The sequence below is a fragment of the Cricetulus griseus genome, chromosome 6, assembly GCF_003668045.3.
Source record: "Cricetulus griseus strain 17A/GY chromosome 6, alternate assembly CriGri-PICRH-1.0, whole genome shotgun sequence".
Classification (NCBI taxonomy): Eukaryota; Metazoa; Chordata; class Mammalia; order Rodentia; family Cricetidae; genus Cricetulus; species Cricetulus griseus.
Genome location: NC_048599.1, coordinates 121,528,610 through 121,600,698, shown reverse-complemented (window position 1 = coordinate 121,600,698; position 72,089 = coordinate 121,528,610).

Here is a 72,089-nt window from a genome sequence, read left to right as displayed (position 1 = left end):
AAATAATATTCTACAACACCCACCATGTTATCTTTCCATAGCATTAATAACTCCTCTAATGAACACCAAAGGAACTATCTTCCTCAGCATCTGCCTTCAATCTCATCCCAAGATGGTTCGATCATCCTCTGCTTCCTGATTGTGGATCTAGTGTGGGCAGCTGCCTCAGGCTGAAGCCACCACAACTTCCCCACCATGAAAGACTGTACTCTTGAACTGAGCCAAAATTAATCCCTTCCTTCCTTAAGCAGTTCTTGTCACTTCAATAAAACAGGTGACTAATATAGAGACAAACACATAGGAAGGCAGAAATGAAAGATACCTATCCTGTCGTTAGTTGAACAGGAAGAGAAGGTGGTAGAGATGTCCTATTTAGGGCTAAGCAGTCAACCATCACTTTTTTCTCAGTTCCATGACCAGCCATGAGTCTCTGAAGTAACCTCTGCTCACTTCAAAAAGAACTTCACTGACCAAAGATGAGAACAGCACTATCTATGGGCATAGACATAAATATTTAGAAAGAATTTGATGGGTACAGCATGTCCATTTAGTGAAGCAGTAGTAACTTCCCCCATCAGCCCTGCTGGTCTTGGTGTTTACCTTAGTATCATCTGTAACAATCTGCTGTATGATTTATTGTTTGATGTTCTGAGTAATAACATCCTCCCTTCCAGGTTCCCATGGAATGATCACCCTCTGATTTCCAAACTTAGACCTTGTCATGTTCCCCTTAGATCACAGTCTCTCACTCTTGTACTCACACTCTCTCTCCTCTTTTGTACTCACCCCCACTCTCTTTCCCTCCTTCCTTCCCTCTGTCTCATGTCTCATGTCTCATGTAGTCAAGGTTACCCTTGAACTTGTACAGATTTTCCTGTCTCTGTCTCCTGAGTACTGGGATTACGGGCATGTGGCACCACACTTGGTAGTTAATGACTTTTTTGCTTTTGTTTTCAAAGACAGGGTTTCTCTGTAGCCCTGGCTGTCCTGGAACTAGCTCTGGAGACCAGGCTGACCTCGAACTCACAGAGATCCACCTGCCTCTGCCTCCCATGTGCTGGGATTAAATGTGTGTGCCACCACTGCCTAAACTCATGACTTTTTATCCCTGGATAGGTAGGTCTAAGTCTACAATCATCAGTAAAGAAATTATATAAAATAGGTCTTTTACCATCATCAACCCTTAAGAACAGGGGATCAACATCCACAAAGGGGAAACTGAAGAAAGATAGTAAAATAAATAAATAAGGGGACACAGGAAGAGAAAGGAACTCCTCACTTGAGTCTAGTTGATTGTTCTTATCACTAGAAAATCAAGATTTCCAACGTAATTTGCAGATGTTACCATGAGGTTTGCCTACATAGAGACACTACTCCTTTTATATAGAAATATCTCTGATAAGAATTTTAAAATAGAGGCTAGAGAGATGGCTCAAAGGTTAACAGTGCTACTGTTCTTGCAGTGGAGCTAGGGTTGGGTTCCAGGACCTATAAGGGGTCGCCCACAATCACTTAGAACTCAAGTTCTATATAGTCTGATGCCCTCGTCTGGTCTCCATGGGCATCTATATGAATATGTCCTCACACACAGATAAATAAAAAATAAACTTTAAAAAATGTTAAAAAAAAGCAACCTTCCAGAAACTGGAAACAAGCTAGATGTCCCACAACTGAAGAATGGATAAAGAAAATGTGGTACATTTACAAAATGGAATATAACTCAGCTGTTAAAAAATAACATCATGAAATTTTTAGGCAAATGGGTGGAACTAGAAAAAATTATCCTGTGAGGTGAACCAGACCCAGAAACACAAATATAGTATGTACTCACTTATAAATGAATATTACCTGTAAAGGATAACCATTCTACAGTCCACAGAACAAGAGAGGCTAAGTAACAAGAAGGGCTCAATAAGGAATGTATGGAACTCCCTGGGAAGGAGAAATAGAATAGATTTTGTGGGTGAATCAGGTGTGGCAGGGTAGGATGGAGGGAGAGAGTACAGGGAGAGACTACTGGAACTGGGGGGCTTTTGGGGGTGATGTGGAAAACTAGTGCAGCTGAAACTCCCTGGAATCTACAAGGGTGACCCTAGCAAGGACTCCTAGTAATGGAGGTTATGGCCATCTTCTCTAACTAGGCAAGGCTTCCAATTGTGTTAATTTGACACCAACCCAGCCACAAAACTTTTGATCTACAATTTGTTCTGCCTGCAACATATGCTGGGGTAAAGATGGCATAGAACTTGTGGGAGTGGCCAACAAATGACTGGTCCACCTTGAGATCCACACCATGGGAGGGAGTCCATGCCTGACACTATCTGGATGTCCAGGAAGATGGCCCAGAGACCTGGAATAGAACCAAAAAAAAAAAAGTCAATGAAATGATTCCTAATGATAGTCTGCTATACCCATATATGAATGCCTAGCCCAATCATCATCAGAGAGACTTCAGCAGCTGATGGGAGCAGATGCAGAGACCCACAGCCAAATGTTAGGCAGAGCTCAGGGACTCCCATGGAAGAGGGGGGAGGAAAGATTGTAGGAACCAGAGGGGTTGAAGACAACACAGAGCTCAGCCCACAGAATCAGAGAAGCAGGGTTCATAGGGGTTCACAGAGACTGAAGCAACAATCACAGAGTCTGTATGGGTCTGAGCTGGGTCATCTGCATATATATTAGCTAACTGACAGCTACTTGGTCCTTGGTGTCAGCAGGGACCCAGACATCACCATGACCTCAGGTAGCAGTGTGAGCTGCTCACATCTATATGGCCTCAGTGGCCTCAGGTTGCAGTACAGACCACAGACATCCAAATGGCCTTTGGTGGTAACATGGCCCATGGACATCAACCAGGCCCCTGGCCAAATCAGTGCCACTGATCCACACATGGACCCCAGCAGCATCACAGACCAGGGTGGTCCTTCAAGGAGGTCCAGTCCATATCATTCCTCATCTCAGGCCTCTGTCATTGCCCAGAGCCTAAGTGATCCAGTGACGGGACAACATTTTTGGGGGCTGAGTCTGCATGTGCCACCACCACCTGGCCTTCAGGTGACATTCTTATGACCTTCCCACCCCTCTAGGAACTGACTTTGTTGTATTCCAAAGACTCTGGTTTGTTTTCATTTATATTTCATGTGAGAATGTTTCTCTCCCATTACTTCATTTAAAAGTATATTGTTCAGCAGGGCATGTTGGTGTGTGCCTTTAATATCAAGCAGTTGTGAGAGAGAGGCAGGCAGATTTCTGTGCGTTTTAGGCCAGCCTGGTCTACACAGTAAGTTTCAAGCTAGACAAAAATACACAGTTAGAAAAACAATATACATTGTGAAAGCTCCTTGTATTTGCACATGTTCTATATTTTATCTTGTTATTGAGCTCCAGTTTTCTTCCATTTTGATCAGATAAGATTCAGAAAGTTATTTCAACCTCTTTCCGTATTTGTTAAGACTTGTGTCTTGATCTAAAATGTGATCTATCTTAGAAAGATTCCATGGGCTGCTAACAAGAATGTGTTTTGCATAGCTGTTGGATGAAATATGTTTGCAGATATGCTAAGTTCTTTTAGTCTATAGTACAATTTCATTCAAGTTTATTTTTGTCTAGATTTTCTTTTTTTAAATTTTTTAAAGATTATTTATTTAATGTACATTGGGGTTTTGCCTGCATGACTGTCTTTATCAGGGAATAGATCCCCTGGAACAGGAGTTATGGACAGTTGTGAGCTGCCATGTGAACCCAGGTCCTTTGGAAGATCAGTCAGTGCTTTTAACCACTGAGCCATCTCTCCAGCCCTTTGTCTAGATTTTCTGTTAATGCAAGTGGCTGAAGCCATCTACTATCATTATATATGAACCTTTCTGTCCCTTTGTTTGGTAGTGTTTGTTTTATGAAATGGTGAACACCAATATTCAGGACACATACCTTTGTAATTGTTATATCTTAGTGGATTGTTTTCTTTATTAGGATATAGTGAGCTACTTATCTCTTCTAACAATATTGGTTTGTGTTCTGTCAAATATGAATGTAACTACTCTTGCTTGTAGCTTCTAAGCATATCATATGTTATTTTCCATTCTTTCACTGAGTACATGTGTGTCAACAAATAGTTGGATATTTGTTTTGGTGGTTTTATTGTTCATATATATATATGAGAGAGAGAGAGAGAGAGAGAGAGAGAGAGAGAGAGAGAGAGAGAGGGTAGATCAGAGGACAACTTTGTGGAGTTAATGTTCTCTTTCCACCTTTACATGACTTTAGTCACTAGGCTTATTTAACAAGCACGTTTACCCACTGGCAATCTTGCCAGGTGAGGATCTTTTTCTCTTCTTGTCTTATGACATGGTTTCATTGTGTAGCCCTGACCTGCTTGGAACTTACTATCTAGACCAGATTGGCCTCAAACTCACAGAGATCCATCTACTTTTGTCTCTGCTTCTGCTTTCCAAGTACTAGAATTAAAAGTATCTACTACCATGCCCAGCCTCAGGATCTTGTTGTTTAATCAAGTCAGCCAGTCTTCATTATTTAATTGGAAATTTATGGACATTTACATTTAGGGTTATAACTAAAAGAGATTTGCTCACTCCTATGATTTTGTTTTGTTTTTCCTTTTCTGGTTGGTTCAACTATTATTTGCTGGTTTTTCTTCCCCATGCATCCTAGGGGTTTGCTGTCTTACTGACTTCAACATATCTGAGCTACTCTTCTGATTTTTATCTATTTATCTGCTCCTTCCCTGTGTTCTCACATTTGCGATTATCTTTCTTCATCCCTGTGTTTAGGATTCTGTAGTTTTGGAACAATAATCACGAGTTGCTTCAGTTTGTGCTTGGAAGATTATTATTTCTCCATTGATTTTGGTAACTTTGTTACATAGTGTAATCTTAGCTGGGAATTACTTTTTATCAGGGTCTGAAATGCTTTGTTCTACACCCCCTTAACCTTTAAGGTGTATGTCAAGACAGCTGATACTATTCTAATAAGTTCTGTCTGACAAGGTGGTGTTTTGTTCTTGCAGGTTCAGTGTTGCTCTTTACTGTGTATTCTGTTTACTATGATGTGTACTGGAGAGACTCTTTCTGGTTTAGCTTTGGGAAGTTCTGAATGTCTCTTTTCATTGAATGCCCATGTTTTTCCTTTGATATGGGAAAATTTCTCCTGTAACTTCATTGAATAAGTTTTCTATGCTGTTAATTTGTACTTACGCTCCCTCTATCGAAAGGTTCATAGACTTTTGACTCATGATCAATTCTGATTGTTGATTGTTGCTGATGACATTGCTATTAAATATATAAAAATCCATTGTCTCCAACTGCAGGAACCTTGCCAGCAGGAAATCTGTGAAGAAATACAAGGTGAAGTTAGTTTTGCTAAAGTGGAAGCAGAGGCTGGGAGTGGTGTATACAGAGTGTGCAGGCCGGAGCTTTCAGGTACTGGGAGATGATGAGAGCCCTAAAAATGCTCCAGTGCTTAGGATGTACACTAGGTCACAGACACATGATGACTGCAGAGCTGGGGGAAGCTAAGGCTTCACAACCTTTCTGCCTTTGCTTTTCTGGGATCCTGTTATCTGTTTCAGAATCCCAGATGCTCTCCTGTCTCTCTCTTTGGAATTAAGTCTACCCTTTGGTACCCCGATGCTCTCCTTCACGGATCCACATGAAGACAACTTCTGAACCGCCCAGGTTGCATGCTACATTTACTTCTTTATTGTCATCGACAAGCTAACTGTGGTGGTTTGAAAGAAAATGGCCCCCAAAGAGAGTGGCGCTATTAGAAGGTGTGGCTTTTTTGGAGGAAGTGTGTAACTGTGGGGGTGGGCTTTGAGGTCTCTTTTGCTCAAGCTTCACTCAGCGTGACAGTCACTCCACTTTCTGCTGCCTTCTGGTCAAGATGTAGCCAGCACCACATCTGCCTGCATGCAGCCATGCTCCCATCATGATGATAATGGACTAAGCCTCTGAAACTGTAAGACAACCCCTCAATTAAATGTTTTCTTTGTAAGAGATGCATGGTCATGGTGTCTGTCCCTTCACAGCAATAGAAAAAAAAAAACCTAAGTAACCTTAGCTTACTATAACATTTTACTCCATACACTTTGTGATTTTAAAAACTTTTTGTGATATTTAGCTTAAAACACAAGATATTTTATAAATAATATAATGTATAAAAATTATATTCCTGGGTTTTGTTAATATTTTATTAATTCTTTGAGGATTTCATCTATATCTTTACTCTGTAAGCTTTTATCTATTTTTAATTTTTACTTTCGAAACTTGTTTTTTCTTAAAAAAACTAAAACCAGAAAGGAAAAGAAAGGGGGAAATGATATAACTATATTATAATACAGACAAAAAAAAAAAAAACGAAGAAACAAAACAACAACAATAAAAACCCAGCTAGGGTCTGTGTTGATGTCCATGGTTCCTTTTACAACCAAAGACCATGAAGATGCTTGGGGTCTAGGCCACAACCTGGAGCCATGTTGGTGCCCAAGGGCTACACTGCCACCAAGATCATGCCCATCTGAGTAGCCTGTGTTGCCACCCAGGGCCATGGTGACAACCAGGCCTGAACTGTTGCCAAGGGCCATGTCTGTGTCCATGGTCCTGCTGCAGCTGGGGTCTAAGTTGAAGTCTGTGGCCTGTGTTACCACCAGGGGTCACATGAACTATGTGTATTTAAATTCTAGGGCTGTGATGAGCCGCACCATCTTTCAATAGCCCTGGCAGACCTGGCCTTGCCCCTCACTGGCCACTGCAGAAAAAGAGATGGTCCCACCCCTCATGGGAAAACTGGCCCTCCCCCTGACCCTTCATGGGAGAGCTAGCTCCACCCCTCACCATAAGGGTAGAAGAGCTGACCCCCATGGTCTGGACACAGGAGAGCTTACCCCAATGATCTAGGCACAGATCTGGGCTCCGCACCTCACCTAAGGAAGGAAGTCCCAGAGGAGGCTCAGACCAATCAACTCAGCTACCAGCCAGGCCCACATCCAGTGCTGGAATTGGCCAACCCTATCATCTACCCCATCTATGACCTGCTTAAGTGTGTCAAAGGGACTGGTCCTGTGGAACGATAGCCACGAGATCTCTATGTTGCAGGCCAACAGCAGGATATCTAAGAGAGGTTTCCATGAGGGTCCAGTATTAATGGTGTTCCAGAAGCTAGAGGCTTGAACCAGACCAACAACTCATTACAATGAACATTTTAAAGTAAAGCTATTTGGACACACTGCAGCTCCCAATGCCAGTATGATGAAAGAAGAGGTGATGGAGAGGCAGGAAAGGTGTTTTTCTCATCTGAAATATTGTTTTCCTTCATTATTGAAGAAACTTTTCACAGCATACAGATTACTACTTTGGCCACCCCACCCATATGACTTTAAGCATCAAACCTTTGTTTCCTGGTTTTGCTTCTGATTAGAAGATTGCTCTTGGCTCTTAGTGACCTAATCATGTGCCACTTAATTATATTCCAGGTCAATGATAGACAACATAAAATGGTAACAAGAGATGTTCATTGGCTCCTAGTGATGTTTTAGCTGTTGTCACAGCAAAATATTTTCATGTGTTTGTGATGATATTGGTGGAAACAAACATACTGTGCTGGCCATTCGGTAGAAGTATAGCATCAGCAGCTACATACAATACAAAATAAATATTTACTATCTCATGATAAAAATGCCTATATTAGTGGTATATGTACTTACCACATTATCCTTTTTATTTTAGAGTTTTCCCTTTTTGCTCCTACACTTTTTGGGTTTTTGTTTTGTTTTGTTTGGTTTGGTTTGGTTTGGTTTTCTGAGACAGGGTTTCTCTGTGTAGCTTTGGAGCCTATCCTGGCAGTTGCTCTGGAGACCAGGCTGGCCTCGAACTCTCAGAGATCCGCCTGCCTCTGCCTCCCGAGCGTTGAGATTAAAGGCGTGCACCACCAACGCCCGGCATGCTCCTACACTTTTAAAAAGTTAACTGAAAGCCAGGCAGTGGTGGCGCACATCTTTAGTCCAGCACTCGGGAGGCAGAGGCAAATAGATCTCTGTGAGCTCGAGACCAGTCTGGTCAACAAGAGCTAGTTCCCGGACAGCCTCCAAAGCCACAGAGAAACCCTGTCTTGAAAAACCAAAAAAAAACAAAAAAAAACAAAACAAAACAAAACAAAAACAAAGAAAAGAAATACTAATTGTGTACATTTTATTCTTAACTAAAAATAAAGTGGAATTAAACATGTGTAAAATAACTGAATGTCATGTAAACTAGTTGCATAGCCAGCTCATTTACACTGAATTAGTAATTTACTCGATCTGCAACTTATGCTAATTAAGGAAAGATTATTTTATGTTACACATTTATATAATCACAGGAGTATCTCACTCTCTTCCCTGTGAATACCATTCTCATCTTTAGTTTCCATTATTTCCCACTCTTAGCCTCTTGAAAACAATTCAGATAATGTCATTTCCATTGCACTTTTGCTGGCATTGTAATGGACAGTTAAGAAAGTATTAAGAACATACAGGAATTCCTGCACTTCATCAGATTATATGATGGAGTTTTCTGTTGCTGTGATAAAAGAAGAAAACAATCTAAAAGAGAAAGGGTTTGTATTGAAGCACAGTTCCAAGGGATACAAAGAAACCTGGGAAGGTGTAGGGAAGGGCATGGCTGCAGGAACAGGAAGCACTGGTCACGGTGCAACCACAGGTAGAGAATGATGAATGTCTTCTGTTGCTCAGGTCTTTTTTTTTTTTTCCCCATCATGCAATATAGGATCTCCACCAAGGAACAGTGCCCTCCCTAGTGGGTGGGCATGATGTCTTTAAATCTCACAGGAATTTCTAAATTGTATCAAATTGACAGTTAACATTATCCATCACAGTGACACTCTAGATTTTTTTTTTCTTTTCTTTTCTTTTTTTTTTTTTTTTTTTTTTTTTTTTTTTTTTTGGTTTTTCCAGACAGGGTTTCTCTGTGTAGCTTTGGAGCCTAACCTGGCACTCGCTCTGGAGACCAGGCTGGCCTCGAACTCACAGAGATCCGCCTGCCTCTGTCTCCCAAGTGCTGGGATTAAAGGCATGTGCCACCAACGCCTGGCGAATAAATTGTATCTTAATGAAAAGTAGACAGCTACCCTGAGTGATTTATTTTTAAAGCTCTAAGTCAGGACTGGGGAGATGCTCACAGGTTAGGGGTACTGCTGCTAAGAGTACTGTTGCTCTTGCAGAGGACCTGAAGAACCTGCCTGACTCCATCTAGAAAGTAGGAGCCATTATGCTGTATTGCTAAAAATAAGTTTCTATTTACTCTAAGAATTGAGCTGCTCTGTTTCCTGGGACCTGACCTTCCCCAACCCATGGCCTTGACTTGTTTTTGAGAATACCCTGACCCTCTGTAGTCATCCCTGACCCCTCCCTAATCACATGGTGACCACATGATGTTTTTCTGAGTTTTTTTTTTTTTCTGTATTTCCTTATTGCCCTTTGTCTCCCTTCTGTAAAACTACTGTGATTTTACTCCTTAAATGGGGCTCAACAGGTGGATTCAAGACTACTCTTTTTAACCCAACTTCAGAGGCAGCCTGGGCCAGCTCTTGAGTGCACCCCAATAAAAATTCAAGCTTGCTTTGAATTTGGCTCAAATTGTGGTAGTGGTCTTATTCTAGTCATTGGGATTAACAGACCCAAATTAATCTCCTTTTACCCACACAGTGGCTCACAGCCACCTATAACACCAGTTTCAGTGTCCTATTCTAGCCTCTGGGGGAACCCGGCACACATGTGGTGTTGTGAGGTATCAGCCAGAGAAGATCACTTAGACATGGTTCAAGCCACTAGAAAGTTATTAGCTAGCTTGTGATTTATTTTCTTTTTTCTTTTTGGTTTTGGTTTTTTCAAGACAAGAGTTTCTCTGTATTGCTTCGGAGCCTGGCCTGGAACTCACTCTGTAGTCCAGGCTGCCCTTGAACTCACAGAGATCCACCTGCCTCTGCCTCCCGAGTGCTGGGACTAAAGGCGTGCGCCACCACCGCCCAGCATAGCTTGTGATTCACTTGGGTGTTCAGGACCCAAGTGAAGTCCCCAGCCTTTCTCAGGGTAGGCTTTAAAACACAAAACCCGAATCCTAGGTTGACACACTTCTGTTAGCAAGGACAGTCAGCCAGGAGCAGAATTGCAGAAGCCAAAAAGCAAGAGTAGTACATTTAGGGACTTTCCCACAACTAAGAACTTTAAAGGATTAGGTATTTATTTTTGTTTTGGTAGGTAATGCTGCCTATGTGCTGAGTTCCAAGGCCTTAAATTGTACTTCCATCATGGCGTCAGTTATGTTAAGGTCTTGGGGGTCTGATACAATGATAAAGTAATATACATGCAGGCACTCATACATACACATAAAATACAAATAAATCTTTTTAAAAATCAAAACATAAATCAGTATTATTCTATATGAAGTTGCATGAGTTTTATATATAATGCTTTAATAAAATCTTAATAAAATATCTTAGTATTTATGAAATATACATATGAATGTATGTGTTATATGAACATACTTACCTAAACCAACAGATAGCACACTTTGCTGTTGGCAATCTAGAGAGTTCTCACTGGTCTGGGTAATGTCTGACTACTCTGGGGAAAGCAAATTTTGGCTTATAGGTTCAGGAAACATCTTGACAGACACACCCAGAGATATTTCTAGATATTTCTTAACCTCATCTGGTTAACACATGAAGTTAACTGTCACATCTTGCCTACCTGCATTATTTAGAATCTGTGTCTATTTAATTGAGTCTATGTGCATAGTTTAAAGCTACTCTCATTAGGATGATTGGTGGGACCTTATAGCATTTTATTGCCATCTATGTGTCCTGTTTACTAAATGTCAATTTTAAAATAGTTCAAGACTTAACATTCAGATTCATCTTAGCACTAGTTTGTTTTGTCTTATGAATTATTTCTCTAGACTTAGTGTGTCTTTTTACAAACTGTCTTTGACTTTGTGTCTTGAAGTAACTTGATATTCTGTAACAAAAACGTTTCCAAAAATCCAAGGAGTTTGTACTCTTCTTCATTAGAACACCTAAATACTGGGCTGGGAAATGGTGCAGTGGGCAAAAGCACTTGCCACTCAATCCTGACGGCCAGAGTTGCATCACCGGAACTCAAGGTGGAAGTAGAGGACTGATCAATGAAACTTGTCCTCAGATCTACCACACATACACTCTGAATCACATGTCTATACACCACACACACACACACACACACACACACACACACTTTATACACATGCACACAAAATAGTAATGATATATTACTATACAAAATAATGTATAGTGATACAAAATAATGATACATTTAAAAATGTAAAAATTTATACCTAAGTTTCTGTCTGAAAAAAGAACCCAGGTGGTGGTTGTGTGTCAATAAAGTGACTGAGATGCATGAATGAGGTTCTGAGTTTGAGCTTCAACAGCCACATCAAAAGCTGAGAATGGTTACATCTTGTGCTTGATTGTCCTCTGAGCTAAGCAGCTGCCATTTGAGAGAGGTTGGAAGAGAGGAAATTGTGATCAGAATAAACTGAATGAAAAAAAGTTTTCAACAACAACAAAAATTGCAAGCATTAGAGACAAAATTCAATTTGCATATAATAATAAAAAGGCCTTTTTAATGAATCTGAAAAAAAATTAGGTGGCGCTATAGTGGCAAATAACCAATGTTGACCTTTGGTTTTCACACAGGCATGTGTACACACTCACACACACACACACTTACACACACACACACATACACACACTTACACACACACACACACACACACACACACACACACACACACACACACTCATGCAGTGGAGCATACTAAGAACCTCCCCACAAATCAAGGTTCAAATACAAGGCATGCACAGAGTCCATCAGCCTTCACAATATGTAGAGTGAATCTCTCAAGTGTGTCCTCTTACTACTCATTATATACACAAGTTGTTACCTAAAAGTCGCTTTTTCAAGATTTGCCACTAACCTTTGCTTCTGCTGTCATGGTATCCTCCCACCCACTACAGTGTTGTTTATGTGCTTCAAAAAAGCATCTGTCATAGAAAACTTAGCTTATTCCACTGGAGACTTCAGGCCCAGCCAAAGTACCAAGGAAACCTGGAATGGGCAAAGTCTAGACATGAGTATCTGCAATAATGCCATTAATGCCCAAGTCTCTGGGTGACTACTCTCTACCAGTGCAAAGACCAGGCTCTACACAAGAGCTAAATTCACAGCCACAGGCACAGAAGAACAATAAATGCCAGATGAGCGATACTTTTGAGGAATTCTGCTAAGTTGCAGTATCTGTGGACTGTCCAAATTCAAGCTTTGCAGTCACTGCCAAAAGAATCATCGATAGTAAAAACCGTTAATAGCAATGCAAAAGAGAGGATGTTGGAAAGTTGTGTCAATAGATGAGGTCTCCGAGACAACACCATAAAATGATAGGAAAGAGAAGGAGAGAAAGAGAGTGTAACATGGGCATTCAGCCTTTAAAAAAAAAAGGTGAAGGCTGTGTCCTGGGACTGTATGAAAGTGGATAGATATTTAACTTTTGCTTTTATGTTTATGGGAAAGAGTACTACGTCAGAAAATATTGTATATACATTTAAAAATATTAGACCTAGAAAGGTGTTCTAGTAAACTAAAGGGGGTGGGTGAGGTTGGGGAAATAGAAAATAGAGTCAACTGACAATGCATAAATAAATGTAATATAAATAAAACTAATATAGATAGTAAAAGAAAAAGGGGAAAGAAGATTAAACACAGATAAGCTTCTGGTAGGAAATGCATGTTCACCTCTGTGATTCTGCAGCGCCCTTGCTACAAGATGTACTGAACAATGGTCAAATCCTTACATTTGCTTTTCTGTGTTTATGATGAATTTGCTATGAAAGCATGCAGGGGTTGCTACTAACAAAGATTCGGAGAGTGAAAGTGCTAGAAAGATTAAGCTACAGCCTGGAGATGGTTCAGTGCCTGTGAAACAAAGATGATGGTCTCCCCTGCTGGGATGACTACCGTAATGATCAGAGAACCTTTGTTTCTTTCTGCTCTAAGGCATCAAATAGGCTGAACCCCGAAAAGCTTCAAATAATATCCCACCAATACTGACAGCCTTCTGGCTCCTGTTTACTTCTCCAAACCCAAGGCAGGCACTTGGCTGCAAGCCAGTTCTTACTAACACAGTCCTTGGCACAATTCCATCTATGCTGAACTGTACACACACACACACACACACACACACACACACACACACACACACACACACACACACATTCTCTCTCTCTCTCTCTCTCTCTCTCTCTCTCTCTCTCACACACACACACACACACACACACACACACACACACACTGTGGTGGTTTGAATGAAAACCCCCATAGGCTAATTGGGAGTGGCACTATTTGAAAGGACTAGTACATGTGGCCTTGTTGGAGGAAGTTGCTGTGAAGAGACACCATGGCCACAGAAACTCTTATAAAGGAAAACATTTAATTGGGACTGGCTTACAGGTTCAGAGGGTTAGTCCATTATGGTCCTGGCAGAAAGCTATTAGGTCTCACTATTAGATCACTGGGGGAGGGCTTTGGGGTTTCACAAGCCCAAGGCAGGCTTCTCTCCTGCTGCCTGCCACTCCTGATGTAGAACTCTTGGCTCCTTTGCCAGCACTATGTCTGCCTGTGTGCCACCATGCTTCTGAATGAAAAAAATGGAAGAAGGACATGATGCTCCTAGGTGTGGTGGGGAGGAGCTTTATTGTAGATAAATGGGAGAAAGCCAGAAGCATCTAGAAGGATCCAGATTGAAATGGGCCATGAGATGAGAGAGGTGGGGAGAGCAAATGAGGAAGAACGAGGAGCCAAGAGAAGTAAGCCAGGAGACGAAGAGCAGCAGCCAAAAGGGCAAGAGACCAAGAGACCGGCATAGCCAAAATGGCTGGGAAGAGAAGCTGGGGAAAGGGAACCAGTTCAGTCCTTGGGCTGGAGAATTTAGGGTGGGGGTGGGATACGCCGTCCAGGATGTCCCCGTAACAGGTAGTTGCTGAGAATCTGGCGGCCAGCGTCCTGTTTGTGTGTTAACTAGGCACCTCAGTCATTTGTCCTGAGTTTGAGACCCAGCAGTTTCCCAACAGGACCATAATGAACTAAAAACATGTGAACCTGTAAGCCAACCTCAACTAAATGTTTTCCTTTACAAGAGTTTCCATGGTCATGGTGTCTCTTCCCAGCAATAGAAACCATTACTAATACACACACACACACACACACACACACACACACGAACTCTCACACACACTTTAAAAGCTCCATTCTCCTTTACTGCACTAACAACAACAACAACAACAAAGATGTGAAGTCCTCTACCATTCCTTTTAATAGTAAGACCAATATCACACACACTTTAAAAGCTCCATTCTCCTTTACTGCACTAACAACAACAACAACAACAAAGATGTGAAGTCCTCTACCATTCCTTTTAATAGTAAGACCAATATCTTGGTAAGTCCAATATCTTGCCTCTGGCCTGTGTTATAGGAAAAATCCCCTCAAAATGAAATATTTTTAATTGGAATTCCAAAGGAGTATCTTTGTCAGGAATCAAAAAATTAACTTACCTATCCAAACAAAGTACAAGGGCAAACACTACTGTGGGCCAGTTTTCCCCGAAATAAATCTTGATTCTAAAGTTCTATCAAATTTCAAATACTTGGGGAAATGTATACGAGGGGCACATGTCCTTATTTTCCTTGGCTTTCTACTTTGAGGCCAAATAACCTCCCTTCTGAGAGGGGGTTGAAACTGTAGATATTGGCCTCCTGGGAAGGGGAGCTGTATCCAGCAGTGGGATAGTTGTGTTTCATGCTTTTGATAAGTTATTTACCACCCACTTTGCTTGTGTTTTCTTAGTGCAGCTGTGTTTCCTCCACACCCAAATATGGCCCGAGTCCTGACCCACACAAGTACAGCTGTTGTCTGGCCAGCTCTTTCTTCTCCCGTCCCCACCCTTCCAGGGCCCAAGGTCAAGGCTGAAGCAGTGAGGAACAGCAAAAAAGAGCTGCAAGGCTGGGGCCTCAAACTCAGTCTATGCTGATAGCAATTGGCATTGCTGTTTTAATTAAGGCTGGTCACGTCTGTGACCCTGAGCTTTCTGACCCCTAAAATAAGGGCTTGGGTCAGCTCTCGTCCTTCTTTTCATTTAGTCCAATACTCTACTGGTGGGAATGGTGCTGTGAGCACCCGTTGAGTTCCTTCCCATCTCCGGTCAACATTTCTAGGAACAACCTCATTGGTAGGCAAAGCCAGGAGTATGTTTCTACATTGATTCTAAATCTAGTCAAATTAATGGTAAGAGTAATGGTGGGGGAGGGGTCCAAATACTTGGAAGAGTAACGGTGGGGGAGGGGGTCCAAATACTTGGAAGATGCCTTTCTGAAAAGACTCAGCAAAGGAATTATAGTTACATTCATCATGGCTCAAGAAGTGTTTGCTGAAAGTCTTACGGGGAGATGTTACTTTGCCTTACATGCTAATTAACTACATTCACTTTTGTTCACTCTCAAACTGTTAATTTAGTTGAGGGGAAACTCACATGATAAAAAACAATTAAAATAATTTTTTTTATTAGTTCTAGTTAGGGAACAAGCTTATTTCAAGTCCCTTCTCCCTCTCCCTTCCCATCACCCCCAAACTTCCTCCCCCACCCCCAGCCCACCCCCCACCCCATCCACCCACCACTCCCCAGGCAGGGTAGGGCCCTCAACGGGGGCTCTGCAAAGTCCACCAAGTCTTCCTATGCTGGTCCTGGGCCCTTCCCCATGTGTCCAGGGCCAGAGTGTAACCCTTCATATGGGATGGGCTCTCAAAGTCCCTTCTTGCAACAGGGAAAAATACTAATCCACCACCAGAGGCTCCCTGGAGTGCAGAGGCCTCCTTATTGACATCCATGTTTAAAATAATTTTTATTACACTTAAAAATTTGTCTGGCTGGAGAGATGGCTCAGCAGTTAAGAGCACTGACTGTAAGCTCCTTGAGGCACCAGAGTGGTCAGGCTCCTCCCCTGAGGACCTCCAAATGACAGGTTCCACTTACAGAAAGAACACTAGAGTCCTAATTGCTGGACCCTGCCCATCCTACAGAGTAAAAAGCCCAAGCTCTAAGCTTGAAATCCCACCAATCCCTACCTTGGAAAGCTCTGTCCCTCCCACCCAAAGAAAACTATATAAACCCTGTCTTCTGCTCAGTTCCCTGCTGTTTCTTGCCCAGAGAAGAGGCAGTCAACCTCCTAGTTTTTCCCTCCCAATAAATTTCCTGTGTGAGGTGTGGTGTGTGGTGTGACTTTGTGGTATTCGTTGGCTCTCAAAGGCCAGGATAGCTTTTCTTCCAAGTTGTAACACTTATACTGACTGCTCTTCCAGAGTACCCAGGTTCAATTACCAACATGGCAGCTCACAACTATGTATGTATGTATGTATGTATGTATGTATGTATGGAAAGAGGTCAAAGGACAATTTAGGGAAGTCAGTTCTCTTTCCTTCAGGTTCAATCTGTCAATCAAAGTCTAATTGTCAGGCTTGTGGTAGCAAACATCTTTACCCACTAAACCTCCTCACTGACCCCAAAATTATCTGTTTTAAAGAAAATTAGATGCCCCTCAACTGAAGAATGGATAGAGAAAATGTGGTACATTTACACAATGGAGTAATACTCAGCAGAAAAACAAAACAAAACAATGGAATCTTGAAATTTGCAAGAAAATAGATGGAACTAGAAGAAACCATGCTGAGTGAGGTAACCCAGTCACAAAAAGATAAACATAGTATGTACTCACTCATATATGATTTTTAGACATAGAGCAAAGGATTACCAGTCTACAATCCATACTGCCAGAGGAGCTAGGAAACAAGGAGGACCCCAAGAGAAGATTGTATAGTCCCTCAAAAAAGGGGAGGGGGACAAGAACCCCTGAACAAAGTGGGAGCACAAGAGGTGGTGTGGAGAGGAAGGAGGTGGGAAGGGAAGAAGGGGAAGGGGAGGAGAACAAGAGGACTGAGACAGGGGAGGAATAGAGGAGGGCAAGAAAGGAGATGCCTTGATAGAGGGAGACAGTACAGGTATGGAGAGAGGTCTGGCACAGGGGGATGGTTAGGGGATCCACAGGGATGACTCCAACTAAGAATCCAAACAGTGGCAGAGAAGATGCCATTGATGCCCTTCCCCTATAATGAGATTGATGTGTACCTTGGTTAACATTCCTAGAGCCTTCATCCAGTGGCTATTCAAAGCAGAAACAGGCACCCTCAGCTAAGCACTGAACCATACCACTGGAATCCAGTTGTGGAAAGGGAGGAGAGATGAGCAAAGGAGCCAAGATGGTGCTGCAGAAGCCCACAGAAACAGTTGACCTGACCCAGTGAGAGCATGGAGACCCTGAAAGGTTCAGGCTTTAATGCTAATCAGCTCTACCTCTTTAAGAGACAGACCCAGCCCCCTGACAACAGTTATCAGCCATTACCCCTGTTCCTCTTCTCTCTTAGTCTCCCTACTCTACCGGGCATATAATAAACTGGTTAACATGTCTCATCCATCTCTTTTCCTCTTTTTCTACAAAAACATGACAGGCCCTAGTCATAAAGCTGGGGAAACAGTATTGGACCCAACCAAGCCCTCTGAATGTGTGTGCCAGCTAGGAGGCCAAGTCAGTCTATGGGACCTCTAACAGTAGAGCCAGTCTTTAACCCTAGAGCACAAATGGACTTTGGGAGCCCATTCCCTATGGAGGGATACTATTGCAGCCCAGATACAGCAAGGAGGGCCTAGGTCCTCCCCCAAATGATATGATGGACTTTGAAGGTCCCTGGTGGAGGGCCTCACTATCCCTGGGGAGGAGTTGGGAGGTTGGTGGGGAACATGAGAGGATGGGAGGGCAAGGGAATGGGGGGATGGATATGTAAATATGAGTAGTAATTAAAGAATTTAAATAAAAAAGAAAATATTTTTTAAAGATTTTATTTATTATGTGCACATTGTTCTGTCTGCATTTATCCCTATATGACAGAAGAGGGTACCAGGTCTCATTTCGCATGGTTGTGAGCCACCATGTGGTTGCTGGGAATTGAACTCAAGACCTCTGGAAGAGCAGTCAGTGCTCTTAACCTCTGAGTCATCTCTCCAGCCCGACCAAAGCAATTCTTAAAAAGGAAAACATTTAATTGGGGCTGGCTTACAGTTCAGAGGTTTAGTCCATTGTCATCATGATGAGAAGCAAGGCAGCATGCAGGCAGACATTGTGCTAGAGAAGGAGCTGAGATTTCTACATCTTGATCCACAGGCAGCAGGAGACACTACGTGCCATACTGAGTGTAGCTTGAGCATATATGAGACCTCAGAGCCTGTCTCCACAGTGACACACTTCCTCCAATAAGATCATACCTACTTCATCTAAGCACATATTCTAATAGTACCACTCTCCATGGGTCAAGCATATGAGTTTATAGGGGCCATTCCTATTCAAACCACCACACGCTGTTTTTGAGATTTCCCCACATTGCAGTGTATGTCTGTATTTTATTATTTTTATGATTGAATAATATTCCACTGAAAGTATCTACTGCAGCTCCTTTTTCATTGTTCTACTGAACATCTGGGCTGTGTCTACGTTTCGGCTGTCAGTAATAGGGCTGCTGTGAACATGTGTTATACATCAAACTATTATCAATATCTAGTCAAATGTGACTCAAATACACAGCTTATGTCCAGGACGTCTTATAAATACTTTTGCAAGAATTTGACTATCTCCTGAACTGGTTTCAATCAAAACCTTTATACTGTCATCAAAGTTTTGATGTCTCTCATTTCTTTGTTTCTGGTTTTACTACTCAATAAATCAAGAAAGTATATGGAGTGTCTCCTAATCCTTGCTACATTACTATAAACATGTACGCCTAAAACTAGAATCTGAAATAAGCCTTTGTAGTCAATGCCACATCACATGCAGTCATATAAACAAGAAGCTATTAACATCAGGCACAGAAAAGACCACAATTTAAAAATGTTTCCAACTGCTCATTTATAACAGAGTGTGGGTGAAATTGCCTGAGAATCTCTATTTGGGTCAATTAGGGTAGCAGAGATGTATATACGTTTCTTTAAGTTGCAGGTTGTGGAAATCACTTCTTCACATTCTAATAAACTTATTTTTCACCTATTAGTTTTTCTTACTAACAGCCAAATTTCAAAGCCACTGAAACTGATGGTACAGTTTAATAAATACTTCATATCAGCTCTTACTTCACTATCCAAGATATACTTTAAGTTTTGGTTCAGTTTCTCTGCTCAGCGGCCTGAATGGTCCCTGCTCTGCTTCCATTCTTAGCTGCATTGGCTCAGTGTAAATTTGTAAGAACTAAAGAGCTGGCAAAATCTGTGCCTCATATTTATGTGTGCATGTGCATTCTCTCTCTCTCTCTCTCCCTCTCTCTCTCTCTCTCTCTCTCTCTCTCTCTCTCTCTCTCTCTCACACACACACACACACACACACACACACACACACACACACCCTAAAGACTTCAGATTTTTGTTGTTGTTTTTGGTTTGTCAACACAGGGTTTCCTGGAACTCCCTCTGTAGACCAGGCTGGCCTCAAACTCACAGAGATCATGCGCCACCAATGCCTGGCAAGATTTTAGCTTTTTATGATCCACTAGTTGACAACTATTTACTGTCTCTAAATAAGTCCTGAGATGGACTGGCTTCAGGCTTCACAATAATATAAAGAAAATTTCAGACTGGCAAATAGATACTATCTTTGTAACCCACAGAAACCTTTCCAAATCATTGATTGCTCTGGTCATATCAGTTCTGACCTCCTAGTCAGTGTGGGCAACCCACTCACAAAGGCAGCTGCCAGTTGGTGGAAAATACATTTGAGTTAGGACTTTAAACTAGACAGACAGAAACTGAATGATTACCTAGAAATTAAATACAACCTAACTGCAAATTTCTAGGTTATGATAAATTGCTGACAGATAGAGCTTTTTGTCATACTTGCTCTTGGGAGAATTCATGAATTAAATGTAACTTTTCAATGATCAGTCTCCTTAAAAATCATTAGGGGATATGAATAATTGACTCCACCATGCTATCTATTATATATCCAAGAATTATTAAGAAAAGTAAATTAAGTCACATTTGATGCACTTTTTTTGCGTTTGGATTTTGTCATGTGCTTCTTTCAACATTGAAGGACTGCAAAGGAATCATTCAGGGGTTCTTCCTGAGTTTGAAGCTAACCTGAGCTTTGTGGTGAGACCTTGTTTCAAAACCCAGAAGCAACAAGGTGGCATGTGTCTGTAGTACAGTCCTTGAGAGGTGGAGACAGGAGGATCAGGTGTTCAAGGTCACATAGCAAGTTTGAGACCAGTCTGGACTGCACAAGACCCCCAAAACAAAACAGAAATGAAAAAACTAACACTTCAACTAATAAAAATTTCCACTTACGCAGTTGTTGAAAATCCTTTCTCACCAGTTCACTTCCTTGTTGGATGAACTGTGTAGGATTACACAACTGCTCATACCTGCAGACGGGATAAATACCACGAGGCTTTGCTGCCCAGAGGGGGTCTGAGCTTCAGTTAGACAAGGTTAGAGACACAGATTCTGAGGCTCCACCTGGAGCTTCAGCCTCAGAATCTGCACAAGGAAATGGGGAGTGACTTGCTCTGGGAATTTTAGTGGTGAATCTGGGGTTAGAACGTGTATATTCCAGATTTGAAGTCTGTCATCTGGCTATCCTGAATTATAATGAACAAGTAACCTGAGTACCAGAGAATGCCCTTGATTCTTCTTACAGAAAGAATCAATTTGGGGGTTTCTAGTGTGTCAGTTATAAGCCAACAATTATTTCAAACTACAAAAGATTCCAGAGCCAGGAAACAAGGCATGTGTGACCAGTCCTTGGCATACTATCTATTTTCATTGTGGATTTACAGCATCAATTTTTATTAGCACTGAAAATAATAAAATTGACTTTATTTTTCTTAGCAAACAAATACCTTCTAGTAAAATAACTAACAGGAATCAAACAATAAACCAGATATTGAAAATAAGTAAAATACAAGCTCGATTACCAGAAAGTTCTCCTTGGGATGTATAACATACTGGTGTTTTCCCATAAACAAGCCTGTGTACTTCTTGTCTCTTTTGTTTTGTTTGTTTGTTTTAAACAAAGATAATGCTTGCAGCACAGGGTGGTTCATGACTTTAATTCCTGCATACTGGAGCCAGAGGCAGGTGAATCTCTGTTAGTACAAGGCCAGCCTGGTCTACAGAAAGAGCTCCAGGCCTGGGATACATAGTGAGATCTTATCTTAAAATAAACAAACAAATAAATAACATTTTTCTCCCAGTTCCTCATTGCCACAGACTCTCTGGGGAAAAAAAAGTCATGTTCCCCCTTTGTTGACCAAAATGTTTTTATGAGCAGATTTATCTAAAGAGAGTTCTTTTTAAAATCCAGATACAAGAAGAATAATGACATATTAATATTGCGTCTGTTGGGGTTCATCTTCTAGAAAATAGGGTTTTCTAGAAATAATTTCTAATTCCAGAACAGGTGGTGGCAGAGAGGAGATGTAAAATTTGGGGGACCAACCTGGAGATGGTTATAAAAAGAAAGACATTAATGTCTATAATGTTTACATTGTTAGTGTTTTCCCATGTTTATATTACTTTAAAGATATGTTTTATTTTTATTTACAAGCGTGTATTTATGTGCACACGCATGTAGATTCCTGCATACACCAGACTTGGGTATTGCTAGGTTGAAAACCCAGGACAAATGGCTAACTGAGGTGCCTATTTAACATATCAAAACGGACCTGGCCACCAGGTTTTCCCAGCATCCCTCAGTCCCTACCTGTTACAGGGTATGGCTGGTATACTCCGCACCATACCCTAAACTTCTCCAGTCCAGGGGCAGGCTGCCCTTCCTGCATCTGCCTTTCCCTGTATAATCCAGCCATTTTTGGTTACCCAGCCTTTTTGTCTACCCTTTATTTTCCTGGCTCTCTGCCCCATCTCCTCACATGGTGCAGCTCAGGGTCATATCCACTCTGGACTCTCCAAGATGTCTCTGCCTCTGGCTATGCTCTCCTTTTTTTTTTTTTTTTTAAATCTACAATAAACTTTCTCCTCCATAATAACCTTATAGGTAAAAATGGCCTCAAGTCACAGAGCCTTTGACAGCCTGACTGGATTATAAAACTAAATCCAACTACCTAAGGGAATCCTAGCAGGAAAGTACAATGCATTGCACACATGTATGAAATTGCTAAAGAACAAATTTCATTAATTTTAAAAACTAGAATATCTCAAATAAATAACGTAGGGATGCGTCTAGAGATCTTAGGGAAACAAGAATAATATAAACCCCCAAAGCCCAAACAACAAAACTAATAAAGATCAAGACAGAAATAAATGAAACAGAGACTAAAAGAACAATATACAAAATCAAACATAATTCTTTGAAAAAGAAAAAAAAAAAAAAGAAGGGCTGGAGAGATGGCTCAGCAGTGAAGAACACTCTGCACTTCCAGAGGACCTAGGTTCAATTCCAAGCACCCATGTGTCAGATAACAACTGTCTGTTAATAGGTTTTCTGTAACGTGATAATAGGTTTTTCTGCTGACACAGTAAGCCAGATCAAATCTAATTGAAAAAGCAAAAGAACAGGTATATTTGAGCAAAGCAACTCCTGGGTGAGTCCTCCAGTCCCAAAGATCTGACATGTGAAGAAGTCACATATCAGAACTAAAGCAGGGAGCATATATACACTGCAGGCAAGTGGGTGATGATATGTCCTCCACAAGATGGGTTTGTGCCCAAGTATGGTCAAAAGCTGACCACTTTAGGTGGTATCTTGAGCAGCTGGCAACTTCAGGGGGGCACTACTGCAGCTGCCAAGAATTCAGAACTAAGCTTTTTGGTGCCTTTTCTTTGTTGGAGATTCTCTGAGAGGGTGGAGTTTGGCGAGAGAAGAATGGGACTTTCTGGATCAAGCAGGAGTGAGCCGGAGGCTCCAGCAACATCTGTAACTCTAAGAGCTGACACCCTCACACAGGCATGCAGGCAGGCAAAACACCAATGCACATAAAATAAGAATAAATTAATTAATTAAAAATAAAATAAAAAGAAACTATCTCTAGCCAGGCTAACCAAATATGAGAGAGAAAAGATCCAAATTAACAGAACTAGAGCCAAAAAAGGTGAGAGACTATTATAGATTCCAGTGAATTCAGAGAATTGGGAATATTTTGAAAACTTCTATTAAAAAAAAACTTTATGAAATCTAAAATAAATGGATAAATTAAACACACGTGGCCTACCAAAGTTAAATCAAGATGGTATAAATAAGTTAAACAAAGTCATGAAAAGCAACATAATTGAAGCAATAATAACCAATCTCCAAACAAATAAAAACCCAGGATACACTGCAAATTCTACCAAATATTCTAAGAAAAGCTAACTCCAAAGCTCCACACAAACTATTCCATTAAAAAACAAGCAAACAAACAAACACTACTAAACACATTCTATGAATCCAGCATTACCCTGATACCAAAAACCAGGTGAGAAAAATGGAAAACTATATCCAGTTTCCATTATAAACATAAATACAAACATTCTTACCAATTATTTTCTTTTCTTTTACCAGTACTGGAGGTGGGGGCCAGTGAACAAGAGCCCTGTACATGCTAGGCAAGTGTACCACCGAGCTACAGTTCAAACTCTCAACAAAATTCTTACAAACAAAATTTAAGGATATATTAAGACTATTGTACAATATAACCCAAAGGTTTTCATTCTAGGGATTCATGCTTGGTTTGATAGGCACAATACATACATAAATAAACCCAAGCATAGAAATCATATGAGTATCAGAATCAATGCAGAAAAGGCCATTAACAAAGTTCTGAATTGCTTCCTGATTAAATCCCTGAAGAAAGTAGGAATGAAAACACATCTCAACATAATAAAGACCGTCTACACAAGCCTATAGGAATAAAAAGAACACATCTCAGCATAATAAAGACCGTCTACACAAGCCTATAGGAATAGAAAGAACTTAGCTCAACATAACAAAGACCATCTACACAAGCCTAGAGTCAACCTTATATCAAATGGATTATTTTCTCTAAATTCTGGAACAAGAGAGAGGTGCCTAGTCTCTCTACTCCCATTCAATACAGTGCTTAATGTCTTAGGTGAATACTAAGACAAGAAAGAAATAAAAGGGATACAAATAGAAAATGAAGAAAGCAAAGTCTACCAGAAAACTTTTAGTCTTGATAAACACTTTCAGCTGTTCAGCAGGATACAAAATCAAGGTACAAAAAGAGCAGCTGAGCTTTTTCCTCTCGCCCTCCCTCTCTCTTCCTCCTCCCCATTCCCTTTCTTTCTTCTCCCCATGTGTTCTTAGGTGGTCTGGAGCTCATTTTGTAGATTAGACCAGCCTTGAACTCAGAGATCTGCCTCCCAAGTGCTGGGATTGAAGGTGTATCCCAGCAAGCCTAGCAGAAACTTTTCTAATACCACTAATCCCATTTACAATAGCTTCCAGAAAAACAAACAAACAAAAAAAAACAAAAACAACAACAAAAAACAAATTGGTAAAACACCTAGGAATAAAATTAAGCCAGAAGGTAAAATAGACTTAAGATGATGAAGAGAAACAGTGAAGACACTAAAAAATTGTTCCTTTTCAAGAACACCACCTTCTTACAAGTGAATAACAAACATTTATAAATTAATTATTTTACTTCTGAGATGTACCCCTAGGTAGCACACATAGCACAGTTATAAAGATTTACTAAAGTGGGGTGAGAATCTGTTCATTTTCAGTGGGTGATTCCTATTTAATTTCCTTCAATGCTTGATGTATCACATCTCCGTCACACACATGTGAAAGACAATTCCCCTCCCTATCCCCTGTCCCTGGTGTTAGCACTCTGCTCGATGTTACCACTCTACTAAATGCTCATCTCCTGTTGTCTGAAGCACCTACATTTTAGACAAACATATTATATTAAGTGAGGTTCATATCAGACATTTTACGACTGAATCATATTTGTTTCCCATGGAATACCTTCCTCCCACCAAACACTTCAGCTGGCAAGTCACATGCTGTGTATTTTATGCCCTTTCTTTGGTGATTCCTATGCTAAAAGTCACAATAGTCCTATTTACAGTGCCAGGCAACACAGTGCTAACAAAAGACAGCTGTATTCTGAGTCTCCAAAGAATGATGGAACAAATAGGAACAGAGAAAGAGGGCAAGAAAACCAAGCATAGACTTGTAAGATTGGGGCCCATACAAGCTCTGCTGATGCAAAGGATCTTGGGCAAAGTGTAGCTATGATACCTTAAGGACTTGGTGCAGGTACCAGAGAGATCAGTGGTTAAGAACGTAAACTGCTCTAGAAATGACCTATATTGGGTGGCCCCTATAACTCCAGCTCCAGGGGATACTTCATTCCTTCTTCTAGCTTCCACAGGCATCTGCATTCACACATGTGTACTACCCATCTGTCCCGACCCACACACCCATAAATAATAAAATTCATCTTAAAAAAAAGAAAGAAAGAAAGAACTTCACCGGGTGGTGGTAGAGCATGCCTTTAATCCCAGCATTCTGGGATTAAAGACAGGTAGATCTCTCAGATCAAGGCCAGCCTGGTCTATAGAGTGAGTTCCAGGACATCCAGGGCTACACAGAGAAACCCTGTCTCAGAAATTTATGTGTTAAAGTAAAGTAAGAATTTCATAACAGTAATAACTTCTTTACTAGCCAAGTAAGCCTAGAGCAAACCAAGGAGACATACTTGTTGGATGGTAAGACAAAGTAGATTCAAAATCTGAAAAGTGTGCATTGAAGGGATTGGCCAAATATCTAAAACCAGGGACATTGTGCTCTTACCCATTTGGGAAAACTTCACCCTAACTGTTTATAAATGTTTATTATTAGACAATCACTCTTGCAGGAAAGCAATATTCTTGTGAAGAATCATTACTTGGTCTCTTAATGAGAAATCTGCGAGACATGGAGGGAAAACTCTGTTCTTAGTGTATAACCTCATAAGTACACAGTCATGGAGCCATGGGTAATGATACAGGAGGTGTCAGCAACACTAGGTACTTGGGGCATGTGTGTCACAGTTGATCTTTTTGTGACAGTAATAAACAATGAGCATAGATCTCAGGTGTCATTTTCTGTCACTTTCATCATGTATGATGGTACAGTTTTCAAGCTAAATTGTGTAGTTTTTTTTTAATGTAGTTATTTTCTGTACTGATAAAAGCATGGTGGGAAAATGAGTTCTTTGGAAATATCAGGTCACCAAATACTGGAATGGGGTTGTGGAACATGAGGGAGTCCTTTAGTTTCTTGTTGTCCAGAAAGGTTTTCACTGTACATGTCTAGCGCTCTATCTAGGGTGCCATCTTGGCTGGCTTTCAAGGCTTCATTAGGTATGGATTTTTTTTTTCACAGCAGAATACACCTCAGTATTAAACAAGCCATGTGGCTAGAAGGCAGTTAGGCTCGCAAGATTCTAGCACATTGTTTTACCTCATGATGCTAAATAATCCCCCTCCCATGACAGCACTTTGCAATAAGCAGTCTTGCATTCTGACAAAGCCTGTAGATTTCCTATAATGAGAGCCGATCCGTAGTCCATAGGTTAAGATATCTTTAATCAGATAAACACCAGTCAAATGCAAGCCAGAGTGTACCAGGGACAGCAAGGCAGGCAGGTCAGAGAGAGGGGCCCCCCATGTGCCTTGCAGCCCCTTAAAAACCTATCATCCTGACCTCATCTTGACCACGCCCTCACAGGTGTGGACAGGCACACCTGTAGCCAGCCCTTAGGAGGTGTGGTTACAGTGTCCCCCTACAATTTCCTATTATTGTATTCTAGCCTCATGTTTTATTTTCCAGCTCTCCTGTTTCCAATGATTACAAGTGATTTGAGCCAGCACAACTGAGTGTCTATTAACTTGTCTACTTAGGTGAATGCTTGTAAACACAGGGCTGGTAGATGAGAGTAGGAACTTGGGGAATAAATATCTTTTGGATTCTCAGTGTTATAAATATGGAGAAAATCTTGCATTCCACATGTATTTGTATACATCTAGGAATAAAATCATTTCTAGTGACTTTTGGCCCTTTTAAAAATGCTGCCTGAAATGGACCAATGATAGCAATGGCAACAACAAACCTGAACAATTACAAATCATTGGTGGTTTTGTTTTCTCTTTCCATAAAGACAAATACAATTTTCCTGTCATCCCATCAATTTAAATGAAACTACTGTATGTTTTGGTGTTTGGTAGCAGCCCCTTTCACATCTTTACAGGAGATCCTTCTCAAAGAGGGAATTAAGAGACACCATCTTGGAGAGAGCTCTGAAAAAAATGATTATTCATTGGTTAAGGCATTGAAAACTGGCCAGCTACTGAACAAACATTGCCGCTGTACGGGCAATTTAGTTGGCAGCTCCATCACCGCTGTCCCACCGATGCCTGTGGTGTGTGTTTCTTTGTGTCTAGATGGCCCAAATGCCAAGCAAATCCTTGAATCACAGGTGGTGTTGAGATGCTGATTTTCCATGGATTGGGGGTGGGCACCCACCTGCCTAGCAGGGAGGCTAAATGGACCTGCCAAGCCAGCGAACCATTGCCATCCAGGTGTGGGTAGTAACTGTGGCTGCTGACTAGGGCGAGTGATAGATGTGGAAGGCAGCTCTGGTTTCCCCAAAGGCAGTGGTTATGGGCCACCTGAATTGAGATTCTCTGGGTGCCTGTCAAGACTTCTTTTTTTTTCTTTTTTTGGTTTTTCAAGACAGGGTTTCTCTGTGTAGCTTTGGAGCCTATCCTGGCATTCGCTCTGGAGACCAGGCTGGCCTCGAACTCACAGAAATCTGCCTGCCTCTGCCTCCCGAGTGCTGGGATTAAAGGCGTGCGCCACCAACGCCTGGCCTGTCAAGACTTCTTAGTGTATCTGGCTCCTCAGTCTCTAGAGATGGGAGTCCAGGAATTGAAATTTTTTTTTGAATTCTTAAACAGTATAGCTTTGTTTTGTTTTTAAAATTTGGATCCTTTCCTTCTTTTGGTTAGTTTGCCTAAGCATGTGTTACTCTTGCTTATCTTTTCAATAACTGAACTTTTATCCACTGATCTTTTGTATTAATCTTTCCATTTCTGCTTCACTAATTTATATCTTGGCATTTATTATGCCTTCTCTCTTACAAATTACATTTACTTTATTTTGTGTGATTTTGTGTGTATGTGGAGGTCAAAGGACAACTTTTAGGAGTCAGTTCTTTCTTTCCACAATATGGGTCCCTGAGAGCAAACTTAGGCATCAGGCTTAGCAGCAGATACTTTGCCCACTGAGCCATTTGTTGCCCGTTTTCATTTGTTCATTCATTCATTCATTTGGTGTTGGGGGGGCAGGCATTTGAATGTGGAGGTCAAAGGAAAATGTGAGGGGTCAGTTCTCCCCTTCTGTCATTGGCTTCCAGGGATCAAACTCAGATTGCCAGGCTTAGTGGCAGGTGCTCTTAGTCAATGAGCCCTTATTACTTTTTTATGCCTCCTAATTTGTTTTTCTGCGACCTTGAAGTGCATCCTTAGGTTACTTACTTGACTACTGTTGTTTTGCTTTTTTCTCTTTGAGACCAGGTCTCATAACTTGCCTTGGCTGGCCTGAAACTCATGAAAGATCTGATTTTTAATGTAAACTGTCATAGCTATAGCCTTCCATCTTAGAACTGCATGCATTATCTCCCCCAAATCCTGGAAAGATGCATTTGCATTTTTATTTGATTCTAGGAATTTTTTAACTCCCTCTTGTTTCCTTCAATTACTCATTGATAATTTAAGGAGTCATTGCTCACCTAAGCATGGTAGCACACCGTAATCGAGTCACTTGGGAGGCCGAGACAGGAGCATAGCTACAAGTTGAAGGATGACTGTACTATATAAAAGAATAAAAAGAAAGGAGTGTGTCTTAGCTCTTTCTCGAGACAGAGTTTCTCTGTGGCTTTGGAGGCTGTCCTGGAATTAGCTCTTGAAGACCAGGCTGGCCTCGAACTCACAGAGATCTCACAGAACTCACCTGCCTCTGCCTCCTGAGTGCTGGGATTAAAGGCATGCGCCACCACTGCTCAGCTTTAGCTAGGTTTTCTATTGATGTGAAGAGACACCATGGCTACAGCAACTCTTATAAGGAAAACATTTAATTGAGAGGGCTCAACTCCAGGTTCAGAGTTCAGTACATTATCATCACATTGGGGAACAAGGCAGCATGCAGGCAGATGTGGTAGCTGAGAGTCCTACATCTTGCAGGCAACAGGAAGTTGACTGTGACACTGTGCAAAGCTTAAGCAAAAGACCTCAAGGAGGACCCTAAGAGAAGATTGCATAGTCCCTCAAAAAAGGGGAGGGGGACAAGAACCCCTGAGCAAAGTGGGATCATGGGGGGGTGGAGAGGAAGGAGGTGGGAAGGGAAGAAGGGGAGGGGGGGAGGAGAACAAGAGGACTGAGACAGGGGAGGAATAGAGGAGGGCAAGAAAGGAGATGCCTTGATAGAGGGAGACAGTACAGGTATGGAGAGAGGTCTGGCACAGGGGAAATGTTAGGAGATCCACAGGGATGACCCTAACTAAGAATCCAAACAGTGGCAGAGAAGATGCCATTGATGCCCTTCCCCTATAATGAGATTGATGTGTACCTTGGTTACCATTCCTAGAGCCTTCATCCAGTGGCTGATCGAAGCAGAAACAGGCACCCTCAGCTAAGCACTGAACCATACATACTACTGGAATCAAGTTGTGGAGAGGGAGGAGGGATGAGCAAAGGAGCCAAGGTCAGTGGACCTAACCCAGTGAGAGCATGGAGACCCTAGTCATAAAGCTGGGGAAACAGCATTGGACCTAACTAAGCCTTCTGAATGTGGGTACCAGCTAGGAGACCAAGACAGTCTATGGGACCTCTAACAATGGAGCCAGTCTTTAACCCTAGAGCACAAATGAACGTTGGGAGCCCATTCCCTATGGAGGGATACTATTGCAGCCCAGATACAGCAAGGAGGGCCTAGGCCCTCCCGAAAATGATATGATGTACTTTGAAGGTCCCTGGTGGAGGGCCTCACTATCCCTGGGGAGGAGTTAGGGTATTGGTTGAGGGGTGGTGGGAAACATGGGAGGATGGGAAGGCAAGGGACTGGAGGGAATGGATACGTAAATATGAGTAGTAATTAAAGAATAATAAAAAGACCTCAAAGCCCACCCCTACAGTGACACATTTCCTCTAACAAGGCCACACCCACTCCAACAAAGCCACCTCCTAATAATGCCATTCCCTATGAGATTATGGGTCCCAACTACATTCAAAGTACCACAGAGTATATTGTTCAATCTCTGAATACTTGTGCATATTCTGTAGTCCCTTTTAATATTGATTCTACTTTTATTCCATTATGATCTGTCAAAGTACAAATGTTATTTTGTGTATGTAAAGACCTGCTTTATGGACACAGTTAAGGCACAGAGGCCTGTGTTTCCACTGTTACAACAACATCCTGGCAACAAGGTGGCAGGCATATAACCTAAAACTTCTTCTCTTCTATGTTGGTGGAAATTCTCTTTCCCCTGAAACTGGAGTTACACATGCTTTTGCCTTAGAATATGGCCCTGATGTTGCTGGGTTTCACCTTGCCATTGCAATGAGTCTCACTGCTTATTTTTAAGCCTCACTGCTTCTCTGATTTATTGAAGGAGTCCTTTCACCTGTGTCAGTCAGTGTTACAGCATTTTATCAGTCCCCCCCCCCCCGCTGTGTACCCCTCTCCCCCGGCAAAGGATAGATTCATTTCCTTAATCTTACACATCTTCCTATTGTTATTTTGCTCAAGTTCTTCCTAGTCAAGGGGCATTTGGTGACATCACTAAGAGACACACTGGAATTTACCTCCCTAGTCTACCTTGAATGAATGGTTGTTTTCTAGGAATTCCTCTTTGACTGAATTTTTTTTTCTGCTTAAGCTAAGAGCTCTTTAATCCAAAGGTCTGTGTGTTGGAATCATTGGGAGGATAAAAGAGGCAACAAAGATGCAAGCTTCTTGATTCCAAGTTATCATTCTGCAATATTGGGCCTATTAGGCCTTAGCAAACCTGATTTCTGAGTTCAAACCATGTAAGGGTGATAATAGAAGACTAGGGATGTTACTGAGTAAAGTGATTGCCTATCGTGCATAACAGCTCTGAATTTGATCTCTAGGTGGAGGCAGGGCTAGAGGGAGGAACAGGGGAAGAGATGATTGGAAGAAGGAGGGTTGGGGAGAATGAAGTATTGAATCAATGAAGTGTGAAATTAAGCAAGTAAAGATAAAAAATGTGAGCTTTAATATTGATTTATGTAATGGTTTGAGTAGGAATGGTCCAATAGGTTCATATATTTGAAAGTTTGGTCATTAAAGAGTGGTGCTACTTGACAGGGATTAGGAGGTGTGGCCTTGTTGGAGTAGATGGTCTTGTTGGAAGAAGTATGTCACTGGGGGTGGGTTTCAAATGCTTGAGCCAGGCCCAGTGTCTTTCTCTCTCTTCCTGCTGCCTGCCTATCTGGATGTGGTACTCTCAACCACCCCTCTAGCATCACATCTTTCTGTATGCCACCATGTTTCCTACTATGACGATAAAGGACTAAACCTCTGAATGTAAGCAAACTCCAATTAAATGCTTTCTTTTATAAGAGTTGCCACGGTCATAGCTTCTCTTAAGAGCTAAGAGACTAAGCTCTTTGACTAAGACAATTTGCATGTATAGTTTTAAATGGTTAAAAGAGAGTATAAAGAGTCCCTTTTCCCTTCATCAAAGGTTGACCGCCTTCCTACATCAATCACCCTGCTTGCTAAGTTACCTTGGAAAATCCTATGTTGGATAGTTTCGTGTCAATTTGACTCATACTAGAGTCATTTGGAAAGAGAGACTCTTAATTGAGAAAATGCCTACATAATATTGCCAATAGGCCAGTCTTTCAGACATTTTCTTGGTTAATGGTTATGTGGGAGACTCCAGCCCACTGTGGGTGGTGCCACCCAGTGCTGGTGGTTCTGGGTGGTCTATGAAAGCAGATTGAACAACCCATGAGTTACTAGCCAGTAAGTAGCCTTTCTCCATGGCTCTGCTGCAGTTGCTACTTCAAGATTTTGGCATCTACTTCCTTTGATGATGGATTGTGATATGGAAGTGCAAGTGAAGTAAACCATTTTCTTCCTAAGTTGCTTTTGGTCGTGGTATTTTATCACAGCAATATAGACCCTAATTAAAATAGGACCACAGTGAAAAATTATTTATATGGCCACTGTAGTTTTTCAAGTGTTTCCAGAAGTGAGCCATACCCAGACAAATACTCCTTTAAAATTCACCAAGACAAACCATTTTCCACGGGAGGGGGAATGGGAAGCAAACGGGTAGGAGTTCCTTCCTGCTCATCTATCTGGAAACACGAAGAGAGGAGAAGATGTGTGTTTTTGTTTTTTGCTATTTGTTTATTTTAACTGAATGCTAGGACACTTTCCTTTTCCCAGGAATATTAAGTAGAAGCACACAGTCCTCTGAAATTCCCAGTGTTCTCAGCTCCCATTTCAAGGAGAGCTGTTGGTAACCTGCAGAGGCATGCCAGCTTTCTTGAGTGGGACACTGATACAGTCAGTCCCACCTATCTTTGAACCTTTTCTGTATTTTAAGAAATGTGATTGTAATTGCCAAGCAAGACAATATCTATAAAAATGGGGTAGAAGGGTAGGTATTAAATATAAATAAAAAAAATAAGGATGGAACATGGTAAATATAGTACTTGCCTAGCATGCACGAAACCCTAGGTGGTTCTGTTCTCAGCATTGTACATACCAGGAATGATGGCATATTGCTGTAATCTCTGGGAGGTGGAGGCAGGAGGATCAGAAGTTCAAGATAATTGTCAACTACATAGGGAGTTAGAGGCCAGTCTGGACTAGAAACCTTTTTTTTTTTTTTTTTTTTTAAGATTTTACTTATTTTATGTATACAGTCTTCTGCCTGCATGCCAGCAGAGGGCACCAGATCTCATTACAGATGGTTGTGAGCCACCATGTGGTTGCTGGGAATTGAACTCAGGACCTCTGGAAGAACAGTCAGTGCTCTTAACCACTGAGCCATCTCTCCAGCCCCTTAGAAACCCTTTCTGAAAAAAAAAAAATAATACATTGGAGTTTAGGGATATAACGCTAAACTGGATAATTCCCAATATTTCCCATTGTATTTCTTTTGAGTAATAATTATATAATACAAATTAAACTGTATTTTTGTATATTCATGTATACATTGTTTATGCATGAATATGTATGAAATCGCCTCCTCATTATAGAATATAATGTGCAAATATGATGCCTATGTTGTGTTGACATAAATATTTCATTGGCTTCTGATATGAGCTTTGGAATGGAAGGGTTTGACTCCTATGTGTTGCATTTGAACTACCCCTCATGTGTAATTTGCACATTAAACATGTTTGTGGGTTTCTTTACAGCACTATAATTGCCACATCTGTATAATGTATGTGCTGAGTACACAAAGAGCTTGCTTACCTTTTCAATTAAAATTTCTAAAGTATTAACCCATCTCCAGAAGCGAAAACACTCATCAAAGGATGCAATAAGATATTCACTAGCACAGAGCAGCAAAAACCCTGTTGTAATTACGGTGATCAATAAGTTATGGTGGTGGGCCTAGAAAACATGCAATGAGCTTTACATATCATAACTTTGCCACAACACTGTGTGACAAGCAGCTAGGCACTGCCACCCAGGGTGGCCAATATTCACTTAACATCCAGAATGTTGCGCAAACTAATTTCTGGGAAGCCATTTTACAATCATGTAACTAGGTAAGGCACAAAGCATAAATCCCTTACATCTCTGCGGCATTTGTGTTTAATAAACATGTGCATAACATTGATCATATATCTTTTTAGGTATTTGAAATGAATTAACTCATCTAGCCTGCATGGCAAACCTTTAAGTTGGAGACAGGGAAACTGAGACCCAGAGAAATTGAGTAGCTTGCCCCAGGGAAGTCAGCTGAGACTCAAATGAAATAAGACTGCTGCATGTGACCCCACTGTCAATCCTTCTATCCTAAACATGACACCTTGGAGATCATGGCTAGTGATCAGTGCCAGCTCTGCTGCTCACTTAACCTAAATCACTGCATTTGGTGGGACCTTACAGTCACCATCTATAAAAGATGCTCACTTTATGGATGGAGGTCTGGCTTGATGATGTTTGGTTTAGATTGATCTCCAGGACCATGCAGGTTAGAGGGAAAATTGATCCCTGATAGTCTTGACTAAACACATCCTAGTGGCAGGATATGAACAAATTAAATAAACTGTCATCTTCTCGATGATATTACCCTAGTTAGGTCCAGAATCTTAAACTTAGGCAAGTATTTTCGGGTATCTTAGGGTACCTTTACCAACTGGATGAAAATTTATCAATAGGAATCTAACCCTCATGCTTTTTCAATTGTTGCAAATAGAATTTGAAGCCTATTAAACGAGCTGGTCAATGAGTCATGAAAGGCTTTGAGGCAGAAAAGGTTTTCCAAACTTGAAGCTCTAGGTCCTTGAGGTCATTATTTATTCTTGTAATCTTGCTCTTGCTATATGTGATGCCTTCTGCACAGTCCAGGTCCTGAAACAAATCCATCCTCTGTGGTGTGGCCATGTCCAGGCCTTAAGCTCAGGCCACAATTACTGACACTGATTGGTAGGCTTGGCAGTAGCAGTGGGCAGGGAAAGGGTTGAATAGGCACCAAGAACAAAAGTAGGTTCTCTGTTAGGAACAACTGTGTGAATGAAAAGGGTGGGAAAGGCCAGCTTGCTCCTTCCTGCACTGAATCCACTCTGGAAGAAAGGACTTCTGCCTGGCATCTCTCCCAGTGGACACAACAGAAAAGTAATCTTACTAGGCAAATTTTCTGGGACTTTTTCAGATTGTATTGATCTTGAGACACAGACACACACACACACACACACACACACACACACACACACACACACACACACACACACTCACACACTATTCTATCCCACTGGACAGAAATAAGACCTTGCTTATACAATGTCACTGGACCTGTGAACGAGTCTGAGTGGTCCTGGCTCTATGGCTTTGCTCTGTTGAGAGTTTCACCATAGCAGAGTTCAGCCAAGAACTCACGCCAGCATCCTAGAGAGGTCTGGCTGGCAGGGTTCTAGGGCAACCAAAGCTGCACTGAAAAATGGCACCAAGCCAAGCCAGAAAGGCAGGGCAGGACTCTCCCAATTTGGATGAACAGGAGAGGCTCTTAATGGTGGCAAAAGAGCTGCAGTGATTGTGAAACTATAAGATGGATAGGTAATTACCTCAGCAAAAAAATTCCAGAAATTTCCCTGGTGATTTCCTACTCAGGTTTGTAGCCAACAAAGATGAAGGGCATGATTTAGGTGGAAGGAGAAAAGTAAATAGCTAACAGATTACCATGCTGTGCCTTTACTACTGTTAACTATCTGAATAACTTGGTTTCTAGAAATTTATGACTAAAACGTGAATGGTTTATCTATCTGCCCAGAAGTTCTAGGTACAGAGTTGGACAATAGATAGCCAATAGATGGCACAATACTTTAAGCATAGCCCACATGATCCAATTAAGTGATCAAATTTAATCCAAGGTCATCCCACTCAATTCAAGCACACACAGCATCAGTGATCAGAAACTCCTGTTTAAGGTTTATGCTTTTTAGGTCTAACTTTACTTATTTTTGTAGTGTTGGAGAATAAAGTCAAGTCTTCATGCATGCTAGGCAAGGGCTCTACCATATATATTACCAAGTAATCATGCTGCCTCAGGTGGAGTTAAAGGTGTGTGCCACTATGCCTGGCATTTCTTTTTTTATTTTCTTCTTTAAAGATTTGCTTTTTAAAATTTATTTATTCTTATTTTATGTACACTGATGTTCTGCCTGCATGTATGTCTGTGTGAGGGTGTGAGATCTTGGAGTAACAGACAGTTGTGAGCTGCCATGTGGGTGCTGGGAATTGAACCCAGGTCCTCTGGAAGAGCAGCTAGTGCTCTTAACCACTGGGCCATCCCTCCAGCCCCCAGATTTAATTTTATGGTGTGTGTGTGTGTGTGTGTGTGTGTGTGTGTGTGTGTGTGTGTGTGTGTGCGGGAAAGCCGGAAGAGGTCCTTGGATTCTCTGCAGAGATCTACAGGCAGTTCAGCCTCCCACCATGAGGGCTGTGAACTAAACTTGTGTCCTCTGAAAGAGCAGCAAGTACCCTTAACCACTGAGGTTTCTCTCTGGCATGCCTTTCTTTCTTTCTTTCTTTCTTTCTTTCTTTCTTTCTTTCTTTACACCAAGCCCATCAAACACCTGAAACAAACATACATTAATTCAAAAGTCTGTTAATGTTGGTCAAAACTTGAGTAAGATCATCAACCTAACAGCCACTCATAAAGTCTTTTTTTATAAAGATGTGGCTTGAGGCAGGGTTTTGATGGGGGAAGTGCTTCTGTGTGTTTGTCTTACTGGATGATAAATAAAATACTGTTTGGCCAATGAAATATCAAGTTAGACAGGACTAGGAGTCAAAGAGGATTCTGAGAAATGTAGTAGAGAAGTGGTGTTCCAGGCAGGAAGTGATATAGCAAGGAGACTCATATTTAAGCAAGGAGAAACAGGAAGTGTCCCTTTTTCCCCTTCGCCTCCTCCAGCAGCAGGATGTGAGCCACTGGCAAGAGAGGGTGCCATTGAAAGGCATCCTCTGTAAGATAAGTCTTATCAAATATATAGATTTATGATAATTAAGACTGAGCTAACAGACGAGAAATCCTAGTCATTGGCCAAGCAGCATTTGAACCTAATACAAGTTTCTGTGTATTTATTTGGGCTCTAACTAGGGCGGGTGGCTGGCATAAAGCACACATGTGGCAGTGGGGCTCGGTGGCTTTTGGCGGAAAGATTTATCTTAACAGGTTTTCTGAGTAGCCCTGGCTGTCCTAGAACTTACTCTGTAGACCAGGCTGGTTTCAAACTCACAGAGATCTGCCTGCCTCTTGCCTCCCAAGTACTGGGATTAAAGGTGTGCACCATCACTACTCAGCAACATTAGAAGTTTTGAAGCCAAGTAGTGAGACTACTGTCCTAAATTTTTGTTGTTGTTGTAATAGATATGCTTCACCTATCTATAGTTTTGACCTCTTCCAAAGATCACAGCACCTGAGTGGGCTTCTAGATGCATCATAGAGAATGTATTTTTCATAGGCACACACAAAAAAGTGTTAACCCAGTAAGTGCTGGTGCGTTGTGTGTAGAATGCCAGTAATGCTTTCCTTTTCCAAGAAATACAGCCTGGAATACCCCTGTTCCTGTCATGTCTGTGGGTCTCATGCTCCCAAGGCCCCACTGCCACAGCCTGTTAAAAGTGTCCTAGACTTGGTTCTCTATTATGATGAGACTGGCTGGGACAAAGACAAGACTAATGAACAGGAGTCCTCTTACTGGAAGATGCTGCAAGGCAGTGTCTGCATGCTGCTACTCTCTAGATGAAGAAGGATCACCCCTGCAGAGAGCAGAGACTCTTTCAGGGATGCTGTGCAAGATGCATCAATCTGAGACATGGGTCTGACTCAGGACTTAGTGCTGTAAAGCCCCTGGGTGTGTTCCAGATATAGGCAGCTTCTCAGAGTAGAGCCCAGAAAGATATTACAGATCTACACAGCACTAAATCATCCAAAATTTTGTAATAAAGCCATTAAGATGATTAAGTTTGTTGCAATGGATTTTTCTTTCTTTTTTAAAAAATATTTTTAAGTGTATGAGTTATTTGCCTGCAAGTTGTCCTACAAACTTTGTACCTATGTAGAAACCAGTCTAGAGTTTGCTCCAGTCTGGAAGAGTCTTTGGTTTTCCTGGCAATCATATTTCTAATGAGTCCTGACCATTCATCATGCATACAGCTCCAAATTTAAGTTCTTGTATTTTTTTTTAACAATTAAGGTTGTGTATTTTGGCCTCAGTGTGATAGTAGTGGTGCTGTGCCCATGGTGCCTCATATGCTCTATTTACTGATGATCTTAATTTCAATGCCTTGATTCAAGTGCTGTCTGCCAGTTCTTTTTTCCACCACTTGGTTACTGGGCAACTAGCTTATGGGAAGATATTTTGAGGCCATCTAAGCAAAAATTTGTAACACTTTTGTTCTCTAATGTTAGCATGCACTGATGATTCTTGCCTGGAATAATTATTGTAGTGCTTGCCAAAGGGCAATTCCCTGCTTTTACCATTCCTTCTGCATTTATTTGCTGGAACCCTGCTGTAAAGGAGACTTTTCTCTTATGCCCCATTTGTTTACACTAGTATGAACTCAAATTCTAATTTTATTCAAGTTGCAATTTATTATTAAGATTATCTGGTTGTTCAGCACGTCCCACATTAGTCAAATGGAGCCCTTTAGAGTTGGCTTTAGGCCAGATGTGGTAGCACACTCCTGTAATCCCAGTTCTTGGGATTCGGAGGCAAGAGGTCAGATTGGTGCACATAGCAAGTCTAAAGCCAACTACAGAGTACGACTCTGTCTCAAAAAACAAAAACAACAACAAAACACTTAAATCAAAATGCACTCATCCAAGAACACTTTGTTTTGGTTTGGTTTGGTTTGGTTTGGTTTTTCAAGACTGGGTTTCTCTGTATTGCTTTGAAGGGTGTCCTGGAACTCCCTCTGTAGACCAGGCTGGCCTCAGACTCACAGAGATCTGCCTGCCTTTGCCTCCTGAGTGCTGGGATTAAAGCCGTGTGCCACCAACGCCTGGATCCAAGAACACTTCTTTACCTTCTGGTACTACATAAGAAACCCTAGGTATGCTCCCTGATGCAGAGTGGTCTTTTAGAACTAAGTTAGGTGATGAGAGTGTGTACATACACACACATGTATAGTCCGCCCCTGACATATTAACTACTTTTCTTGTTTCTATGACAAAATACATGTTGGGAACATTCTGAAGGAGAGGAGGTTTATTTGGGCTTATAATTTTAGAGATTTCTGTCTATAATCCTTGTGTCCATTGATTCTGGGATCAATTACATTGAGGCAGGACATCCTGGAGAATGTGGAACAGAAGGCTGTTCATCTCATAATAGTTGGAAAGTAGAAGGTGAAGAAAGGACTGGAGAACCAGGTATGACCTTCCACACTATGCTACCAGTGACTTACTTCATCCATCTAGGCCCTACTTGCTCAGTTTCCCACCTGCCTGCCCAAGTAGTGGTACCACCATTAAGTGTTAAACACTTGAGTCTATATTCAAGCCATAACCCTTGGCATCTATACAGAATATATACAATTCATTGAATCTGTGATAATGGAGAACCCCAAATGTTAACATCTGTATTCATTTCTCTATGTACATAAGCAGAAAACTATGAGTTCACACTGTCCAATTTAACATCAACATCACAGGAGTCACCACTTTTCATCTTTTTTTTTTTTTTTCTGGTATATTCGTCCTCAACAGTGAGCAATGAGGTTCTGATCATTTGTAATACGATGCTGCTTTTAGCTCTTCCTTGGTATGGAATCATTCTCCCATAAGCCATCTTACTTCCTCCTTTTGCAGCTGCCCCCCTCACCACACTTGGGCTGAGGCATGCTCTCCACATTGTCTTTGAGTAGGATGCCTTCTCCATGCCTTCTCTGACTGCCAGCCTGTCACTGACCTTTATCTGCAGTCCATAAACATGTGGAGGAGGGGGAATACCTAAATTCAGAGTTCTGATACAGCAGAAGGAAATGGATTTTTAATATGATGTCAACAGTGTCTGTCCAAGAATCTACTCCTTTTCAGTATCAGTTACCATTCTCCTTTGGGAATTCTACCTGTTCTCATATTGTCCTGTTGGTCCCCTGTGGGGACCATCACATCTGTGGCCTCTGTTCCTTTGGGAACTCTATATCATCTCATACTATTCTATGGTTAGAGTGGGGACAGACACATCTGTGGCCTCAGTGAAGCTGGGTTAATTTTTAAAAACATTCATTCATGCATATATGGTTATTAGATGGACTTATTCACCTTCACCCATTATCTGGGAGAGGTTTAAACACCATCACCCTTCACCTACAACAGTGGGAGAAGGCAAAGACTGTAATTCTGAAGTTCAATTGAGTGTTTCATGGAAAATCCAAAGGGTTAGTAATGATTAAAAATCAAATTTGAGAATGCTAATATATCTTGAAATTCCATGACAGCTTTTATTTTTTAATTGAAGATAGATTTTTTCATACTATATAATTTGATTATGGTTTCCTCTCCTCTTACTCCTCCCAGCTCCTCTCCACCTCCCCTCACATCCCTTTCTGTCTTTCCTTAGAAAACAAACAGGCATATAAGCAATAATAATAAAATAAAATGAAATACAATACAATAAAAACAAACAAGTCAAAGTAGGACAAAACAAACAACAAACAAGAAAAAGAGCCAAAGAAAAAGCACAAGAAATGTATGTCGACATAGAGACTCAGACATTCACACACACACAGGAAACCTATTTAAACATAAAATTGGAAATCATAATATATATGCAAAGGGCCTGCTGGTGAAAGACAGATGGATAGATAGATAGATAGATAGATAGATAGATAGATAGATAGGAAAAAAGGTAGATAGATAGATAGATAGATAGATAGATAGATAGATAGATAGATAGATAGATACCTTGACTTAACACCATGAGACAAAGAACCTCCAAAGATTTCATTGAGTTCATTTTGTATTGGTCATCTATTTCTGACCATGGGGTCTACCCTTAAGAATGGTTTGCTAGCCGGGCATTGGTGGTGCACGGCTTTCATCCCAGCACTCAGGAGGCAGAGGCAGGCAGATCTCTGTGAGTTTGAGGCCAGCCTGGTTTTCAGAGCAAGTGCCAGGATAGGCTCCAAAGCTACACAGAAAAACCCTGTCTGGAAAAAACAAGCAAACAAAAACAACAACAACAACAAAAAAATGGTTTGTTTCCCCAGTGAGATTCCCTCGGAGAAAACTAATTTTTCATTTGCAAGTGGTTATCAATTGGAGATAGCTTCTGGGTTAGGGATGGGGACATGTGTCCACTTCTCCTTTCAGCTCTAAGGTCCCATCTGGTGCGGACCTGTGCAGGCCCTGTGCATGCTGCCTCAGTCTCTGTGAGTTCATATGCGAGACCTGCTGTAACTAGAACCATATCACATACGAAAAATGGTGACAACTATACTAAAACTTTACATCACTTGGCTCAGAGATCAGGCAAAGGATTAGTAGCAGTTGGTTCCTTCAGGTGTAGCTAAGTTTGTTCTCTATTTCTTCTCTTTTTGTTTTCTTTTCTGTATTCATCTTAGTATTACTAAACACCTGGAACATACCGCATATGTCACTTTTTCAAAAACAATGCTGGGCTTTGTAGGCCACATCTGTGTTTCCAAGGTTGGACTGCAAGGGAAAGTCAGATGCCCTAGATAAAGAAAAATGGCATTTCAATCAAAGACACTGATTCGGCTCCTTGTGCTTACTCTGGGCATCTGTCTGGCATCAGGACACAAGTCACCATCCCTGTCACTCACTGCAGCTGCTTGCCTGAGGTAGCCACGGGAGGCAGGACAGAGAGGAGCTGAGTCAGCAGAGCTCAGCTGGCAGCAGCATGACAGGAAGTGTGACTCAGAGCAGCTTTTCCCACAGCTGTGTGTCCTGATCTTTCTCTTTAAACCCCAAATGTTGGAATTTTTGATGAGTTTTCTTTTTTTCTCTTTACAGTGACAGATTCTTTTCTTTTTTTCATGATTTCTGGTCCTTATCTGGGGCAGTCTCACTCTTGTCTTCAGTTCTGTTAGTGCAACCCAGTCATGCCCAGATCCTCCTGAACTGCCACTCTTTTACCAAGGGAAAATGTTTAACAGTTCTAATCATGTCATCTTTTTGTCATTTGGAATGTCAGCACCTATGGATGAACTTTTAGCTTCAAAACACAGGGCTGCCATGTGGCTCAGCTGGTAGAGTGTGGGCCTGGGGAAGAAAGAAGACTTCCCTCATCACTCAGTCCCTGTCCCTTAGATAACCACCTTTATCTATGGTCTCTACTTAGGCCATGGCTGTGGTATGTGATGCCTGTCCCTTTGTTTAGTAATTTTTCACTCGTGGCAGCAAGATCACTAATTCTGTAATCACACACTAGCATCCTTGCTCCATTCTCCTGCCCTGCCCCCAGAATAATTTTCTTGTTCTGTGTTCTGGAGTGTTATCCTTTGCTAAAATTCTACCAGTGATTCAAGTCGCCTACCAAGCGCCACAGAGTACTCTTTTGTATCTGGTGCTGCAGCCATCTCCTGCCAGCCACCTGTCCCACCCTAAACTCTGCATTGTTGAATTCCTTGCAAACACTCTTAATTTCTTACGAGGACATCTATTGTGTCTAAACCTTACTTTTGACTTTATGACATCAAGGAACCCACTCCAGCTAGAATTTTGAAACTTAGCCCAAATGCCAATGCCTCTGGGATATCATTCCTGACTTCCTGGAGCCTGACTTCCTAGGCTCCAGGTAGGGAACATCTCCCCTTTGACCTGTGTATTTACTTTCATCAGAACCCTTATTATCTCTTACTTGTTTGCCTGCTAGCCTGGGTAGGTCTGTATGTCTACATCTCTATCAGCTACTATTGTATTGATGTTTGGCTGCTACTCGTATTGAGTGAATGAATGAATGAATGAATGAATGAATGAATGAGATGGAACAGGAAAAACTGATTATCATTCAAAGTTAGTCACTTGGGGAGTTAGCAATAACAATGCCTAACACTAAGTCAACCATATAAACCTGTTCCGTTGGACATCTTAAAATATGCTGTTGGGAGCTTAAAACTGCACACCGAATCTCTTACCCCAGTCAACTGCAGCAGCAAATAAATCATTCAGCACAGAGTCCCATAAGGCAAGCACGTAAGTTCACCATATGGAGCCAATAAAAGGTGTCAAAAACAGGAAGAAGGAGTACTGCAAAAGTGTAGCAAGGTTTTCATACAGGGGTGGTGCCATGAATTTGAATTGCTGAGACTATATTCACACCAAACCAGTAAACAACAGGAAAAAGGTTGTGACTCCTTTCAGAATATTTGGGAGATGGAAAGTCTTTGAGCTCCTGGTACTTATTCACAATCTAGCGACACTTGTGAAAATGTACATCCTGTCACTCCCTCCCCACCATCATATCCCAGAAAGGCTGGTTTCTGAGTATATTCTGAGTCATTGTCATGAGTGAAGGCTTCATGCCCTCATCACCTAAGCTTTAACATGGAATCTTCCATCTCCTCATCCTCCATCTAGTCCACGTTAGTACTTCCCTGTCCTTTGCACAAAGCCTAAGACTTGCCACTTTTTAATATCTTGGCCCATCACTTCTATCATCTTTCTCTCTCTTTTAAGTAGGGGTCTGGAGAGATGGCTCAGCAGTTAAGAGCACTGGCTGCTCTTCCCTGAGGTCCTGAGTTCAAAGCCCAGTAACCACATGGTGGATCACAACTGTCCATAATAGGATCCGATGCCTTCTTGTTATGCAGGAATATATGCAGAGCACTCATAAATACAAATAAATATACAAATAAATATACAAATAAACAAGTAAATATATATATTTACACACACACACAGTCTCATATAATCTACTCTGGCCTTGAACTCTATGTGGCCAAGGATGACTTGGAACTCCATGTCCTCATGCCTTCACCTAGGATTCCAGGAATGTGCCATCATATCTGGCCCATTTATTATTTTTCAACAGTGCTCACACCTATTGTAGTCACACAGCAACTCTTATCCTTGACTCCAATTCCTGCCAGAGTGTGCAATCCACTGACACCTTTGCCCTATCTCCACACCTCTTAGGTCTTCCTTTTATACCTAGTGCAAATGTCCTTCGTGGTTAATTATAATCAGTCCTTTGGTTATATTGTCATCTCTTCCTATATAACATTTCTTAGAAAAACCCTATTGAGACATAGCTCCAACTCTGCCTGTGGTACAACTGTACTTGCATAGCTGAGCATGATTGGAGCCACTAATTGGTTTCATTTTGAACATTAATGTTAAATGAGTTCTTTTATATATTTTTATTTATTCTTGGGCAATTTCATACATAGATACAATGTATCTCGGTCATAAATACTTCCAACCTCTCCCCCACTTCCCAACACATGCCTTTTCCACCTTCATGTCTTTTTTTTTCTTATAACCCAACAAGTCCAATTAATGCTGCCTTCATGAGAATCTACTAGTGACCACACCCTGAAGAAAAATTATTCATTCCCTGCAGCCACCAGTTGCCAACAGCTCATTAGCTAGGAACAGAGTCTCATGAGATTCTACCTCATCCAGGCTGCATTTCATTGCCTGGCTTGACCTTATATAAGTTATTATAGTTGCTGGGAGCTCATGTCATGTAAAGAAGACAGCATTGAATGAGTTCCTAAAGCCGCCTGGAAATCTTTACTCTCCCATTCTCCTAGACAGCATTATTGTGTTGTCATATGGTTATTAAATGATCTTAACTACAATTATTTGAACAGTCTTGTTTTTCCAAAGCTTTATATGACTGAAGTCACTGTACAACGCTCCTTTTAGCCTTAGTGATGTGTACAAGCATGATGTCATCATGTCCATGTAAATGGACCAAGGTCTTTCATCATGTGTCTCATACTTCATCCTTAAAATATAGCAAGGAATTCCAGGACACTGGGAAGCTCAAAAAACAAAAAACCCACAAAAAAAAGCACAAGACCCCAAATCCATTTGAAAATTCTCCTTGCAATGGGAGTGACAGGAGAGGAACAAATGAAAGGCCTCTCTATCAGTAGAGGCTCAAACCTTGTTGTTAGCTCTGGAGTCAGGCCATCTTGATTGATTTTCCTATCACCAAGTTGACAGTTGGCCTGAGTGATAACAAAGTATATAGAATTGAATTCTGAAAAAGAAAATAGGCAGTTGGCTTTAGTCTGGCAGAAGTAGATATTTACAAAATTACTTTCATTTTATATTGAAGTGATTTGATTTCACACAGATACAACTTTGGGGGAGGAGAGAAACTTCTATAGGTACCCAGTCAAAACCTTAGGAAGAAGTTGTGCCTACAGGTACATGCCTATACTCCCAGAATTCAGGAGACTGAGGCCAGAAGATCTCAAGTTCGAGATTAGCCTGAATGGCATACTGAGATTGTGACTCAACAACAACACAGAAGGAGGAGGAGGAAGGGAAGGAAGAGAAAGAGGATGAGGAGAAGCAGAAAGAGGAGCAGGAGGTTGGGTTTTAGTGTTGTTTGGTTCCCGCTGCAACCAACAGTAATCTCTAGTTATCTGATAAGCTTCCTCTTAACACACATCAATATTTTGTTGGTTTTGTGCTAAGCATTAAGAAGAAATTAAGTCAAACATAAGGCACTATTGTGTCTTTGAAAACTTACAGTCACAGGCAGGCATGGTGGCACACACCTTTAATCCAAGCACTCAGGAGGCAGAGGCAGGTGGTTCTCTGTGAGTTTAAGGTCAGTCTGCTCTATAAAGTAAGTTCCAGGACAGCAAGGCTGTTACACAGAAAAACCCTCTCTGGAACACAAATGAACAAACAAGCAAACAAACAAAACACCTTACAATCAGCCTAAAGACTCCAGGGCACATTTGCAGTCAGGTGTTTGGAGGTGTGAGGTGATAAAGTGTTTAGGAAGACAAATAGAAAAAAATCTAGCATGTAAGAGCTTGGCTAGTTAGCAAGGTTTCTTCATTTGTCTATGGTCTATGGTACTGTTAGAGAATCCAGTGAGTTAAAGTGTGTGTCTAAATATAGGAGCATGCAGGTGTGAACAAAAGTTCCAAGAAGGGTACTGGAGAAATGGCTCAGCAGTTAGGAGTGTTTGGTTGGAACCTCCGGCTCACCCCTGCATGATCGAGAAAGCCCCCATTCATCTCTCTCTCTCTCTCTCTCTCTCTCTCTCTCTCTCAACCCTACCCACTAAGAGAGTCTTTGAACAAAGGAAAGGCCCCAAAAAACCCAGTTCCAAATTCTTGGTAACTACTACAGCTTCCTTCTCCCCTGAAGTTGCTAGCTCCTTAACTCCTTACCTAAAGTGCTCAGCTTTTGATTATACTTGGGCACAAACCCAGCTTGTGGCAGACATGTCATCACTCCTCACTTAGAACTTATAGATCTCCATGCCTTCATTTGTGGGTGTGGCTTCTTGTCTCTGGGACTGGAGAAACCATCAGGAGTTGCTTTGCACAAACAAACCTGTTCTTATACTTTTTCAGTTTGGTTTGATCCAGCATACTGCCTTACTGGAGAAACCTCTGGACGGGTGGGTGGGGGGTGCACAGAAAATCTATTAAGAATCACTGGCTGCTGTTCCAGAGGACCTGGGTTCAATTCCCAGAACCCACATGGTTGCTCACAACTGTCTGTAACTCCAGCTCCAGGAGTTCTGATGCCATCTTCTGGTTTCCACTGGCACCAGGCAAATGTGTAGACCTGCAAAACATTCAAACCCATAAATATGTATAAAGGGAAAAAAATCACCCACCCATAGAAAAAGAACTGCAAGCAACTAAATGATGTTGAGAGTGGGAGAAATAGTCTTCACCCATGGAGCAACCTCTTAAATTATAACTACATATTATGTATATAACTATAACTACATATATATATATATATATATATATATATATATATAACTACATATATATATATATAGATGTAGAGAGTTCAGAATGTTTTGAGTCCAGAACCAAATTATCTTGGAAGACTCTTTAGTCCCAAGGTAATTGGGGGCTAATTATTGCCCTCCTCTATGCCTGATCTCACATTTTTGTGATCATTAATAAATTATTTGGTACAACAAACAAGCATCTTAGTTTCCAACCATCCAAAGGGCTAAGAATGGTGTCAGGTAGCATCTGAGGCTCAGGGAAGAGTTTTTCTGCATTGACTCTCTCTTAAAAGTGAGTCATACTTTTTAAAGTATGTTCTTTTATGATTTTTCTGTTAGTATAAAATTTTCATGAAATTGCTATTCATTAAAGCTTGGAATTTGGGGAAATGTAGGCCAACACAGTCCTGGGTCATGGTCACTTACATTTGGCTTTAGGATAAAGTATCTTTTACCCCTTTGTGGTGAGGCCTGTTTCTTTTATCAACACAGGTTTATGGACATCCTAGTGTGTCATTTTGTGTGTGCATCTCTTGAAATTTTTATTGAAGTTTTCAAAATTTAATCTATGTTTGACCATGAGATCTAATCTTTTGGTAAATAATTTCTAGGATAAGTTTAAAGAGAAACACAAGGAGGCTGGAGAGATGGCTCAGCAGGGTTGTTTTGTCTATCCTGGTCTTTTGTTTTTCCATATAAATACAATTAAATAGCTGAAGGAAACAGTTCAAGATCTGAAAACTGAAACTGAGGTATATTTTAGATAGATAGATGATCCTCAAACACTTCAAAGACCCACAGAATATGCCATTTAAAATGTTTTTAATAAAATAAGGTTTTTCATGACAGTGAGACATATCTGCTCCTGGCAGCATCAATTTACTTCAAAAAAGGATGATGGACATCAAAGAACCTCCATATGGAGTTTACTTTCTTTATGGCAAAAGCTAGCCATTTAGGAAAGAAACTGCCCTTGCCTCAACTGATGACAATATGCTATCTAAAATGGACAGCTGGACACAAATAAAATCAACTGCCAAGCTTTGCCAAGATAGGGTAAGACATCACAAATTCCTGCTTCACAAAAACATCTGTCAGATATTCTAGTCCTGTAGGCCAAAGATGGATGCACCAATGTTACAGAGGAACCTTGAGTGCCTGTCCAAGCAGCCAGATGTCTGTCATTTCTATAGGTTTGGAAGTGGCTTGCATTGCACTTCCCGTTTACTTGGGTAATATTATATACTTCTGGGGACCTTGATGGAGTTGAAGACTAGATAATCAATTTTCCTTATTTATGATAGGAGGTAAATTAGGTACAGAGCTTTGGACCCATCAAGATAGAATGAATAATACAGTATTTTTCTTCAAATATGCCAAATGCAAATTAACTGGGCATTGTAAATGTATTTCTTACCTGGTAACTTTTTTATTGTTTATAGTTTTATTATGTTAGAGTTAAAACCTTTCCTTTTTATTTAGACAAAAGGGAGAAATGTTGTAGAATACTCTTTTTTTTGTACACTGTGAAGATTTGTCACTTCGATTAGTTTAATAAAAAGCTGAATGGCCAATAGCTAGGCAGGATTTTGGGGCCAGAAAGGACTCTGGGAAGGAGAAGGGCAGAGACATAGAAGAAGCCAGCCAGGTATGGAATGAGTTGGATACACAAAATGGGATAGAGGTAAAAGCCACATAATAGAACATAGATTATTAAAAGTGTGAGTTAATTTAAGTGATAAGAGCTAGTTAGAAACAAGCCTAAGCTATTGGCTGAGCTTTCACAATTAATAAGAAGTCTCTGTGTGGTTATTTAGGAGCTGGCAGATGGGGCAGAAAAATCCACCTACAAAACTTCAACTGACTTGACAAGAAAATATACAGAGAACTGGTGGGGAAGATGAAAGAAGGGTTATCAGGGTTATCAATCCGAAGACACATCACTGTTAGAGTTTGAATGTGATCCCCCAAAGGCACATGTTTAAACACTTTATCACTAGCTGATGGTGCTATTCTTGGAGTGTGAGATCAGGCAATATTGTAGATAGCTTTGATTTTTTTTCAGCAATATTATTGATAGCCATGATTTTTTTTCTATCTGTTCCTTGCCCTGAGAGATTCCAATTTACAAGCAGCTTTTGATTCAATTTTGAGGGTAGCACCTCAAGTTTGTCCAGCACCGCCTGTCTTGTTAAAGTTTAGATTAATTCTATTGTTGTGATGAAACACCATGACCAAAAATCTACTTGGGGAGGAAGGTATTATAGTCCATCAGAGAAGGAACTTAAGACAGAAACCCAAATAGGGCAGGGACCTGGAAGCAGGAGTGGGTACAGAGGCAATGGAGGGGTGCTGTTTACTGGCTTGCTCCCCATGACTTTCTCAGCCTACTGTAGGTTGGGTCCTAACCCATCAATCACTAATTAAGAAAATGTCTGGCAGCCAGATCCTTTTTTTGAAGTAATGTCTTTTTTCTTTCCTTCTTCCTTTCCTTCCTTCCCTCCTTCCTTCTTTCTTTCCAATCTTATTTTACATACCAATCTCAGTTCCCTTTCCCTCCAACTCTCCCACTCCTCCCACCTTCTCCCCACCCCCCATCCAATCCTCAGAAAGGGTGAGGCCTCCCATGGAGAATCACCAAAGTCTGTCACATCATTTGGGGTAGGACCAAGTCCCTCCCCCTGTATGTAGGCTGAGCAAAGTATCCCTCCATAGGGAATGGGCTCCACAAAGCTAGTTCCTAAACTAGGGGTAAATACTGGTTCCCTAGTGGCCCCATATACTTCCCAAGCCATGCAACTGACAGCCACATTCAGAAGGCCTAGTTCAGTCTTATGCAGGTTCCCCAGCTGTCAGTCTGGAGTCAGTGAGCTCTCACTTGCTCAGGTCAGCTGTTTCTGTGGGTTTCTCCAACATGGTCTTGACCACTTGCTCATATTTCTCCTCCCTCTCTACAATTGGACTCCAGGAGTTGGCCCAGTGCTTGGCTGTGGATCTCTGCATCTGCTTCCATCAGTTACTGGATGAAAGCTCTATTATGGCAATTAAGGTAGTCATCAATCTGATTTGAGGGGAAGGCCACTTAAGGTATCATCTCCACTATTGATTAGATTCTTAGGTGGGGTCACCCTTGTGGATTCCTAGGAATTCTTCTAGTGCCAGGTTTCTTGTTAACCCCATATCGGCTCCCTCTATGAAGGTATCTCTTTTCTTGCTCTCTGTCCTTCCCCCAACTCAACCTTCCTGATTCCCTCATGGTCTCCTCCTCCCTCCCCTTCTCCCATCCCTACTTACCTACACCTGCCCCTCCCCCACACTCCCAATTTACTCAGGAGATCTTGTCTATTTCCCCTTCCCAGGGGGGGTCAATTTATGTCTCTCTTAGGGTCCTCCTTGTTTCCTGGTTTCTCTGGAGTTGTGTACTATAGGCTCGTTATCCTTTACTTTATGTCTAATATCTACTTATGAATGAGTACATACCATGTGTGTCTTTCTGGGTCTAGGTTACTTCACTCAGGATGGTTTCTTCTAGTTCCATCCATTTGCCTGCAAATTTAAGATGTCTTTTTTTTTTCTGCTGAGTAGTACTTCCATTGTGTAAATGTACCACATTTTATTTATCCATTCTTTGGTTGAGAGGTATCTAGGTTGCTTCCAGGTTCTGACTATTACAAATAATGCTGCTATGAGTATAGTTGAACAGATGTTCTTGTGCTATGAGTGTGCATCCTTTCGATATATGCTCAAGAGTTGTATTGCTGGGTCTTGAAGTAGATTGATTCCCAATTTTTTGAGAAACCACCATAATGATTTCCAAAGCAGCTTTACAAGTTTGCACTCCTACCAGCAATGGAGGAGTGTTCCCCTTACTACACATCCTCTCCAGCATATGCGTTCATTAGTGTTTTTGATCTTAGCCATTTTGACAGGAGTAAGATGTTATCTCAGAGTTGTTTTGATTTGCATTTCCCTGATGGCTAAAGATGTTGAGTAATTCCTTAAGTGCCTTTCAGCCATTTGAGATTCCTCTGTTGAGAATTCTCTATTTAGATCTTTACCCCATTTTTTAATTGGATCATTTGATATTTTGGTGTCTAGTTTCTTGAGTTCTTTGTATATTTTGGAGATCAGCCTCTGTCAAATGTGGGGTTGGTGAACATCTTTTCCCATTCTGTAGGCCTAGCAGTCAGATATTATGGAGGTATTTTCTCAGTTAAAGTTCCTTCTTTTCAGATAACACTAGTTTGCATATCAAGTTGACATAACATTAGCCAGCTATAGTAGTTTGGATGTAATTGGCCCTCATCATCTAACATTCTTTTATCCTTATCTCTAAAGCCAGAAGCATGTGGCTGACGCTGTCTAGTTCTGCTGCTTGCTGGGGCTGGAACATGCCCACCTCATTTAATTACATCTCTGCCAGCTTTCTGATTTTGATTGTTACCTTTATTGCCTAAGATTGGCTGTCCTTGAACTTGATCTTTAGACCAGGCTGGCCTCAAACTCAGAGATCACACCATACCATTCCCTGTTAACATGTTATCTCTGTCTCTCTGTCTCTGTCTCTCTCTGTCTCTCTGTCTCTGTCTCTCTGTCTCTGTCACTCTCTGTCTCTCTCTGTCTCTCTCTCTCCCTCCTCAAGCTTGTGGATCAGATGTAAGGTAAGCTCTCAGCTACTGATCCAGCACCATGCCTTCCTATCTGCTGCCATGCTCCCTGCCATGATGGTCATGGACTCACCCCCTGAAATTGCAAGCAAGGCTCCAATTAAATTCTTTCTTTTATAAGTTGCCTTGGTCATGTGTTTTATCACAGTAATAGCAAAGTAAGAGAATTCTAAAAGCCAGTATATCATGGATATACTTGCATATTGATGTACATTGTAGCACTAATAAGATTAGCAAAGTTATAGGACCAATTTAAGGTGTTCAAGAAGAGAGAAAGGAATAAAGAAAATGTGGCAAATCACAAAGCAGTTTCTCTGAAATCAGGACTGGGACAAGAATGTATATTCTCTCTTCTCTTATGCAAGATAGTACTTGAAGTCTTAGCTAGATCAATTAGACAAGAGAAAAAAAAAGGGGATACAGACAGGAAAAGAAATCAAAATTTCCCCGTTTTCAGATGCTAAGATCCTGTTCGTAAGAAATCTGATGGGAGATGTCGTTCTGCAAATATGTCTCTCTTAGTGGTTGATGAATAAAACACTGTTGGCCAATAGGGAAGCAAGATAGGTGGGACTAGGAGTCAAGGAGGATTCTGGGAAATGTAGTAAGGAGAAGTCGCCAGGTGATCCTGGGAGGAGAGAATGAATGAGTCTGGCATTCTCGGTAAGATAAGATAGAAATACATATATTAATAGTTATGGATTAACACTTAAAATAGAGCTAGCCAATAAGAAATCCTAGTCACTGGCCAACAGCTTATAATTAATATAGTGTCTTGTGTGTTATTTGGGGGCTCCGAGGCAGTTGCGGAGCCAGGTGGGAACACCCTAAAGACTTCATTAGAAAATGCTTAGGATTTATTAAACGTTTTCAGAAAAATGGGAAGACCAAAGCTCAACACATAAAATCAATTCGGTGAGCTGGGGATATGGTCCAGTGGGCAAAGTGCCTGCCAAACATGATGATCTGGATTTGGATCTTGTCTTACTTTATTGCTGTGAAGAGACACCATGACCATGACAACTCTTATGAAGGAAAACGTTTAATTAAGGCTGGCTTACACTTTCAGATGTTTCATTCATTATCATCATGGTGGGAAGTATGGTATCGAGCAGGTAGTCATGGTGCTGGAGAAGGAGCTGATTATTCTACATCCAGATCCACAGGCATCAGGAAGCGAGTGTCCCACTAGACCTGCTTTGAGCATATGAGACCTCAAAGCCTCCCCCTAGTGACACACTTCCTCCAACAAGACACACAAACTCTAACAAGACCAGGCCTCCTAATAGTGCATCTCCCTGTGAACCTATGGGGTCCATTTTCTTTCAGACCACCACAGATCCCTAGCACCTAGGATTGCTGAGGAGCTATAGACAGTTCATGGCTTCTTGGCGAGGGAGAATCAGTAGCAAGTTCCTATAATACTAGCACTAAGAATGCAGAAATAGGAGATTGCTGCCCAGGTAGGTTTGTCAATTTGGTGAGCTCCAGGAATAGGTCTTGTCTCAAAAATAAATAAATAAATAAATAAATAAATATATAGAGAGCCATAAATGAAGGCATTGACATAAACTTCTGGTTTCAACATACATGGGCACACATGTCTGTACATGTACATGTGTCTTAGTTACTTTTCTATTACTGTGATAATATACCATAACTAAGGCAACTTATTTTGAGTTTATGGTTCCATAGAATTAGGGCCTATCATAGAGAAGTGGGGGAGGGATGGCAGACAGCTGAAGCAGCAGCTAAGAGTTCACATTTTGAATCAGAAACAGGAAACTCTAGAGATATAGGAAGCATTAGCTACAGTAGATGGATTTTGAAACCCACTCACCGTGACTCTCTCCAGCAAGGCCACAGCTCTTAAGTCTCCCCAGACAGAGCTGCCAACTGCAGACTAAGTATTCAAACATTTAAGACACCTCATCCAAATGACCAAAGCATGCACTTACCATACACACAAATTAAATCAGCAGCCTTTCCATATACCATATATTCTATATACAATAAAAACATAATTTAAGCCGGGCGTTGGTTTTGCACAATTTTAATCCCAGCACTTGGGAGGCAGAGGCAGGCAGATCTCTGTAAGTTCGAGGCCAGCCTGGTCTACAGAGCAAGTTCCAGGACAATCTCCAAAGCAATACAGACAAACCCTGTCTCGAAAAAAACCAAATCCCAAATCAAGAACAACAACAACAACAACAAAACATAATTTGAAATCAGGAAAATAATTCCATTTATCATAGCTTCAACAAAACAAAACACACAAAAGCCTAGGGATAAAACTAATCAAGGAAATGAAAGACCTGTACAATGAAAAATTTAAAACTCCAAAGAAAGAAATTGAAGAATACACCAGAAGATGGAAAGACTTACCATGCTTGTGAATCAGCAGAATCAATATGTTGAAAATGGCTATACTGACAAAAATGATTTATAGATTCTATTAAATCCCCATCAAAATTCCAATGAAAGAGGCTGGAGCAAGAATTTAGTCCATAAAGTGATTGTAAGGACCTGAAATTGATCCCTAGATCCCTAGGACCCAAGTTTTAAAGACATCCAGTTATGGTAGCCTGAACTTGTAATCCCAGCTCTGGGAAGGCAAGACAGATGGATCCCTGAAGCTCAATGGCCAATAAGACTAGTCTGTTTAGTGAGCTCCAGGCAAGTGAGAAAAAGAAGAAAGTATATGGGATAAATATAGTTAAAGTATGTGGTATATTTGAATGAAAATATATTTATGAAGCCTATCACTATGTAAGTGAATTCATGTCAATAAAACAAGGATATATATATATATATATATATATATATATATATATCAAATTAACAAAATGCTTTTCTCTAGTTCAAAAAAGAAAGAAAATACAATGAAATCCTTTATTTTGATCTATAATCATACCCCCTACACATGCCTAATTCAGTCTGAAATCAATAATTCTGTGCACTGAAAAGTTAATTTTTTAAAAGAGAGTCAGAAAGGTGGATTAAACGGTAAAGGTGAGGGCTCCCAAGCCTGACAAGGTGGTTGGAGCCCTGGAACCTTCATGATGAAGTGGAGAGCCAACTCCCAGAAAGAGTTATTTGACTTCCACAGGCACCATTTGACATCCACATACTCACATACATACAGAAAGAGAGACACAAAAGAAACGTAAGTCTGTCCCAAATGAACTAAGAGGGGGACTAGATTGAGAACTTGCACACAGAAAGGAGAGGTCTGGTTCAGATGCCAACATAAAGATTTGATAGAATCCCCAAACCATTAGACATGAGACAGAGAAGCCCAAAACAGACAATGATGAACTGATTGCCAGGAAGTGAACGGTGAATTTACTGTGAGGAGAACAGGGCTATGCAGCTTTTTTCTTCCCCATGTTCTAGCTCGCTGAACTTCTTGATTTCCAAGAATGGGCTGCACATAATAATTTCTTGTGGCCTCACCTCTTAGCCCAGTGCTTTGAAAACAGGTATTCATTTAAAAATGTGCTTCATGTCAACCTGGCGTTTGGCTTTGATTACACTTTCACTGTTGTCACATTCAGTAACGCCTCAACTCCACAAACTAGTAAAGCAGCACAGAGTTCCAAAACTGTCAAAGAATAACCACATGCCAAGGTTTAGTGCCAAGGAACATTCAGACGTTATACTCAGGATTGTCACCAAATGTTCTCCATTTATACATTTAAGTGTCTTCTGTGTGTCAGGCACTTGAAGGGGCTCAAAGTGAGTTGACAGAGTTTCAGATTTTGCAGGTCACTGACAAAGATGCAGATGGGCATGTTTAGTGACAGTTGTGAAAGTGTGATTAAGTAGTCAAGTCCCAAGGCTCAGAGACAACAGAAGTCTGTCCCAGAGTCATCTTGTCCAGTGTTTTATAAACACAACCCTTTGGGTTTTCTATTATTTTCTAAAATTAACTTTAGCACTGGGATTGTTTATGAACTCAGGACCCAACTTTCTCAAACACTCTCTGGAAAGTGGTCTAGTGTGTTAGGTTTACAAAACAACCTTCAATTTTTATTTTCTAAAGAACTACTGAAAGGTTCTAACTTTTATTTCTAATACTAATACCAGTGATGCCCCAAAGAATATTATATTATAGATTAATATAAATTTTTTCTAGTCATCTACATGGTAGCTACTGGCCGTATACCTGTGAAGCACTCCAAATGTTGTGAAGATAATTGAGGAACTAACTGAAAATTATATTTAAATAATTTCAGTTAAAATGTCAAATAGTTGAAAATGAGTAGTAATGATCATTTTAGACACTATAGTTTAGAGTGTGGCAAATACCCTAAGCATCCCAGCCTACTAACAATACAACTTAATGGTGAACAGTGTTTTATACTGACAAGGCTGAGTACTGGTGTAATATTTTGTTGAAAGTTCTCAGGAACTTGATGGGACTGATAATGACTCTAACCCAGTGTGCTGGCTATTTCTTAGGTCAATGTAACATGCAGGCTAGCGTTATCTGAAAGGAGGAAACCTCAATTGAGAAAATGCCTCCATAAGATCTAACTGTAAGGCATTTTCTTAATTAGTGATTGATGAGGGAGGGTCCAGGTCATTGGGGATGCTGCCATCCCTGGACTGGTGGTGCTGGGTTTTATAAGAAAGCAGACGGAGAAAGCCATGGGGAATAAGACAGGAAGCAGCTCCCTTTCATGGCCTTTGCATCAGCTCCTTTTATTATTTCTGGACCTGACAGACTTGATCACTTAATCACCCTTTGACAACTGTCATTAAATATGTCCATCCTTCAGGTTCCTGACCTGTTTGGGTTCCTGTCCTGACTTCTTTTGGTGATAAACAACAACGCTGAAGTGTAAACCAAAGAAATCCTTTCCTTCTCAGTTTGCTTTTTAGTCGTGGTATTCCATTGGAGCAATAGAAACCCTAACTATGACAGGTAATTCAGTTGGTTTCCACTTATATGCTTTAGCCACTCACTGAGTAAACAACTCTGTAGTAGTACCAAGGATGTGTTTATGAAGATGACTCTGGTGGTTTGAATGAGAATGGCCCCTATAGGCTCATATGTTTGAATGTTCTTTCCCCAGTTAGTGGAACTGTTAGAAGGATTAGAGGGGTGTGGCCTTATTGGAGAACGAGTGTTCTTGTTGGAGGAGGTATGTCACTGGGAGTGGGATTTGAGCTTTCAAAAGCCCATGCCAAGCCCAGTGTCTCTTTCTCTCTGCCTGCAGGTCAGAATATAAAGCTCGAAACTGCAGCTTTAGTGCCATGCCTGTCAGCTTCCCACCATGATGGTAAGCAACCCTCTAAAACAGTAAGCAAGCCCCGCAGCTACATGCTTTCTTTATAAGACTTGCCTTGGTCATGGTGTGATGGGAGATATCCTTCTGTATATTGTTTCTCTTATTGGTTGATAAATAAAACACTGATTGACTGATTGGCCAGGCAGGAAGTATAGTCAGGGCTAGGAGATGAGGGGAACTGTGGGAAACGTAAGCAGATGGAGTTGTCATGTAGAGCCCAGGAAGAGAGGATGCACTGATGTACTCCAGTAAGCCAAAACCACATGGAAATACATGGATTAATAGAAATGGATTAATAATTAAGACAGAGCTAGCCAATAAGAAGCCCAAGCCACTGGCCAACAGTTTCATAATTAATATAACATTTGTGTGTTTCTTTGGGGCTGAGAAGGGCAAGAAGGGCGGCAGGTCCAGGCAGGACAAGAAAAATCCAGCTGCAATGGTGTCTCTTCAGAACAGCAGAAGATTGACTAAGACAATGTTTGGGGAAGCCCATGGTCAAACTGAGGAGAAATAAATCAAGGAGATTATGTCAATGCAATCAGTGCAAAGCTGAGAGGTTGAGAAGTTATAGAGACAAGACAGGGAAACAGTACTTCACCAAGCACATCCTAATAAATACTAAATAGAGTCTTGAAGCTCAGTGTGAACAATCCAGGCAAAGGGTATGCTGGTTAGTTCTTTGTCAACTTGACACAGCTTGAGTCATCTGGGAAGACAGAACCTTAATTTAGCCCCCATCTGAGTGGCCTCTGGTAAGCATGTTATCAATGCAATCATTGGTTAATGATTAATGTATGAGGACCCAACCCCTGAGGTAGCTGCCAACCCTGGAGAGGTGGACCTGGTTTATAGAAGAAATCAGAGCCAGAAGCTGGTGGCATACACTTTTAATCCCAGCATTCAGGAGGCAGAGGCAGGTGGATATTTGTCAGTTCAAGATCAACCTGGCCTACAAAGTGAGTTCCAGAACAGCCAGGGCTACACAGAGAAACCCTACCCTCCCTCCCACCCTCCCATCCTCTCATTTCCCACTCCCCCAGCCCCCACTCCCCACCCCCCTCCGATGCAAAAAAAAAAAAGAAAGAAAGAAAAGAAATCAGGCTGAGCAAGCCATTCAAGCAAACTGATAAGAGTATCCCCCTTGGTTTCTGCTTCAGTTCTTGTTTCCAGGTTCTTTTTGTTTACTTGTTTTGTAAGACAGGGTCATACTCTGTAATTCTGGCTGGCCTTAACTCAGTATGTTGACCAAAATAGCCTTAAACTTAGAGAGATAAACCTACATCTGTCTCCTGCATGCTGAGATTAAAGGCATGTGATATAATGCCCAGCCAAATTCTTGGCTTGAATTCTTGCCCTAACTTTCCTCAATGATGGATTGTGATATGGAAATGTGAGCCAAATAAATTTTTCTTCCTCTAAGTTGTTTTTTTGTTTTGTTTTGTTTGTTTTTTGTTTTTTGGGGTTTTTTTTGGCCAATGTTTATCACAACAGCAGAGAAACTTAACTAGGAGAGGTGGTCAAGGCAAGAGCATAGGGAAAGCCAAAGTAGAGAATTATGTATTTACTGAAAGGCAATGTACAAGCCAAGTAGTGACAGAGCATGTGGCTGTATGAGTAGGGTTTGGCAGAGTAAAAGGGGAGGATTTTCCAACAAATGGTCACTAAACACCCGAATTATGCCACAGTGTGCTAATTCTTTCGGGAATAAAGAAACATGATAGTTTTCTTAGTTTGTCTAGTTTGCTGTAACTAAAATAGCATAGACTCATTGGTAAACAACACTTATTTCTCATAATTTTGGAGCCTCACAAGTCTGAGATCAAGGCCTCGGCACATTGTGTCTGGTGTGACACACATGGCAGAAGCAAGTCAGCTTTCTGAGGTCCATTCATGGGTGCTGTTGCTATAGTGTGAGTCTGGAACGACTCCCATGACCTCATGTTTTGCATACTCAGTCCCAAGATCGTGAATTTCAGAGGTCATGGAGCCTTTACTAGGCAGGACTTGACTGGAGTAAGTCAACTGGAGTCAGCCTTTGAAAGTTATACCTGCACTGGCTCCATCTCTTGCTCTCTGCTTTCAATCAGCCATGTGAATAAGCTGTTGCCACTGGCTCCTTCCATGAATGCAACTATGCCTTCCCTACTCCTGTGTGCCTTTTCCAATATGATGGGCTGAAAACAGTCTGAGAGCATTGTGGTAATTTGAATGTGATTGCCCCATAAGCTCATTGGGAATGGCACTATTGGGAGGTGTAGCTTTGTTGGAGTGGATATGGCCTTGTTGGAGGAAGTGCATCATTGTAGGAGCAGGCTTTGACGTTTTCTATGCTCAGGATACTCTCTAGTGACACAGTCAACTTCCTGTTGCCTGCAAGGCGTAGGACTCTCAGCTACTTCTCCAGCACTACATCTGCCTGTATGCTGCCACACTCCCTGTCATGATGATAATGGACTGAACCTCTGAAACTGTAAGCTGCCACCCCAATTAAATGTTTTCTTTATAAGAGTTGCCATGGTCATGGTGTTTCATCACAGTAATAAAAATCCTGACTAAGACAAGCATCCACTAAAATAAAACATCCTACTTTCAATTTTTCCTGTGAAGTATTTTGTCACAGTGACAAAGAAATAAGCAATACAGGAAAATTAATCCTGTGTATGAGGCTACATCCTTATAATCTATTTTTTTCCCCAAATGCCATCTCAAAGAGGTTAGGAGTTCAACTTGTGAATTTGGGGTGAGAGAATGCAAACATTGAATTCATTAGAACAGGAAATTCGATGAAACTGATGAATTCAATTACATGATAAGAAAAAGATACTTCGGGGGTTGTGAAAGGACAAAGCTTATTTAACAAGGGAGTCAGGAAAACCTTCCTTAAATAGTTCAAATTCTTAGCAAAAGGTCAAAATCAAAAGGTAACTGTCATTTTAAAGAGAGTTGGATAATTAGCGTGACAGTGTCCACTGTATAACACACACACACACACACACACACACACACACACACACAAACACACACCAGAACACACCAGCAATATTTCATTTCATTGTTGGTCAAATAAATTTGTGGCATACTAAAGTCACCCTGCTCATTTTTTCTTCCAGAACTTTCTTTGTTTTAGTATCTTTATGAAAGGCAATGGCATCTGAAAACTCAGACAAATGGAACCCAGTTTTAAGAATTGCCTTTGTTGGCCGGGCAGTGGTGGCACATGCCTTTAGTCCCAGCACTCTGGAGGCAGAGGCAGAGGCAGGTGGATCTCTGGAGTTTGAGGCCAACCTGGTCTACAGAGCTAGTGCCAGGATAGGCTCCAAAGCTACACAGAGAAACTCTGTCTCAAAAAAACAAACAAACAAACAAACAAATTTGCCTTTGTTTTTTTTCTCATATACTGTTTAGCTTATGAGTGTGTTTTAAAAAAATTAAGGCACTAAGAATGCATCCATTGTCTCAGCTAACATTTATGTGGCTTCTTTCTGAAAACAAGACCTTTCAGGGCAGAAACAATATCTTTCATTTCTTCACATAAAAGAGTTTCAAAGAATATTTTCGGAAGGAAACCATAATTAGAGAAGAGGTCATGAATTTGAGAGGAGTTGCTAGGGGGATGCAAGAGGAGTTGCAGAGAGAAAAGAGAAGGGTGGGAATGATGTAAGTACAGTACTCAGGTATGGATTTGCTAAAAATTACATTTACATTTTTTGTTTTGTTTTTTCTTTTTCTTTTTTAAAAGATTTTATTTATTTATTGTGTATACAACATTCTGCTTCCATGTATACCTGCACATCAGAAGAGGGCATGGTTGTGAGCCACCATGTGGTTGCTGGGAATTGAATCAGGACCTTTGGAAGAACAGGCAATGCTCTTAACCACTGAGCCATCTCTCTAGCCCCCACAACCCTGATTTTTAAGAACAATGCAGAGAGGCATAGGGAGGGAAATGAGGTAGTGTAGTAGCCGTGGTAGCAATGTTTTCTAGTGACAGAATTGTACTAGGGGAACACAAAGTCCTGCTTTCTCTCCAGCTCCCTCCTCTATTGTTTTCCTCGTTTACTTTCTCTACTTCAGCTGCTCTGCTCTTTCTATAATTGAAATAGTTTAACCACTCCCCACTTTTAGACTTTTATACAAACCCCTCCCTGATCAAGCATCTTCTCTAGCCCCTCCTCCTCCTCCTCAGGGTCTTTGGGTTTTCACATGACTGTCTTTATGTCCTAATTGAGATAAGACCCATGTCTGATTTAGCTCAAGTTTCCCCCCAGAGGAGAGCCAGTGAGTCTATGAGAGCAAGGGAATGAAAGAGGAAAGAAAGATAAGCCAACACAAGGATGCACTGCAAAGCTGATCTATACTGGTGGCTACTTATTTTATCACCCAGGACAGTCTGATAATCTTATGAATACATCTTGGAGCTCTTTGGCATTCATTACTGTAGAACATTGGGTTGTTTTTGTTTGTTTGTTTGTGGTTTTTTTGTTTTGTTTTGTTTTTTCGAGACAGGGTTTCTCTGTGTAGTTTTGGAGCCTATCCTGGCACTCGCTCTGAAGACCAGGCTGGCCTCAAGCTCACAGAGATCCTCCTGCCTCTGCCTCCCAAGTGCTGGGATTAAAGGCATGTGCCACCAATGCCCGGCCAGAACATTGGGTTATAAGAGGTTTGACTGTCAGTTCAACAATACATAAGGTATAATGCTTTGTAAATACGCTCTATTTTTATATAGTGCAACCTTGAAAAGAATTGTGTCTGCTGGCCCCTGTGTTCCCTCACCTTTGAATCGATTAAGTACAACTAAGGTCTTTGAAATGAATGGGAGGAAGCAAGATCTATAAACTCCACAGTCCACACAATGAGCAGGTACGAGTCATTCCTCCTGTATCATCCAATGCAGCAACTTCCATTTGGAATTTCATTCCAGTCACCAGAGATGAGACCCTCAGTAACTGTGATGTCATTGCATGACAAGGTTTATCACCAATGCAGTACCCATTGCCCTCTTACTGATAACATCTAGTAGTAGCTCCAGATTCTCTTATTGAGGCTCTGCTTTTTCCAGCCATGTTTGATTATCGTGGTCTTAGATTGGGATAACCTTAAAACAGAGTCTGAAATAAAGACGTACTTGAAGGCAGGCATGGTGGCAAATGCCTATAAACCCATCACTGTCAAGGTGGAAGAAGAAGGTAAAGACTTCAGTGACTAACGAACAGTGGATCAGATGAATGCTTAGCAACCAGTTTTCTAGAAATAATTAACACATATGTTTAAGTGTACAAACATTTGCCATAAGTTTCACTGAAAAAAGTCAATATAGCATATGATTTCTAAATCATAACAAAATGTACAGATTTCCTTACAACAAATTCCATATAATTGCCTTAATATATGGACTATTTTATTAGATATATGTTTCATTGTTATATTCCCATACATGTATGTCATTGAACTTTGCACACACACACATACACACACACACACACACACACACACACAGAGAGAGAGAGAGAGAGAGAGAGAGAGAGAGAGAGAGAGAGAAAGAGGGCATTGTTAAACCTTGATTCTGTATGTTTTCATTGTTTTTGCTGATGTCTTACACTTTCGTTCATTCCTTCTTTCTTTCTTTTTTAAGACATGTTTCACTGTGTAGCCCTGGTTCATTTGGAACACTCTGTGTAGACCAAGTTAGCCTTGATTTCATAGAGATCTGCCTACCTCTGCTCCCAATTGCTGAGGTTAAAGGTGAGTACCACTATGCCAAGTATTAAAATTAATAGCCAACTTCTAGTTATGGTTCACAACCAAGTAATTATAATATAAATAGATGCTCATTCATTTAAAATTGAAACTAAGTCAAACAGGATGAGGGCTAGTGAGATGGCTCAGTGGATGAAATAGTAGAGGAGGACATGAAAAGTCACCCAGCCGCTCACTCCACAGTGGCAGAAACAGAGACCCTGCCTCAGTAAGTTGGAAGGTAGAGCTGACTCCATAAAGTTGTCCTTTGACTGCCACATGCATAGCATAGGTATGCCCATACTCACAACCTCCACACGAAGAAGAAGAAGAAGAAGAAGAAGAAGAAGAAGAAGAAGAAGAAGAAGAAGAAGAAGAAGAAGAAGAAGAAGACAAAGAAGAAGAAGAAGAAGAAGAAGAAGAAGAAGAAGAAGAAGAAGAAGAAGAAGAAGAAGAAGAAATTAAAAAATTAAGTTGTAAAAAAGGCAGGATGATATGTGTTGACTTCACTAATTCATTATGATGTTTTTTCATTGAATTGAATAACTATGTTATTCACAACAAACACAATACTTGCAACTTCGGTATACAATATTAAAATTTTCTCCATAATTTTCTTTAAAAAAACATATTAGAAATTATTTATGGTGGTAGTAGTGGTGGTGAGGGGTTGTGCGTAACAACATGTGGAGAGGCCAGATGACAGCTTCAGGAGTTGGTTTTCTTCTTGTGGGTTCTGGGACTCAAACTCAGGCCATCAGGTAGAGTGCCTTTATCTGCTGAGCCATCTGCCAGCCCTCCATCATTTTCTTAAGTCTAGACAATTAATAAAATAATTAAGTTCCAATTTGTAGTGCCTGGCTATTTCCACCATGGCTAAATCAAGCTAATATGATGTTACTGGATGCGGAACTGAAAAGACATGCAGTCTAAGCCATCGTTAGAGAGTATTCCAGCCACACAGACAGACATAAATAACCTCAAGAACAGACACAGTCAAATGGAGTCTATAAAATTAGGAAATGGTGACTCTTGAGTATTCAGCACTTTGCTTTTATTTTATTGTTATACATCCTATTTTAAATGACACTTGCATTTAGCCACCAAATGGGAAATTCCTGAAATACAGCAATCAGCTCTTGTCCATGAGGTGAGCCAACTCCAGCACACCACTCAGGTAGTGACTCACAGACGATATAACAATGTATTACAGAGATTTCCCCATTCTAGGGACCTTTTGTGAAGCCTTATGACACGGGTCACAAACTTCTAGCAGAATTCAGAAGGAGAAAACCACTGTGCACTGATCCTCATATGCCATTTAGTTCCAACACCTCATCACAAAGTCAGAGAAACCTTGAGCAGGCACTTGAACACCACCTGTGGCACATATCTGGCAGAGCTTCAGTCAAACTGTACCTGTGTGAAAATGGTAAAATCCTTCACTGGATCAGCTATAACGGCAGTCACTGGATTTGATGAGCAAGCACACACACAAAAAGACACCTGAATAGGCCCTCACACCCTGCCTCACAGCACCTAGGCTTTCCCCTGTGCTATTTATCATGGTGCTAATGTGCACTTTATGTGTCTATTCTCCCAATGACTGTTAGTTGTGATGTCAGAACCCTATTCCCTGCACCTGGCATTTGCACTCTGCACATAATAGGTGACAACAATCAATAAATTTGTCAACTGAATAAATATATGAGTAAGAAATGAGAAACATTCTTGAATCATCCCCAACCATCTCTCTCTTTAGCTTGTTCTCTGGTCTAATAGCAAAAGCAGAAAGGAAGGGCTTGTGGGCAGTGAGCATGGCTGAGAGTGCAGGTGAGGGCAAGACCCAGCAACACCTTCTCTCTTCTATGCCCATTTGCTGGGGCTCCTTCAATCAGCAACCCCACCCCCACCCCATTCATTGAAAAGCAAAGGCTCTTTCTTGCCCTATTTGGCCTCTTGTTTTCTGCAGTATGTTCAGAGTACCCAGCTAGCTCTGTCCAACAGTGGCCCATTTGCTTGCCATCCTCATTCTAGCAGCACAGAAACCCTGCTGGAGGGACTGCCCTTCTCTTCCTGGTATCTACTTTTTCCCACAAGTCTGTGCTTATAAAAACAAGCAGGGATTTGTTTCCTCACTAATGTGAGTTGTGACCCCTCAAAGAGAGAAAGATGACACTGTCGGTTAATATGGGACTTAACTGTCAAGTTTTCTTATTTCCATCACAAGTGCCACACATAGTAGACACACAGTAGAAGCCAACAAACATCATGAATAAAGTCCAAGGGAGGGGCAGCCTTTTCCAAGTTTCTGCTATTTCTACATCAATTTTACATTTTTACTCATTTGTATTCACCAGTATTATGATTTACTTCAATTTTATTTAACTAAATAGGTGCTTGGTTTTTAGCTAAAGTCGTTTTATTCAATGGTACAATACATAATACTTATCACAAATATGGCTTTTTGAATACCCGCTACAAATTGAAAGTAACCATAATATACACTTATAAATTAAAAATTAATAAGTAACTTGATAAATCCATAATAAATACCTTGAGGGTGATGCCTACTCCTGCTTTGTTTTGCTTATTTTTATTTAAAGTAGATCAATAGGGCCTGACACCATGTCATACATTCCATTTCCTGTACCACTACATTACTTACACACACACACACACACAGACACACACACACACACACACACACACACACACACATAGGTAGACAAGAGTTAGAAAGAGTTTTAAAAAGATCAGTGCCTGGAGATGCGGAGATGGCTCAGTTGGCAAAGTGCTTGCCATGCAGGCATGAGGACCTGAATTCAAATCTCCTGTATCTAAACCAAATAAAAATAAAAATAAAAATAAAAATAAAAAATAAAAGAAAGAAAGAAAAGAAAAGAAAAGACAGATACAGCTGTGTGCATTTGTAATCCCAGCATTGGAAAGGCAGAAACAGGTAGACACTTGGAACTTAATGGCCAGTTAGCCTAGCTGAATCAGTGAGCTTTGGATTCAATGAAAACAAAATAAAACAAAACAAAACACAAAAAACAAACAAAACAAAAAAACACTGTCTCAAAAAACAAGGTAGAGAATCATCAAGGAAGATACCTGGCCTCCACATGCACTCACCCACGCCTACACGTGTACTAACACAAACATGTACACATACTGCACACACAAAAGCAACTTCAAAGACATTTCTCAGGGTTGTAGCTGTAGACACTCCCAATTCTGATTCTTTGGAAACTACTAACTTACACCCTGGCTGTTCACTGAAAGTGATATGTGTAAGGCTTTTACATATTGATGCTCATTTGCAAAAGATAATTCTAACTTTAACTTGTAAGCTTTTGTTCACTTTAATGTCCATGAACTATTACAGCCATGTGACAAACCACATAATTTGTTCAGGAACAGTCTGTATGCTTGATCTGATGACTTCCTGGCCTTCCTATTGTATACAAATAGGATCTATGTTGTTCACTGACGAAATCGCTTCCTGATGCAGTACTCAAAATCTGTCCTCATCATTAAAATAGTTTCATTATTTTCTTTATGTGTATTTTTTTTGCCTGCATGTGTATTTGTGCATAAGGTGCATTCCTAGTGCCTGGCACCATGGGGCCAGGAAAGGGTATTGGATACCCTGGGCTGGATTTACAGACAGTGAATGGGTGTTGGGAAGTCAACTTGAGTCATCTGGAAGAGCAGTCAGTGCTCTTAACCACTGAGCCATCTCTGTATCCCCATCGTTAAGCAGCACAGGGTAGTATTAGATTATCTTAAAGTTGGGGAGGTCCTATGGCAAACAACAGAGAGGCCTGCTAAACAAGGGGAAGTCTTAGCTTTCCTTCATGCTGCCTAAATTTGGGCAGATAGTACTCCTTGCTTCCAGTTAAGCCATGTTTTGGATGTGATTTGTGCCCTCTCAAACTCCTGTCAAATGTGGTCCCCAGTGTTAAAAGGTAGCAGGACTTGAAATACTTTTGGAACATGAATACTTTTCTTTTTCACATTCGTTTGTGTGTGTGTGTGTGTGTGTGTGTGTGTGTGTGTGTGTGTGTGTGTGTGTGCGCGTGCGTGTGTGTGTGTGTGTGTGTGTGTGTGTGTGTGTGTGTGTGTGTGTGTGTGTTTGCACGCATGCACACATCATGGTATGGAGGTCAGAGGACAACTTGAGTTCATTTTCTTCTCCCATAATACGGGTTCAGGGATTGAATTTAGGGCACCAGTCTTGTCAGCGGGCCACCTTTAACTGCTGGGCCATCCCAAAGGCCCCATGAAGAGCATTCCTAAGGGTTTATGTTAACTGTCTCTGGGGTGAACAAATTCCCAGTCCTGGAGGCCTGGATTTGTCACTGCAAGAGCAAGACTCCTGGAGTTTCTGGTGCACCTTATGCACAAATACAAATGCCTGCTGTACTTCTGCTCAGTCATTTTCAGATGTAGTATGAAGCTTTCGCCAGAAGCCAAGAGCACAGAAATATCATGCCTCTGTAACTGTGAACCAAACCTCCATTATTTTTTTGCAAATCACCCAATCTCAGATATTCCTTTACAGCAACAGAGAATGGACCAAGACAAGTTACTTCATCTACAAATGAGGTCTCAGGATTAGTGTGAGAAAACTTGTAAGGTATCAAATAGTGGGTGTATGGACTGGGCACTATGGGTGTTCTGTCTGTAGGACAAGACTTTAAAGCAGTTACATACAACCTGAGGGAAGTGTTTTGCTCTAACACCATCTAACACTAGTATTGCAGCAGAGAAATTGCCAAGAATGTTGAGACAAGGTATTTCCAAACAAGGAGCTAGACGGGCCAAGACACCACAAGAACTCAGCCCACAGAATCAGCTAACCAGGGTCCATAGGGGCTCGTAGACTGAAGTGACTACATAATATTTTATGGTTATGCAGCTTGATGTTTCTGTGAGACTAGTAACTGTGTGAGTGGGAGCTGTCTGTGACTCTTTTGCCTGCTTTTGGGACACTTTTCCTCTTACTGGGTTGTCTTGTCCAGCCTTTATATGAGGGGATGTGCCTAGTTTTATTATTACTTGATGTGCCATGTTTGGTTGATAACCCTGGGAGACCTGTTCTTTTCTGAAGAGAAAGGAGAAGTTGTTCTGGGGAAGAGGGGATGGGGGGATGCTGGGAGGAGAAGAGGGAGGGGAAACAGTGGTTGATATGTAATTTATGAGAGAAGAAAAATAAATATTTCCAAACTATAGCAGGCATATGTCTTTGGACCTATCTGAGGTAGTAGAAGTGTACAAACTTGTTCTGTTTGAACACCGTCTTACTGAATAACCTTGTGTGGCATGAAACTCACAATTTAGAACAGCCTGATCTTGAACAAGTGACAATCTTTCTGCCTCAGTCTCCTCAAGGCTGCCATTACAGACATCTTTCACTATGCCTGGTCCCAACGAAATTTTTCTAACTCAGAATTGAATCCAGGGTCTTGGACATACAAGGCAAAAACTCTACCACTGAATTATATCCCCATTTCTTTTGCAAACTTATTTTTAATGGCAATGGTTCTAAATCTGCCTTTTAAATTGCCTTCATACCTATAGGACAAACAAATTTTCTTTTTATGATGGATACATCAAAGTAAAAACAGTGAGTTAGTTCAAAGGAAACACTAGCAAATAAAATATTCTCAGTACACAGCTGTCACTGACTCTCTGAAGTGGATCTCTGCTGAGAGAAACTTGGAAACATCATCTTGATCTTTAAGATTCCTTTGTTGTAAACTATAAAATCTAAAGGCACATGTATTTCTGGCAAATGCTGTGAAAAAAACCCCAATGAACCAATAATCATTAGTGGTGGAGGCAGGGTGTATTTACAAACTGTCTGTACTTTCACTTTTGCTGTAACCTAGAACTGTCAATAAAACAGTCTTCTTAACAAGAGAGATAAACAGACAATTGCATGAAGCAAGTACAGACAGTAAAGCATTTCTTGTTATTAGACATGCATAGAAAATTTACTAACAAGCCTCTCCTATTGCAGAGAGTTACAGGGATGGTAAGATGTGACCTCTGCCCACTCTCAGCTTTGACATCTAATTAGACAGTCTCCCCCACTTCCCTTGTACTGGGGATTGAAACCCAGCCTCTGCACATGAGGAGCCAAGCACTATGTTACTGACTTCCACTTTCCCATTCCCCAATGACACAATCTTAGCTCATTCTCTACAATAGAAACACTTACTTCACCTTTCAGAGATCAAATTGGTTTAATTGGTTAATTTATTTATTAACCATTCAAATCAATAATGTTGATAACATTATTGATGAGAGGTTATATTTACTATTGTCCTTTTTTTTTCCTTTTTCTTCTTTGGTTTTTTGAGACATGGTTTCTTGGTGTAACAGCCCTGGCTGTCCCAGAACTCTCTTTGTAGACCAGACTGGCCTCAAATTCACATAGATCCTGGGATTAAAGGAGTGAGCCACCATGCCTAGCATTCTATTGCTGTCTTAGTAAGAATTAGTGTTGCTGTGATGAGGCACCATGACCAAGGTAACTTGGGGAGGGAGAAAGGGTTCACTTTGCTTACACTTCCTCATCACAGTCCATTATTGAAGGAAGCTGAGGTGGAACTCAAGCCAGGAAACTGGAATCAGGAACTGAAGCACAGGCCATATAGGAATGCTGATGACTGGCTTGCTCCTCAGGCTTGCTCAACCTGCTTCCTTACAGCACCCAGGACCACCAGTCTAGAGGCAGTACCACCCACAGTGGGCTGGGCCCTCCCACATCTATCATTAATCAAGAAAATGCCCCACCTGGGCACATCCATGTATTTAATCCCAACACTCAGAGACTGAGGTGGGCAGATCTTTGTGAATTGGAGCAAGTTCCAGGGCAGCCAGAGCAAATATTTAGACCCTGTTTCAAGCAAGCAAGCAAACAAACAAACAAACACATCCCCTCAGGCTTGCTTACAGCATTTTCTCAAATGAGATTCCCTTCTCTCAGATGACTCTACTGTGTCAACTTGAGAAAAAGAAATTAGTTTGAGCAATTGTCTTACATACTTTACATATATATTCTTATTGGTGTGGTCTTTGTTAATCTGTGAATCCTGGGGAATTAGTAGCTGGCTTTATTTCTCCTTTCTGCAGGACAAAATGTGCTGGTTCATGGAATGGAGGGATGGCTCAGTAAAGAGCACTGGCTGTTTTTACCAGAGGACCCAGGCCTCCCAGCACTCACATGGCAGCTCATAACCATCTGTATCTCTAGGTCCAGGGTATCAGAACGCACTTCTAGCCTCCTCAGGCAATTGCCCTCACACGGTACACATGTATACAAGCAGGCAAAAATCTCTACACATAAAAGACAATGATAATTAAAACTTTCTGGTATAAGTGACAATTACATAACATCATTGTATTTTTTTAAAAATTACTTTAACTTTTATTTTTATTTCATATGATTGTGTGTTCTGCCTGCATGTATGTGTCTACATACCATGTGCATAAAATGTCTGTGGAGGCCATGAAAAGGCATTGGAACTCCTGTGGCTGGAGTTACAGGCAGTTGTGAGTCTCCATGTGAGTGTTGGGAATGGAGCCTGGGTCCTCTAGAAGAGCAACCCATGCTCTTAACCTCTGAGCCATCCTTCTAGATCCACATCATCGGATTTTTGAGGGCAGATTATGATCAAGTACCATAAAACTACAAAGAAGGTGCAATGGTGGCAAATCATAAAACCATGGAATGTAGTAATTCAATATATTGATCCTCAATACAGGTTTGTCATTTGTATGCAGAGTTACTGTCACACATCCTGTGCTTGGTTGACATGTCTGCTGACATTATGAACACTTTTTTTTGGTTTTTCGAGACAGGGTTTCTCTGTGTAGCTGTAGCTTTGGAGCCTATCCTGGCACTTGCTCTGCATTATGAACATCTTAATGACCTTGATTTTGACTTATGTAAGTGAAGTCCAATGAATCAATGGGGCATGGTGTGTGTGTGCAGAAAAAAAAAAAAAAACCTATAACACCCCACCCCCGAGGCTGGTGATCCTCTTGCTCCCGCCTCTGAGTGCCGGAATGACAGGTGTACACCACCCCTCATGGTTGCATTTCTTTGTCCCACTTTTCTTAGGACATTGCACAAACATGCATATCTGGGGAACCTTCAACAAGACTCAGCATGGAAAATCTCATATTTTGGACTTAACAAGGTATTAACAATCTCAAGAGGCCATATTTTTCGTTTGAAAAAGAATTGGTTTTATCCCTTCCTGACACTCTTCCACTATAGTGTTTCCATGAGAACAAGCCCATTGCTAGGATGCTGAGTGATGAGAGACACGTGTCTTGATTGCCCTATTCACATCAGGCAACACTCAGCAAACTCTCTGAAGCAGAGCTGCCCCAGTGAGTGGCAGCTAAAGACAGACATGTGAGTGAACCCAAGTGAGACCAGAAAAACCACCAGTTAAGCCCAGCCCAAAGTGCAAACCCATTAAAGCCCAAGGTAAATAAATGGTGGTATTAAAACTATTTGAGCTGGTTTTTTATGTAGGAAAAGCCAATGACTAGAATAATCCTTTGCAGCAAATTTGGATTATGTTATATATGTTCTTCTTGCCTTGTTTTTATTTCTAAGTATGCATCTCTCTCTCTCTCTCTCTCTCTCTCTCTCTCTCTCTCTCTCTCTCTCTCTCTGTGTGTGTGTGTGTGTGTGTGTGTGTGTGTGTGTGTGTGTGTGTGTATATGTGTGTGTGTGTGTGTGTGTATGAGAGAGAGACAGAGACAGAGAGACCTGTGTGCAGGTGCCCCAGAAGGCCAGAAGAGGGCTTTCAGATCTTCTGTGATTGCAATTACAGGCAGTTGTGAACCTCCTGATATGGGTTCTGAAACTCAGCTCTTGGCCTCAGTAAGACAACAGGGTTTTTTGTTTGTTTTTCTTACCCTTGAGCCATCTCTCCATATGATGTCCTATGACTAGCTTTTTAAAAACCTGACATTTTCTCAAGTATTCAGTGTTATTGTCTTCCTCATTTTGTGCTCCACCTTATTGAACACTCATACCTCTTCTGTTTGGTTTCTTTTTCCTAGCCCATGGAGCACTGTTGAAACACAAAGGGACTCAGTCAGTGGTCAGAGTATGTAATTTTTGTATGTGACTGTCTAGTGTTCCACCACATGGACCTACCAAACGTTTGCTCCATTCTAAGTTACAGATTCTGTAATAGGGTTGCTGTCTCCATTTCCCATCACAATTAACACAAGCAAGCTCTTTTTACCCAGTGGAGATTGGACCTGTGATTCTGGATCCCAGCCAAGAGACAGGCCTTTACTAAGCAGCCCTCAAAATTCAGTTCAAATGGCATCTCCTATGGGGCATACATGTCCCTTATTGAGGTTTGCATATTATATCTGATGAGTGTTTGACTTGGCAGCACACTGTGTCATAGCACTTAATTTACAAGTCTGCTTCTTCTTTG